Source organism: Falco peregrinus, chromosome 3, assembly GCF_023634155.1.
Source record: "Falco peregrinus isolate bFalPer1 chromosome 3, bFalPer1.pri, whole genome shotgun sequence".
NCBI lineage: Eukaryota > Metazoa > Chordata > Aves > Falconiformes > Falconidae > Falco > Falco peregrinus.
The window spans coordinates 111,076,135-111,137,082 of NC_073723.1; the positions used below are offsets into that span (position 1 = coordinate 111,076,135).

The following is a 60,948-nucleotide window of genomic DNA, read 5'->3' on the forward strand; positions in this document are numbered from 1 at the left end:
GTTAGCACAGAGGATGACTTGGAGCAGAGGTGCGTAGGGATTGCAGTGAATTTATTGGAAGAAATGCAATTTTCCTCTTGACAAAGGTCAGGCTGAGTGACCTGGGCAATCCCTTCAGGTTACGGCTGCTGGGAGGAATGCTGCAGAGGGAAGCAAACCTCGTCGTATGGGATGCAAAGAGAATTTAGGAGGCACAGATGAGATGTGAAACAAGATGACAGCTGAGAGAGGCTTGGGTGATATTGCTTTTGCAGGAGTGTAAACAGCCAGGCGATGCACCCGACGGCATCTCTGTTTAAACAGGCGTCGGCCGCTGTTTGCTCCTGCGGAGCTGGGCGGTGAGAAGTGTCGGAAAGCTGCTCGCCCCGGTGCCAGCCAGGATTGTCTCCAGACGAGCCCCTCCGCTGTGGAAATCCCTCTGCAAATGGATCGGGGATGTATTTGCCTTGCTACAGGGAGGGGGGAGGTAGGAGGCAGCCAGCCCCCTGCTCCTGCTGTGCCAGGGAGACGGGAGAGGGCTGGAGGGGACCTGTCTGATCGCGTTTGGCTGGGTCCCGGTGAGCCCTGCCTTCCCAGCCATGGCTTTTCCCAAGGTTTAGGGCATCCGCGGAGGAGTTGAGGTCACACGGGGATGCAGGCAGAGCTGGAAAGGCTCCTGCTGCCATCAGCATCCCTCCTCGGTCCCCATCTGGGAGGGAAACACCACTCAGGGTATGAACCCACCCTATTCCCCAAGACACAGCCCTTTTATTAAGTGATTTTTCCATTTTTTTACATATATATATATTGTCCTATTAACCTGTAAAACCCCAGCCTGTGCTGAAGAAGCCCTGGACCAGCCCCCTGAAATTCAGTAAGCTCAAGCATGGCAGAGCAAGACCAGACACAAAAAAGACCTGACAGCCTTTTGCAAGCAAGCGATAATGATGGTTAATAAATCAGCAATCTCTGTGCCTAGGATGGCAGTGGGGCTGGGTTCTGCTGACCCTGGCATCGTTGCTACCTGAAGGGAAAAAGGCTCTGGAAAAATACTGGAAAAAAGAAGGAATAGGAAGGTGGGCAACATGACGGGAGGGAGACCTGCACGCTCCCTGGGTCACCGTTCGCTCCGTTGGCAAAGCCTGCAGCCATGTGCGCAAAGCTGCAATGTGGCGGATGCTCCCAAAATGTATTTTAGCAAAATATATTAAAATCCCTGTGGCTTATGGCCACGTGCAGCAGCCCTGAGCCAGTGGGGAGGTGCCCTCTGCTTTTAAAAGGCGTTTGTCCTGTCTGTCTGTCTGTTGCTGTTGCTTGAGGTTGGAAACACAGTGCATGGGTTGGATTTCGGGCTGGCAAGATGCTTGGAAGGGTTTTCCATATTGTGTGGAACAGCAGCTGTGTTTGTCCAGCTTTGCACTGAAAATTTCCCCTCTGAGAGTGGCCCTGACCATCAAGACGTGGAGATTTATAGTTTTTTTTAACAACTGCCAAGGGGCCAGCTCTGCAGAACCAGGCTGGGGCTTTGCAAACACTTGGGACCCATTGTCCCTCCTCCCTGTGATGCCTCCATCCCAAAGGATGCTGCATCCATGCGCTGGTCCCATTTTAGCCCCAACATCCCCATGTCAGCGCTTCAAGCCCTGCTCCCAAGCAGAAGTCAGTCCCCTGATGCCCATCCGAGGGCGGACTGCTCTCCTGGAGCCCTTGATATATATTGAAGATAAATTAGCAGTTATTCCTCAGCCCACAGATTCTAGATATCTATGTTTAAATCCCAAATTGACCTTCCTCATCAGTGCAGGAGCTTTGAGGCTGGGCTGTTTGGCTCTTCTTCCTCGCTAATCGTTTGCCATGCCTTGTTGCAACAAGGAATTATTATTTACCCCCTTTTCCTGCTCTTTTCTGGGCTCCTCCATGCCTGGCCAAAGCCACCATCCGACTAGAACAGGAGCAGACCCCAGGGGCTCGTAGCTCAGCCAAAAAACCCATGGGAGCCCATAGGTAGCTCCGACCCAGCGCCGGCTCCATCCTTTACCCTCTCAATTACATGGTAATGCATGTTAAAATTACAAATTTATTTATAGCCTCTATTTTTTCCTCCTCCCCCCCCCCAACTCCACAATTTTTTACAGCTCATCCGCCGTAACAAATTTGACTTCATAAAGCAAAGGCGCGGGTTATTATTGCCTTATGGAAATAAACGGGAGCAGCCGATCTTTATTCTCGGGCCTGGCATTTGTCTCCCTGAATGCTTAACACGGTCTCGGTCGACACTTTGGATTTGTTCCAGTCACTAAAGACGGTGACAAGCTCAGCTCAGGGGTGGGTGGTGGGTTATTCCCTCCCTCTTCTCACTCCGTGCATAGGGTATTGCTAGTGAACACCCCATTATTTGTTCACCAGGGGGATGCTCTGCTGCGAACCCTCTGTTATTTGTTTGATGGGAGGATGCTCCATCGCAGACTCCCCATTATTTGTTTGTTAGGGGGATGCCGTGTTGCACCCACCCCCCCCCATTACTTGTTCACCAAGGTGATGCTCCTTTGCAGACTCCCCATTGTTTGTTCAACAGGGGGATACTCTGTTGCAAACCCCTCGTTATTTGTTTGCTGGGGGGATGCTTCATTGCAAACCCTCCGTTTTATGTGCAGGGAGGGATGCCTCATTGCAAACCCCCCATTATTTGTTTGCTGGGGGGATCCTCTGTTGCAACCCCCCCATTATTTTTGCAGGGAGGGATACTTCGTTGCAAATCCCCCGTTATTTATGCAGGGAGGGACGCTCAGAAAGAAGGCAGTGGGGATGCAGACCAGCTGTTTTTGCAAAACTCTGAGCTTTTGAGGGTGGTTTTCTTGCAACCTGCTGGTGGAGCAGAGGGTGCTGCTCTGGGTTTGGTCACTGCCAACACAGCTCGTGCTGAAAGAGGGCTTGCTCTGGGTTTGCAAGGGCTTGAAAGAGGGATGGAGCCGAAAGGACGGGCACAGTGACACCCGTGCAGTGCCCCATCCATTGGTCACCGTGGGGGTGAGATGCTCAGAAGGCAGCCAGGATTTGAGCATCACCCCACACCGTGGCCCCCTGTCCAGGGATGACGTGGGAGGTGGGCGATGGCCACGCTCTGCTCTTATTTCTCTGCTTGCTCATTTTTATAGTAGTTTTCTTTTTTTCTACCCATCCTATGGGGGGGGAAAGTTCAAGTGAGCGCTCAACATGGCTGCCAGCATCAGAAAAAGATCCTGCAATTGTTGCTTAATGCTTTTTTTTAACACATTTCCGAGGCTGAGGGGCCCCAATTGGCCATTAGTGGGGATATTTGGAACAGGGAATATTGGTGAAAAGGGGGGAAAAGGAGTATTTTTGTCTGTATCTAGCATTGTTCAACTGCAATTAGTTTGGTGAAGATGAGGATGGATGTAACTCCCACCAGCCTAGGTAAAAAAAAGAAAAAAACCACAAGGCTGGTCCTGATTTAACCCACCTATTTGCAAACAATGTTGTTTTGATGCAAAAATGGCGTTTGGAGGAGGCTGGAGAAGGTATTTTCCATCCCCTCCGCAAGATGTGTGGGGATGGAAGGGGGGAAAAATGTCAGGGAAAGGGTGCCTACAACTTTTAATCTTATTTATATCCACCCCGTGGCTGTCATCAGCCTATTTATACAGCTGCGAAGACGTCCGCTCAAACGTCTTATATGTATATATATCTGTGCATGTGCGCTTTTATATTTATATATCTCCTAGGAGGATTCATTTCGTGATGGGAGATGCTTCCTGGAGGTGTTTGGAGGGAATTTAGGGTTGTGAGCTGATCGAGGTGTTTTTTGCGAGGGACATCCTATGGAAAAAGCAAATGATTTCCAATGGTGGTTGGTGTTCAAAAAAAATATATTTTTTTTTTCCCCTTACAACTTGGAGATGCTGTAGGAGTGTTGGGTATGCCGGGCAATGCACAGCCCCCAAATGCAGCAAATAATTGTGGGGACAAAGGTTATTCTAGGAAGAAAATATTCAGGTTTCTGGCAAATCATGGGTTTGGGGGGGGAAATGTGAGCTGCTGAGATGCTTGGTCTCAAAGGCAGCTGAATTGTATCAGTTTTGGGGGGGTTTAAGGCAGAAGCGAAGGGATTTCTGTAATGAAATGTTTTTTTCTAGCTGAAAAAACTAAAACCTTCCATTTACGCAGAGAGAAAGACCACATTAATCCTTTGAAAATACTCCCCATTTTTCGAAAAACACAACATTCAAGCCCCAAACCTCTCCCTGAGTGACTGACAAGCAGGAAATACTGCAATGTTTTTTAAAAATGAGGGGGGGTTTAATTCCCCCAGAACTTCATTTTGGTGGAAAACAGTAAATCCAGCCTTAACATTGCCTCCCAGGCTCGGGGGCAGGGCAGGGCTGAACGTATGGGGACTTACATTCTGAATTTTGCCCATATAGAAGGGACGTTTCTCCCTCTCATGTGGCCATCTATTTAGTTAGAGGATCCCATTTTAGTGTGGAGATGAATGAAATAAGGACTTTTAAAATGTATTAGCCACCGGCATAGATTTATAACTATTATTAGAAATAATAATGGAATAATGATGGCCCCAAAGAGCAGCCCTGGGGGTTAGTCAATGCATGGTGGAGCTGAAGCAAAAGGCGGGGTGGAATAATAATAATAATAATACCTTGATTTTGAGAGATTTGGGGCTAAAAGCACATTTATGCACATTTAGGCTGTGGGTTCGGGGGCTCTGGGGTTTGCTCCTGCCCTTCTGCATTGATGTTGTCAGTGTATCGATTATAGTTTATTAATTACGGCGCGTGTGCTCTGAAAAGCCCCTTGCTAACGTGATGATGCTCCTTTGCTCCTTGTGGTTTTCTACCACTCGGCTTGTCAAAGGAGGAGAAAAGTATTGAGAAAATCACTTCAGTTCCCTCCTGCATCACAGGGCTTGGATGCTTCATGTTACCTGGCCAGAGCAGGCTCAGTTGAGGGCGTTTGGCACTCAATGGTAGGCTAAAAATAAATGCAAGGAGATTTTTTTAACCAGGGAAACAGCGCTTTGGCTCCAGCTGCTTTGCTAAGAAAAACCTGTGGCAGGAATTCCAGAAGAGCTGCGTTTTGGAAACACGGTTGTTTCATTTTTCAGTGGGGTTTTATTGTTGAAAAATAGATGTTGTGGGTGGGAAAAGGCAGAGCTTGGGCTACTGCGGTGTAGGAAAATGTTTTGGGTTAAAGGCAGCGTGTTGGGTCATCCCATGATGATGGCTTTTTGCTTTTTGACTGCTGGTGTTTCTATTTTTGATGGAAAACTGCTTGTGAGGAGAAAAATGGATTATTTGAAGCCAGGCACCTGTGACTCGATTCAGTTTTGCCCCAGGTTTTAAGCCATTGAGGCTTAAAACTGGGATGGATGGGAGGGCCACGGCAGGGCACGTTTTCAAACAGGGGTAATTAGCCAAGGGTAATGCTAATGGGAATGATCTGAGGCCAATTACCCCTTCGCACCATGGCTTTGGTAATGGGGAAGCAGATGGGAGAAGAGGAGGCTTAGCTTTCCAGGCGGGAAATAGCTCCGCTCCCTCCTGGTGGCTCTGCAGTAGGGACCGTGGGATGCGGGCACTGGGATGCTGAGGGATGTGATGTTCATTGATGTTGCTTTAGCTCATTAAGCAACGGGGTTTTGCAGATGGAGGACCAGAGATGAGCACCCTCTGCATCATCCTTCACCGCACAAGTTAACTTCTTATTTTAACTATAAGCAAGTATTTTCCAGCACCAGGGATTGTGCAGGATCCAGGCATCAGGGACCAGGTGAGGTCCTGACTGCGTTACGGAGAGTTTTCCCACCTACAGGGAAAATTTAGGTTACCCCAGGGATAATGGAGACTTTCTCCATCAACTCGCTTTGCTGAGGAGCATTCCCCCAGTTTGGGATTCACCCCATTTTGGGAGGTGCTCAGCTCCCCGTGAAGGGCAGGGGGGAGCCGCATGTTGCTCTTTGCCTGTTTCCTCATTAATCTTGATTAGGGAGCCCTCGCGCCCGACTTAATTTTCTTGTAGATGCATATCAGTCATGTAGCTGGGAATCTCTCAAAAGCTAATGAGGAATCGCATCCTCGCCACATTATTACTTGGCTAATTAGTACACAGGCTTCTTCTGGAAAGGTCAGGAGAGAGGAGCTGAGAAATTTTGCCTTTTGGATCTTTTTTTTTTGTGCCAAATCGGGGCCACCGAGGACAGATGGAGGAGACTCGCCCACAATACGCTGCCCTGGATTTAAGCTGCTCCCAAAGGATGTCAGGGATGAGGCTTTGGAACTAGTTTTCCAGGCTGGGTCCATCCCTTGTGAGGATGGGAAGGACAGGAGGATGACAGCTCCATGCCAAAAATAGCGTTTTGGGTTGGTTTTTTTTTTTAGGGTGGGATGCTTGGAGGAAGGATCCGGCCTTTGGCAATGAGATGGGGCTGTGGGAGAATGCTTAATGATTAAAAAAAAAATGGAATAACCACCCTCGTGGTCTGGATGGCCGTGTTTGGCCAGGAAAGGAGCATCGCTCCGCACTGGCCTGGCTCATTTTGTGCCTTTCCAGGGGACCGAAGCCCTCGGGGCTGTCGATCGAGTTGCTTTTACCAGCCGCTGCATTCACATGCAATTAAAACCCAGGCAAAACCCAAGTGAGCCAGACACCCCATCCAAACGGCAATATTTTTTTATCCAACAATTTCCATCACTTACTGTCTCCTTCAATGTCCCAAGAGCCGGCTGACGGCCCACGTGCTTCTCTCTGGGTTCCCCAGCACTCGAATGCTAAAGCTGGAGGCTGCCAAGGAGGCTTCATCGCAGGGAGACGGGTCCTGCTCAAAATGTTCCAGGATATTTAGTTTCTGCTTCTCCCACCAGGTCATCGCTTTCGCATGAGGGGAAGGTTGCGCAGCCAAAAGGCAGAGCTGCAAGAGGCTAAAATTCAGGTTGAAAAGGCATGGGGAATTTTTTTTTTAGTAGTATTTATTTTACAAGGGAATGCTTGCAATTTAATAGCAAATGCAAATTTTTTATTTATAAATAAAATATTTATTTATTAAAAAAAAAAATGCAAAGAGGGCAGCTATTAAACCTCTTCCTTCCCTGGGTTTCTCCACTTCCCAGCCTAAAATCTTCACCTCTTTACACCCCTCACCTATGGGTTACCGAATCAGAGGGTGGAAAAAAACTGCTCTGTGCACATCCAAAGAAAACCAGTCGTGTTGCTGGGGATGGGAGCGAAAAAGGGGATGGGGAGTGATGGAGCCGGCGGTGTGTGGCTCGGGAAAGGAAGAGGAGGATAAAAAAAACCCCCGTCTCAGCAGAGGCATCGGGGAGCAGCGGCTCTTACAGGAGCTGACGGCACCGTTTGGGTCGAGCATGGGCTGTTAACCTGGCTAAAACGCCAGCAGCACGCTGGGCTGGGCTGAACAGGGCTTCACTCGGGGCCGCCCAGTTAGGCTGGAGCTTCGTTGGGATTTGCTGGGCTATGGCACCGCCAGCTCCGGTTCTTCCCATCCCTATCCATTATATTCCCAGGAGAGTAAAGAAAAGGCGATGTCTTATGGGGGCGAGGGTCGATCAAATCCACGATCAAATAAAGCGAGATCCAATTTCCAGACATCTCCTTGCGAGGACAAACCCTGGCTCTTCCCAGCGGACACGAGGCAGGGGGAGAAGGGAGAGAAAATCCAGCTTGCTCAAAGGAATTTCAGCAATTGATTTTATTTAATTTTTATAAATTTTTTTTGCACTGATCTAAGCAGAGCCTGATTGCTTTCTGGGTGGTTATTTAAGAAACAAGTTGTTATCAGCCTGGTGTCGCTGGCTGTGCTGAAATCTCGGCACAGGGGCTGTTCCCTATCCCCATCCCAGGAAAACCTTTCGTCCTGATGGTTGTTGTTTTTTTTTTCTTTTTTTGCAAATACAAGCCCCAAGAGAGGATGCTGAGCTGTTTTGGGGTGCGTTTTTTTCATATGGATCCGACGGTGTGTGGACATGAGGCATGTTTGTGTGGTTTCGGGAAGTGGCAGGGTTAAGCTGGGCTTTGAGGGTTCTGAGAAAAAGCATCGGGGAGACAGGGCGACCACGCTAGACTGGGGAAAAAATGAAAAGCAATTGCAAAAAAGGTGATTTTGCATAGGAGGGAGGCGTGGGTTTGGGAAGCGCTGCTTCTAAGGTGGAATAGTGACAGAAAGAAGCCTCCAACCTGGAGGAAAAGCTTCCTCCAGCCTCCTGATCCCTTCTGCCGTGGGGCTGCTGCCGGCTCCCTGCCTGGGTTCTCCCTGAGGAATTCTGGCGTCTTCTCCGGGGCCCAGGCACTCCTGAAATCTGAGGGCCTGGAGGGAAACAAGGGCGGGTGTGAAGCAGCGAAGCTGGGCCATGGAGGGATGCGCATCCCCAGCCGGCCGGACCTTCTGGGGCTGGATCCTGCTGCCGGGGGGCTGCAGGGAGTGGGAATTGCTGAAGGAAGGGGCGTCAGGTGGAAACGGCTGCCCTGGGGCTCCCTCTGCCTACCTGCGCCTGCACCCCACATCCCTGACTGCATCCTGCCGGCTCCTGGACCCCACATCCCTGCCTGCATCCCACATCCCTGACTGCATCCCAGCCCCCTGCTGGCTCCCGGACCCCACATCCCTGCCTGCATCCCGTCCTCCTGCCTACGTCCTGCCAGCTCCTGGACCCCACATTCCTGCCTGTATCCTGGCCCACTGCCTGCATCCTGCCGGCTCCTGGACCCCACATCCCTGACTGTATCCCAGCCTCCTGCCTGCATCCCACCCACTCCTGCACCCCACATCCCTGCCTGCATGCAGCATCCTTCCTGTGCCCCCCTGCCTGGGTCGCACATCCCCTCCTGCACCCCCTTCCTAAGCCACCCTTCCCCTCCCGCCCCCTTCCCTGCGCCCCCCAGGCAATGTCCCCCTCCTCCCCGCCACCCCCCCAATACACCGTGCACCCCCTCCATATACCGTGTTAACCCCCCAACACCATCCTGCACACCCTATACCGTGTTAAACCCCCCAAAACTGTCCTGCACCCCCTCCATATACTGCGCATCCCTTATTCCTTCCTGCCTCCCCCCGTATACCGCACACTCCCTCCTGCATCCCCCTTCGTATCCCCCCCCATATATCGCGCACCCATCCTGTCCCCCCTGTATATCGCACGCTCCTTCCTGCATCCCGCTCTGTATCCCCCCGATACACCGCGCACCCCATCCCGCGCCCCTCCCCGGTACAGCGCTCCCCCCCGGTACAGCGCTCCCGCCTCCGCTCCCCGCCCTCCCCCCGATACAGCGCTCCCGCCCGCACTGCCCCGTGCCGCGCTCCCCACCCGGTACATTGGTTCCCCCCCCACCCCGGTACAGCGCTCCCCCCCGGTACTGCTCTCCCCGCTGCTCCCCGCGCCCGTATAGAGCTCACACACACACCCCCCTCCGGTGCCGCGCTCCCCCTTGCTCTCCCCCCCCCCCCGGTACAGCGCTCCCCTCCGGTGCCGCGCTCCCCCTTGCTCCGCCCCCCCCTGCTCCGCCCCCCCCTCCCCGGTACAGCGCTGCCCCCCTGCCCGCCACCCCCCGGTACAGCGCTCCCCCCTCCCCGGTACAGAGCTCCACTCCGGTGCCGCGCTCCCCCCTGCTTCCCCTCCCCTCCCCGGTACAGCGCTCTCCGCTGCTCCCCCCCTCCCCGGTACAGCGCTCCCTCCCCCCCGGTACAGCGCTCCCCCCCGCTCCCCCCGGTGCCGCGCTCCCGCCCTCCAGCGCCTGCCGGGGGCCGGGCCGGGGCGGGCTCAGCGGCGGGGGCCGGCGGGGGCCGGGGGCGGGCAGCCGCCAGCTCGCTCCGCTCTCGCTGCAATAAATCGGCTTAGGGCGGCAGCGCGGCGGGTGCGGGCCGAGAGCTGGGGGGTGGGGGGGGCACGGAGCCCCCCGCCGCGATGGCCGCCTGCCCCCCGGGCAGGGGGCTGGGGCGCCGGTGAGCCCCATGGGGCTGCCCCCCCCGCGGGCATCATGCGGACGATGAGCCCCCTGCCCCTCTGCCTGCTGCTCTGGGACCTCCTCGACCTGGCCCTGGGTGAGTGTCATCCCCCCCCACGCCCGGGGACGGGACCCCCCCCCCCCAAATGAAATAACGGGGTGCCCAGCTGCACCCCAGCGTGCGTGCGGAGGCTCTGGGCTGCACACACCCCCCCACCTCGGGGATGGGGGGCGATGGGGGGGTCTGGAAGATGCAGGGTGGCGGGCACTTAGGAATAAGAGACTGGATTTGGAGCTGGTACTGGGGTGCTTGCTAATGGAGCCCCTAGTCTGGACCCGTTACCGGGGCACCCCTACAAGGGTACTGGTTGTCAACCATTAATAGGGTACTGGTGTTGGACCCGTTACTGGGGCAGCCATTAGTAGGGGAGCCAGTACTGGGGCAGCCATCATGGGGCACTGGCTTTGGAGCCAGTAACTGGGGCTGGGAGACGGGGTGAGAAGATGGGGGGCTGCTCATCCCTGCCCCCCTGAGCCAGCATCAACGGGGGGGCTCCCGTATCCCTTCCCCGCTGCTCCGTACCAGGGCTCCATCTGCGAGTCCCAGCCCCGCTCGCTCTGTACGGGGGGGGGGGGGGGGGGTGTGTCTGTGCTAAGCTACGGCTTTGATTTGGGGGTGTCACAGCAACCTGGGGTACCCCAGCCCACCCTGCCCCTTGGGCGTGCAAGGGGGTGCCCCAAAACCCATCGGTGGGAGGGAGGGGTACCCAACGGGGAGAAGCAGCCCCCCAATCTGCGCTGTCCGGGGGGGGGGGGGGGGTTGCAGGGGGCTGAGCTCCAAAATGAACATCCTGACTCCCCAGTTTGCTCTGCAGAGGTTTTAATAAAAGCACACACACACACACACCCAACCCGACAGGGGGGTCCCAGGAGGTAAAAATTAACGGGGCAAGAAACTTTCCCCTCCTGGCATGCCGGCAGTGGAGGGGGAGCCGAGCGATTTAATTCTGTGTGCATTTGCAAGCGTTCTCCCTCCTCTCTCCCCCTAATTCCCCGCACGCCCTGCTCCCCATGCCCCCCCAAATGACCTGCTGTGGGGTCTCCTGCTCTTCCCTCAGCACAGCAAGCCCCAGCTGCTCCCCGCAGGGACAGCGGGGGGGGGTGAGCAGAGCTCGCTCCATATCTCCTTTTTCTTGAATTTTGTGAATATTTTTACTTTTTTTTAATTTTATTTTATTTATAATGTACTTTTTCCTCTCCGGAAAGCCGGCGTCAGCTGCTGCAGGGCGCGGGGAGGGGGAGCGGCGGCTGTTCTGCGGGGTTGAGCGGGGAGAGGTTGACACAAAGGAGTCAATTCTTCCCCGGCATCGTTGAGCAGCTCCCAAAATGTTCCCTCGGGGATCACGGACCACTGAGGTTAGCCAGAGCCCGGCTTGGATTTGGCCAAACCAGGCTTGGGCAGGCAACGTGCATCTCCTGCATCCCTCCTCGCCATCCCCCTGATGGGTTTTATGAGCTGCCAGGCTGCGGCTGCTGCTCTTTTCCCCCTCCCAGCTTTGCTGCCTGCATCCCGAGCATCCCACCGGCATCGTGCAGCCGAACACGTGGTCGAGAATAAAACCTGCACGGCTCAGGGTTTGGGGGGGTGGGGGTGGAAACTTGTGCCAAATCCAGTCCTGCCTCCATCCTGGATCTCCTCTCCACCTCCACCACGTTTTAAGGTCAGGAGGAGATAATTTTCAAGGAACAACGCATCCCCCCAGCTTTTCCCCAGCGGCAAGCTGTCCTTCACTGGCCCATGGATCATTTTTCCTCCCTTTCTCCCGTTTTTTTGTTGCTGCAAATTGGGTGATTGCTCTGCTGCTGCTGCTTTGTGAGAGCAGGTGAGCGCCTGTGGGTAAATCTGTTAGTGATGTGTATTTTTCTTTTGGGGGTGGGGGAAGGGGGAAGACCTAAAAGTTGGTTTATGGTGGATCTAGAGGAAGCCGGTGGCGCCGGGGGGGGGGGTTGTGGGTTACAAAGTGATGCGGGAGGAGGATCCCGGTGTCTGACAAGGTCTGGGGGGCAGGTTGGATGGGCAGCGCTTGGCTTTGGGCACCCACGCGCTGCTTTTAGCACTTAAAACCACGCTGGAACTTTGCTGCTTTCCCATATCCTGAAGGATCAGCTGCATGAAGTACCTTCTAGCCCTCGGCAGAGAAACGCTTGTCCCAAAAAAAGCTGGTTTGCGCTCTGCTTTCTCAGCGAAGTGCTGAAAATCGTTGCGACAAGCCTGGTTTTGGGGGGGAGGGGGGGGGGGTGCACCCCGCCTGATGCCCCTCTTTGCTCTGGGCGGCAGGAGGCTGCGGAGGCCGAGCGCTGCTCCTGGAATTTGGTGGGCAGATGGCTTTTCTGTGGCTGACGGCTTCCTTGGCTGGAGCTGCCGGCGTCGTGGCGGCGAGGGAGGACGTGCCCGCGGCGATCCGTCCCCTCGCCATCCCGGTGCTGTGCTTGTAACGGGTCAGGCAGGATCCGGCTGTGTCGCCGGGGGTGATGCAGGGGGACACATCGCGCCAACCCCCACTGCTCTTCCCTACAAGTGCATTTGCCCTCGGTGTCTGCCATATGTCCCCGAAGCCATTTTGGGGGGGAATGTCGCCTATTTTTATTATCCCCTTATATATTGCCCGGTGCTGGTGTGGCGGACAGCTGCCCCCAGCGCTGCCGCATACAGGAGGAGCAAAAGTCCCGCTGCCAGCATGGAGGGAGCTCCGAGGATCCATCAGAAACGCTTCCCGTTCTGCAAAGCATCTGCACTTTCGCAGAAGCCTTTTGGGGGGTTTCCATCCATCGCCTCGTAATGAAAAGCCTTTTTGTTCACCTGCCCGAAGCCGCTCGCTTCCGTGCTGCGCAGTAGGTCAGCTGGAGCCTTCCCAACGTGTTATACATCCCTTCGGGGAGCATCGCCCCTTGTAATCCAGTTGGTTTTTTTTCTCCTTTATAACAAGCTCAATCTCTCCTCTTGGCCAGAAAAAGCTGCCTAGGGCAGGGCTAAGTGGGTTAAGGAGCCGTCAAGATGAAAAAACGAGGGCATGCAGAGGCAGTGGGCGGCTGGACCATGGATAACGATGGAGCCGTAGCCTGAGGGTCCCCCTTTCCCAGGTTTTGGAAGCTGGGAAGCCCCATCTGCAAGCACGGGCGATGGCTTCTTGGCATCGCCAGAGTCAGGGCTGGCTGATTAGCTGGCGCTCAGCTTGTCGCCTGAAATATGTTGCCATAAAATGTTCATCGGGGTTTGTTTTACAGCTGTGTAAAATCAGAGCTGTGCTTTGCAAACATGAAAGGGAGGGCTAAATATGTCGAGTTTTGATCTTGACGAGATATTTCTATAGTCCTTATCTGAGCAGTTGGTTTAGCTTCTATATTCCCCCACCCTGTGGCACCTCCTGCAATGAGAAAAAGGGGGAAAATTCAAGCGCAGCATCTTGTTTGAAGCTGCTTGTGGGTTTTCTGGGCTTTGCCCCCAAAGGGCAGGTTTGCTGGGGCTCAGCTTTGCAGGGAATTGCCCTTAGGGATATCCCCGTGCCAAAACACTGCTTGGAAAAATCCCTTTCCAGTTATCATTTTTATCAGCAAACTGAATTTCTGTCACCTCTCCATTCCCAGGGACCCCTCCCAAGGCTTTTCCTCGCAGGGATTTTCCCAGCTTGCGTGCAACCCCCGCGGTGGCTCCTCCTTGTAAGCCTGGAAAAGCTCCTTTTTTTCCTTTCCGTGGGAAAATAATGGCGTGTGGCTTTTACCAGGGTGATGGGAGCCACCTGCTCGTGTCTCTGCTGAGCTCATTTAAAGAAAAGAGGAGTTTGGTGGGAGTTTGTGTGCTGGGGGGGTGAGGGGAAAGGAGGAGCATCCTCTGTGCCACGTGGGAGCAAAAACCTGCTTTAACTCACCTGCAAATGCATGGCAGTGGCCTGAAAAGCCAGCCCATGCTCCCTCCGTCCTTTTCTACTCATGCATTTCCCTGGCAAATCTCGCATTTCCATGTATTCTGCATTTCCGTGAATTCTGCGTTTCCATGAAGCCTGTGCTTTGCTCTCCGGGTAAATCCAGGCCACGCAGGCGGCTGAAGCCCCTGCTGGAAATCCTCCTGACCATGCTAATTGCCCTTCCCCAATTAGCCCAATTTTTCTCTTCCCACCAGCTGCATCTTGTAGCAGTTTAGAGCTGCCAGTTTGAATCCAGAGTTCTTAAAAAAAGGCTTTAACACGGGCAAGACTCTTCCCCTCGCCTTGTACCTTTCCAAGCTAATAAGCATCTCTGTGGTGCAGAGATACTCCGGGCTTCATTCCTCTGTGGAAACCCTCATCTGTTAAATTGTGGCTGAGCCCTGGCTGTCACTGAGCGTTTCTGAAGCTCTGGGGCGTGTGTTGGAGCACAGTTTTGGGGTATTTACCTCCCAAAATTCCCTTGCTGCAATGAGTATCCCTTGGTATTGCCCTCTCCCCGCCCAAAAAAACCCCAAAAAACAGCTTAGGGATGCTGTAGGGTTTGGGTTGAGGATGTTGGTCCTGAAATAAGGAATTGTGTTGCAGGTCCTGGGTTTGGTGCTAAGCAGCCCCTGCTAAGTGCTTTATGTGATGTGCTATATGCTAAATGTGATGTGCAGCATGCTACATGCTAAATGCAAGGTGCTACGGTCTATAAGCTAGGTGCTAGATGCAAGGTGCTACGTGCAGCGTGCTAAATGCAATGCACTATATGCAACACGTTAAATACGTCACAGCCCTTATATATGCCCTGTGGCTTCTCTGGTGGCTCCAAGCCCTTCCAGGCGAGGTCTGTCCTGGCGTTGCATCCAGGCTGGAGCAACGTGGAAGGGCAGCTGGGCTCCTGCATGGATGGTTTTTTTGTGGAGCATCCGGACATGGTGTTAACCATGTTCTCCCCTTCCCGTGGAGATGTTTCAGGTCTTCACGTGCCCCACCTGCCCTTTTTTTCCTGGTGGTTGTTACACAAACGGTCTTTTTCTGTCAGAAAATCCTTCACTGGGAATGCTGGACCGGCTCTCGCCTTGCTCCTTTCACCAAGTGCTTTAAGATTTGCTGATGAAAAGCTCTCTGCGATGTCGGGATAAGAGCAGGTTTTATTTAATCCAGATGTGCTAATGGCTTGGGAATTAAGCTGAGACGGGGCAAGGATCATGCTAAGGCTCCTGCAGCACTTGCCGAGGGAAAAGCCTTCCAGGGAGGTGGGGATGGAGCTGAAACCTCACCCTGACAAGGATGGAGATGGCCGGGACCTGCCTGGGACCCTGTGCAGGGAGGATGAGGGTGATGGGATTTCCTCGCTACCGTGGGGTTTTTTTCCCTGCCTTCTAAGAGAAAACCTTGATTTCAGTGACGCCAAGTCAGTCTCTTTGCTCAGACGTTGGCAAAGAAGAAAAGCAAGGGAAGGAGCCCCCAAATCCCTATTTTTCGGAGGCAGGAGGTGCAGCTCTTGCCTTGTAAACTTCCCGGCTGATAAATCCCTCTGGGAAGAGCCGAGCGGGGAGGATGCAGCTGATGTGGCTGGTTTTGTTCCCTTGCCAAGCTGCTCTCTTTGCCCTTTTGTTTGCTTTCTACCAAGGCACTTGGAGTACTGATGGGCTTGTTTTTAACTAATGACTGGCGCTCACATTATCTCTCCCTGGCATTATCTCCTTCCCACTTTTCCCCTCTCCTTCCTAAAATAAACTGTCAATCACGGGCTTGTTTTCAACGCTTTTGGGACTGGATTCACCATGAGTGCCAAGGGCAGGCGGGCTCATAGCAAAGTGCAGGCACAATAACCCACTGCTGTGGTTCCCTCTGTGGATTTGTTATATGAAATTAGGGTTTTAGGGTGTGCAAAGCCATTTGGACTGGGGAAGGCGTGTGCCCTGCTAGTTTCTCCTCTCGGCTGGCTGAGAAACGGGGTTCATCCTCCCCTAAACACTGGTCAGAGCCCTCCCAATGTGCTGGTCTGGTGGGGTGACCTTGAGCCCTTTTGGGGTGACCTGCCTTACTGCATCCCTGTGGTCTTGCAGGGTTATCACCTGGGGTATGCGGGCGTTTGTGGCAGAAGCCAGTGCTGGAGCCGGTCCTTTGAAATGCAATTAGTGCTCATTATTAGCTAGAAGCAAAACTTTATTAACAGGGTCCTACCAGCCCTGGTGAGGGAGGTTTGAAGCAGGGAAGGAGTTTTTTTTCCAGCACTGGGCTGAGTCCAAAGCAATCCTGCCTGCCAGGGACCTCCAACGAGGTTTGGGGAGCATCAGGAAAATCCCCGTTTCCCAGCGGAGGAGTGTTACAGCCCAGTGGAAGGGGGCTGCGGGAGGTGGAAACGTGGCATCGCCGAGCCCTTCCCAGCCTCCAGACCACACATTTAGTCTCTTCTGGTGCCAGGAGCGCATCTCCACCTGCAAAATCCTTCTTGGCTGAAAGACTGGGTGTCTTGGGGACATTGCAAAACAGAGCAGGGGTGGCAGGGATTTAGTTCGTCTCCTGCCCAAACCTCTGTATAATTTCCCATTTATATAATGCCTTCAACAATATACTTCAGAGGGGAGGGCGAAGGGGATTAGCAGGCGGTTATTCCAGCCCCGCTCCGCCTCCCCGTGCTTGTAGAGAAATCCTGATGCTGCATCCTATCTGGCCAGGGCACGGAAAACAGGAGCTGGAGAAGCCTCCGTTGGGATGCGCCCGCTTTGCACGTGTATTTATACTTATTTGTTGAACCTTTCTTGTTCTGCAAAGGGATCTGCAGCAACGGGGATGGGCTGGAACGATGCAGAGATGCTCCGCGATGGAGGTCTGGTTCTCTCCAAAGGGAGCAACATGATGGGTGGGATGCAGGGGGATGTGGTGGGTGGCGCTTGGGATCGCTTCTAGGTGGACTGCCATCCATGGAAATGCTTTTTGGGGGGATCGGTTTCGCGGATAACCCTGGATTTGCTGGTAGGAATGTTGCTTTTGATGGTGCTCATGCTGGGGAGGACACCAGCTGGTCCCCAAGGTGTGTTTTGCTCTTGGTGCTGATAATACTTGAAAAGAGGAAGGTGATGAAAGGGATAATTTTGGCTGGTGGTTGTCATCATCATGGGTGCCAAGCAATGGCTTTGGGAGCCGCTGGCTCCTTGCGGGGGTCTGAGATGGACCATTACAGCAGGAGAGGGTGAAAAAGGCTCAAGCCCAGAAGGTACCACCAAAAGCATCACAATCACCCCAATTTTGAGGTGGGGGGGATGTGGGCAAGCTGAGCTCCTTGTACCCCGGTGAGCCCTCTTGCAGAGATGAGCACCTTCTTCATCACAAGTCGGCTGTTGGCTGCATCTGTCCTGCAAAAAAAAAAAAGACCCTGTTTGGTCAGAAATGGTCTGGGAGGGGATTTTGATGGCAAAGTGATTTAGATTTCCATCTCAGCTTTGCACCTCTGGAGAGTGGGTTTCAAAGCTTGGCTCTAGGTTGTGCTTAGGAGGATTTCCAGCCTGAATTTGGGCAGTCCTTTGACATACTGCCATCTGAGATACTTTTTCTGCTCCATCAAGCATCTTTCTCATGTTTCTAAGCCCAGAAAAGCCCTGTTCCCTGCAGATTTAGCTTTTGCACGAGCTGTCAGCAGAGGGAAATCACATGCACAGGCTTTGCCATCCCACCCCCGTGCCCCCTTTGCAGCACTGAGAACATCCTAGGAGGCGGTGGCTGAATTTGGCTGGGTTTCTTGTTGGGTTTTTTTTTTCCTAAAGATATACCTCCCAATTTGTATTGCAGAAGGACGTGGTGATTCAGAGCAGGGTGGGAGGATCTGGGCAACTTCGCCTTGCCCAGCACCCCAAAATATATACAGCAGGCTGCTGGGGAGGGGCGTTTTTTCCATGTGGGTTCACTAACTTTAGGTGCTGCTGGAGAAGCACCATATAACGAGTAGATATTGCTCCAGAAAGGAGGCAAAAGATGTATCAGCACCAGGAGCAAGGCTGGGTAGGAGTGCTGCTGGTTCAGCCTCCAGACAGACCATCATTCATGGAGACAAACCTCCAGCGTTTGGTCTCCATTTGCGCCATCCTCCCTTTGCAACTTGCTGATGAGATATTTTCCATTAGTGCTGGCTGAGGTGGCTCTTTTTAAGCTATATTTGTGTCTCGTTGTGTTATTATGGCTTTTTTCTTTCTTTTTTTTTTTTTTCCTTCTCTAAGGAAGTTCTTTGCAAGCAGTTGATGTATGCAAACTGGCTGGAGATAGTTGGGTTTCCTCCTGACAGAGAGTGAATTTACACCACTGTAATTATAGCAGCGGCGTGGGAGCGGAGTGATGCTCGAGGAAACGCAGGCAAGCCCAGTTTCCAAATTAAACCCTTCTGCTCCTAGAAATGTGTCTTTAATTTTTTCTTTTTTTTTTTTTTTTTTTTTTTTGAGCAGGAAAATATATCCCGGTGATTTCATGGTGGGAAATGATTTGGAGGGGGCAAGATTTGGGACTTGGATGTTAGGGATGCTTGTGCCTCTGTGGTTGTTTGCATGGACCACCCTCCTCTGTCTCCTAATCTGCTAAAAGCTCCCCGCCACAGGAAAACAACACGCTTTTTAAAATGGAAAGGGCTTATTTAAACAATGTTATCTCTCTGGTGAAGGGAGAGAGCATATTGAATGGTTATATTTAGTGCCGGGTGTAGGACAAAGCAGATGCAGAGAGATTTTTAGCACAGGAATGTTAATCACTTACGCCACGCTGCCTCAGAGATGTATATATATAAGTTTTTATATATGCAACACGCACGGGCTCAGAAGCCCGTGGACTCCCTGAGGATGAGTTGAACATCCTTCCCTGATTTGCTTTTTGACCTTTTTCCACCCCGGAGAGCCCATCCTGGCAGGACAAAATGATGCGGCTCCGGGAGCGAGGGACCCCCCAACACACGCAGCGGGAGGGATGTGCTTTGGCTCTATGGGGGAGTGCACAGCCCCCCGTCTCTCTACCCCCCCAAAATGGGATGGGAATGGGAAGGAGAGCACTTACAGGCTTGCAAATGGGCTGTTTAACAACCCCAGAGTGCTCTCCCCCTCAGCGAGCCGCGAGGAAAGCCTACCGCATTACCCAGCCTCTATTACCCACCCTCACGGGAGCACTGAATTAAAGGAAATATTTTATGATCCTATGCTTCGTTATGTTTTATTAAAAGCAGAGCATCAGCCTCCCCTGCCACATTCATCAGATCAGAGGCTGTGCCGGGCTTTTTTTTCCCTCCCTCCCAAGCTCTTGCTGCCGTCGCTGTTGTTCCCAAAGCATCTGACTGCTTGGGTTGGCTGTAGGGCTGGTCCAGGGTCTCCCAGCAGAGGAGGAAAATATGCAACAGGGTGAAAAATGTGGCTGTTTGGTTTATCTAAGGATGCTCGGTATCCAAACGGGCTTGGGGGGGGGTGAAGTCATACTGCAGAAATAGCCGGTGGATGCGAAGTCATGAGGAGATGTCACCCCATGGAGGTGTTTGAGTCATGGATGGAGCTGAGCACATCCCAAGAAGAAGATGCTCAGAAAAGCCTCCCTCTGTTTTTTGGCTTTGCTGCATCACAGGGCGAGCAAACCTGGGGAGGGGAGGACCTCTGAGATATCACCGTCTGGGGGGGAAACACCCCAAAAATGCCAGCATTCCCTCTGTACAGGTGAAGTAGCAAGCAGGGCTGCAAGTTTGCCCTATCAGCCTTTGAGATCAGTGGGAAAAAGCCAGACAAATATTGATAGCTGAGCATATCTGGAAGTGGTGAGGAGACAGAAAGGTATTAATTAGCAGTTATTTCTCAACGGTGCAGAGATGGATAGGGATTAAGGTAACAGCCATGTGCATCCTCTCCGTGAGAGCGAAGAAGTAACGGTAAATCAGTGTTATGAATCGGTGCTGTAAGAGGAAGATATTTTTTAATCTTATTAGCAGCGTGGCATTACTGGGAGAGCAAAGGGATTATTAATCACAGAGCGTAAATCGGGGAGAAGAGGGTAGCTTCAAATTAGCAATCCTGCTCTGTACAGGGGGGGCGGGGGGGTGGGGTTGGAGGGGAAAAGGCAGTGGAGGGGGGACTGAAACAAGGGAGAGGTACCGAGGGAAAGGGCAAAAAGTCTGTGCCAGCGAATGAGGATGGGGTTGGGATGCAGCTGCCCTTTGCCTTGGCCAAATCGGTGCCTGGGAGAAGCTTCTCCAGGCCAGTGCCACAGCCCAGAGCTGGAAATCCCAGTAGGTTGTGTCTGGTGTAACGCAGGGTGTGCAGGTGTCTGTCCTGTCAGCCCAGCTGCCTGCCTGTCCCTCCATCCCTCCATCCTTCCCTCCATCCTTCCCTCTATTCCTCCTTCCCTTCATCCCTCCATCTCTCCCTCCATCCTTCCCTCTATTCCTCCTTCCCTTCATCCCTCCATCCTTCCCTCCCTCCCTCTCCCTCCCTCCCTCCCATACCCCACCAGTAGAAGACACCAGCTGCCTGGGGTGTCACACCAGTGGTGGGTGAAGGAGCAGCGTGGCTTTAACTGCCCTTTAGCACCCAACCCAGCTACCGGTGGTGCCGATCTGGCTGCCCCAGGCTCTCCAGAGGTTGTTTTTGGGGTAAAAAGCTGCACATCGTGCTCTAAATTGAAAAGAAAAAAAAAAAAAAGAAAAAAAGAGTGGATTTTGTAGCACTTGGGACTTCTGCCCAACACGGGGCTTTATTTTCCCCCTTTCTCTGCCTGAGGCCGTGCCTTTGGAGAAGTTGTTCAGAAGGAAAATGGAAAAAAAATTAAAATATTAATAATAATAATAATCCCTTTCCAGTTACACAGCACAGGAATCAATGGTGCGGGCACAGATTGCTCACGGCAGACACCCAGGGAGGGAGGGGGAGAATCGATGGCTGCCTCATTTGTCACCAATCCAAAATATGGGATAATTGGATTTCCTGCAAATAGAGAAATAAATAAGCAAATTCATCATCTGGGTCACGGTCACCTACTTCTCCTGGGCCACCTTGGCATGGCAAAACCCCGCTGGTGCCTCTCTGGGACTCTTGATGGGAAACCCAGCGGCGGCACCTAAACCTAAATCCTTGTATTTGCTCTTCAGTGAAATTAATGATTTTTCCCCTTTTTGCCCACCCCCAGCCTGCATATGTCGCGCTAAGCGGGGAGAAGAGAAGGTTTGGGGTAGATTGTGGGCTTTCAGAGGGGGACATTTAAAACTGCGCTGATTTTCTGGAGGAGCAGCATCTCTAATAACCCCTTGCTGGGACTCTGGGGTGGGATTTTTGCTACATCTCAGATGGGTTTGTAAAGGGTTTTGCTTTCCCCCTTCCGAGTGGGGAAACTGAGGCAGGGAGTGGGACTCGCTCCAAAAGGCATCCTTCAGGCAGCTCCCTGCTACTTTCAGCTCCACTAATTAGCCCTGGCTGGGATTATGCTCCATCCTAGATTAACGCCACAAACCGTGGTTTCAAATAATTAGCCGCCAGTGCTGTAATCCTCACCCCGACGGAGGGCGAAGCAGCGGCAAAACCATCGGCTGGTGCCAGCAGGTCCCTCCCCAGCTGGCCCAAGAAGCAGATCGGGCTCTGCCGGCAGCTCAGCATCTTTTTTTCTTAGGTTTCACATCTGTATCCAACCCATCAGCTTCACTTTGGGGCTCTAACAAACCAGGCTGGGTACCAGTAATTCGCTTTTTTACTCCTGAGTTGCATCTCTGGGATGGTTTTTGCTCAGCAGTGCTTTCAGCGCTGGCTGGAGACAGGACCCTTGATCCCAGGTGAGGTTTTCCATATTCCCCAGTGCTCGGGGGCAGCATCCAGATGTTGCATCTCCCTGCAGCCAGTATGGGGAGGGATGCCAGAAGGGATCCGGCTGATGGGGAATGTCAGGATGGAAAGCTGAGCCTGTTGCTGGAAAAAGGGGGTCTGGGCGTTTGCTGGTGTGGAGAAAAAACCTGTTTCCAATCCTTTGCAGCGCGGGATTATGATACGGTATCTCCTTCTCCTGCCGCACTTAATTCCGGATTAAACCCTGCGTCTGGGTGGGGAGGGTTCTGCTGTGCAGCCAGTGGAGATTAGCAGATCCCACCACACTCGCCATGATGCTGCTTGATTAAAACTGCTGGAAAAGCAGAGGAGGATGTGAATTTTTAGCACGCACAAGGCGTGGGGCAGCTGCTGAGGTCGCAGGGCACCTGGGCATCCAGGCCCTAAGCATTAACCCAGGTCGTGCCCAGGCAGCGGGAAGGCGTCATGCTCTGTTGCAAGGGTTGTGGGGAGATACTGCACCATTCCGGAGGCATTGCATTGAATTTGGTGATCGGCAATTGCTCCTGCTCTGCAAAAGTGGGGTTGTAGGAAAATTCCTTGTCCCGTGAGCTCAGGATTTGCTGGGGAAAGACCAGACCCCACTGCAAGTCTCCACGGAATTAGATGCAATTACTGCTCTTGGAGGAGCCGTCCGCAGTGCAGCATGGTGGAGAGCTGGTAAAGTGGTAACGGGGTAAAATGTAAAAGAATTGGGGTTTTTTAGCAGGTCTTGAGGTTAATTGGGAACTGCAAGGAGGCACTACTAGGAAAAGGAGAAAGCAAATCTCTCCTGGGAGTTAGTAGCAGAAGTGGCACGCAGAAGGGAGTTATTGCTCAGTAGTTGGGGGGGTGGCAGCAGTTTTGGGTGGAAAGCTTGAAGGAAAATCCGGCTGCCATGGGGGAAATCTGCAGGAGAGCAAGAAATCCTTCAGGAACTGTGTTTGCTTAATTGGGGAAGGGGAAATTTGGGGCACGAGGGGAGGGTTGCATACATGGAGCTGGTGCAATGCAGCGTGCACGGGGCTGGGTAGCTTCTCCCACCTGTTGTGCCTCGTTTCACCAAAATCTGCTGGTTTCAGCTCATGGCATGGGAATACAATTGGGGTGCAATTGCTTTAGAGGACTCTGCCTTAAATAGCTGGTGCAGGGCTTTTCAAACAGCATAAAAGATAGGCTGTGCTGCAGGCAGTGAGCCCCTATTTACATATATATGCATACATGCAAATGAAGAGCATGATCTCCATTGAAGAAATGGGACATCTGAGGCCCAGGTTGACCCAGGCGCATTTTGGGCTTCATTTTGGCCCTGGCAGCTGCTTGCGCAGCTGGGGAGAGGCCAAGAGGTGCTAGCAAAGCCATTGCTCTGAATCAGTGGTGCCACTGGGGTTTTGAGGGAATTTGGCTCCGCCGGACTCTGTTTCCCTCCTCTCCTGTGATGAGACATCATTTAACACTCTGAAAACCCAGAAAAGCACCCGGCATGGCCAAATCCTTAAATAACCTGGAAATGGGGATAAGGGAACGAGATCAATGAGCAATGTAATGATGACAAACATCCTCCCCTTCCAAAAAAACCAAACCCAACGACCCATCGCAGGTCATGGCCGCCAATTTTAGCAGCTATAAACCAGAGCCGGACGCTTCAGCGCTGTGCTAAAGCATTATATTTTAATGGCAATATCAGTAGGGTGAAGATGTGGTAGTAAAATATACTCCTTCCCCCCCAGCATCGTTAGGAGACGGAGGTGCGCGTTGTAAGCTGTTGGCTTTACGGTGATGCGCTGAGCACGCTGGCAGCAGAGGAGGGGGGAGAAATTATAAATAAAACTTTACTGCACTAGAGTAAATGCTGCTAAACATACTTCACGTCTGCGCAGCGGCGGGAGATAAATATTCAATCTATAATTTATGTACACGGCTTCTCAGCCTGTGCAGGGTGGGTCTGGTAGCAGCTAATAAAATACAATATATCACAAAGAGTTATCAATGCAGCAAGCGCAGCCCTGCTGATAATCTGCGTGGGGTGGTGGGACCCCTCTTCTTCATGTTGACTGCTCTTTTGGGGGGTTGATTTAGGGAGGGGTGGGGTTGGGTGTGGGGGGGTTCCCAAGTGGTGGTTGGTTTTGGTTGGGTCTCTGGTCTTTCTTCGTGTGTGTGTGTGTGTCGAGAGATGCTCACCCAGGGGTCACCTCGGTCTTCAGCCTTGTGGGTGTTGAAATATTATCCAAATGGAAGATACTTCCCATTCTTCCCAGTAAGGTACCCCCAAAATCCTACTGGTCCCAGTTTTCCAGTGCCTGTTGCTTCCCTTCTCTTCTCTGCATTCACCCCCAAATCAGTGCTTCTCCCCCATCTCCCGCTCTGTAGCGGGTGGGTTTGGCTTGGCTTTGTCTCTGGGGGTGGGGACCTTGGCTTCATGACTTCAGGATCTCCCTGAAGGTTTATGCTGCCAGCATTGCATCCCTGAGGTTTGCTCTGGGAAATTGCCTGATTTTTAGGTTGAGGGATCCATTGAGCATCCCAATGATGCATCCAAGGTCATCCAGCACGTTTGTAGCAGAGCACGGGCTTGCTCCAGCCGAACGCTCTGGCCATTTTGCCTCAAAACTTCCATCTTTTTACTGGAACGACTGATTTCCCAAGGATTTCAGGCAGACGCCTTGACGGAGATGTAGTACAAGCACTAACTTGGTGTGGCGAGTCAAAGAAGCCAGGCTAGAAATGGCCTTTCTCATCTTGTGCTCCGGTGAGCTGGAACAGCCTCGCCGATGAGCCTTTGCTTAGGAAAGGCACAATGAAGAAGTTAAAGCGGGTTTTGTTTCGGTCCCTGCCCCAGCTGCGTCACTGATATGGATGGCTCTATCTGCCACGGATTTGTTTGTCGGGAGACACGCACCAAAGGTGGCAATGAGTTTGTAAAAAACCGGTGTTTACAGCTATTTTATTAGCCGGCGGTTGGCGACAGATAGAGCTGGCGCTGGAGTAGCGGGTAGAAGGGAAACAGGAGTCAAGAAAAGTGGAAATGTGGGAAGGAGGAGATGGAGAAGAAGCAGGAGATGGGCATTGGGGAGGGAGAAGGAGGCACTGCAGCATCCCAAGGCTCCCACAGCCCCAACCACCCATTGCATTTGCATGCATGAAGTGTCCCAAACTCTCCCTTTCTGTGTCCGAGGTCGTTTACCGTACCGAGGTTTTTCCATGCTGATGCACCTGAAAACCCCACTGGGTCGAAGTATTTGGAACATGTTTTTAGCCCAGCATGATCCATTTTGAGCCTCGCTCTTCATTTCTCTGCAGCCTACGGTGTTACTGCACCATACCAGGGCTTAGCTATAGGTGTTGGTAGATAAGAGCCACTGTCTGCCCTTAAGAATGTAAAAATGACTGCAGTGTTCATAATGAGGACAAAACTGGTCTAACAATTGATTTTTCTTAAGGTATATTGACATCACTTTTTGGGAAGCCCTTCCGTGATTGCTCAGAGCCGAAGATGCTCTGGGTGATGCTGACGGCTGCACACAAGTGGTGTTGGGTACGTTGGCAGGACACAAAATCAAAAATTTCTTTTTGACTAGGATATTTTTTTTCTAGGAGAAAGCTAGGATTTAAGAAAAAAAAGGAAAGCTGTGGGCAGTGCTCAAAAGTCCCGTCTCAACTGGATTTTGGCACCAGCATTGAAATCGTTGGGGTCTGGGTTTTGCGTTATACATTTGCATTATAGAAAAGCTTTGGATTGGGGCACGGTGATAAAATTTGACCAGTAAAGCTTCATCGTTTTGTAGCTCTGACACATTTTGATCGTGAAATCCTAACTGAAGCAGTCCCCTCAGGGGCTGCCTGTCCCCAGCAGCCCCAGTGAAGTGCTTTTCTCAGTTAATCTTGATTTAAAAGGGGTCAAAAGGCCAAACCGGCCACCCTCAGTCGATGTATTGATTAAAATTATTGATTTACATTACAAAGAGCTAACAAGACACAAGATACATCCATGGGATCTGTCAGGTGCGGTGTGCCTATTGCATCCTGTTCAGTTAGAGAAAAATGGACCCAAGAATATTCTATATATAGTCCCTGTATATTCTGTGCATCTCCCTGGTGCTGCAGTACGTATAGATTTAGGGACTGGTTTGGTCCAGCAACCCCCATAAAGAGTAATTACAGGTACAGCTGCAAAGTGTTTCCTCCCACTTATGCAAATGGATGAGGTAAGAGGCATCTAATTAAATGTTTGTACTTTAATACACCGTGGTGTGAAGGAAGATGAATTTTAATTACCGGCTCTTAATTGTTTGGTCGGCCTGTTAATATCCTATTTACACAGTATTAATACAATTTGCTCTCCGCCAGCAGGGCTCTTCCTCGCGATGGGTGATGCCGGGTTTTGTGGTTTTATTTCATGGAACAACCCTGTTTTGCAAAAGCCAGCGCAGTTTGGGGGGGACAGTGGTGGGTTTGGGGATGCTCAACCCTGCTGCTGTTCGGCTTTTGGTTTTCTTGAAGGAAAAGCTGAAAATGCAAGGAAAACTCAAGCAGTTCATGCTTTTAAAAATACAAATGGGCTCCCCCAGCCCATTTTTTTTCCTTCACGACATGACTGTCTCTTTTGGAAGCGCGATGCTGAGTCCATCTGTCACATCCCATTCCACTTGCTGTGGTTGAACCTGTATTAAAACACTTATTCCTGCATTTGGAAAAAAAAGCTAATAATCCATGCAGCAGCTCTCTAGGAGGAAAAGCTCAAGATTCAGCAAAATTTGGCCATGCCAGGTTGGGACAGATGTGAATCCTTCACCGGTTCTTGCCCCTTGCAGCCCTCTTGGGTTAGCGAGGAGAGGTAGCACCACATTATAATTGTAAATCGTCCTGGAATATCATAAATAAGGCATTGCCGGAGCCGGAGAGGGAGGGAGAAGGTATTTGCTGTGCTCACAGGAACAGGAGCAACTGCTGGCGTTTAATCTTTAATGAACAAGATGTTGCAAAGTGCTGCAAGTCAAAGCGCGTTTGTTTAATGGTCCTCAGCCCTGGCGTGCGGCGGGTGACATCCCTGTCCCTGGGGCTTCCTGCATGGCTGCGAACCTTTGCGTGCTGGGGATCTTCCCTCGAGCTGGCCAGCATCTTCCTCGGGTGGCTAATGGGGAGCAGGATCGCTCCCTGCTTTTTCGGGGGGTGTTTTGCAATGCTGTAGCATCCCAGCTGGCTCTTTTGCAAGGGGCAAAATGCCTCTTGGAGCAGCAAATGCCTTAAATCCTGGAAAAGGATGAAAATCAGCCCTGCGCCGATTAGGGGGGTCCTGGTCCCTTTTCCCCCACCCCCCTCCTTGTGTTTGCACCCTGAATTACCGTCCTGGCCCTGGCTCGGAAAAGTGAGTGCTGGAAAGTGGTGGAGAAATTGACGTGAATTATGTATGAGCCCCACTAATCACAGGCTGATTAAAATGATGATGTGTTAATATTATCTCTCCCTGTCGCCTCCACTGAAGGGGACGTGTCAGCACCTGAAGGGTGGGGGGGGCACAGCGGGGGCAGATGGGGCAGCTGCATCCCCACGTGTCCTGTCCCCGGCTCCATCCCGAGGCATCGCTCCTCTCTGGTCCCTGGGAATGCCGTTGCTGCTCCAAATGATCATCCCCAAGCGCAAGGATGGGGACAGGTTGAACCTCGAGGACACGTCCCGAAGGGGTAAAGCCCATTGTTGGTTTGAGTTGGCAATTTGGGAGGTGAGAAATCAGGAAAAGGAGCTCTGGTTGGTTATTAATAAATGAATACTTATTTAGATGGAGGTTAGAAAGTATCAGGCACATGGGGAAGATGCGGAAGGGTCGCTTTGCAGTGCTGGGACATGCTAAAAAGCTCCATCTCTCCAAAGTTTTCAAAGACACCCAGGGGTGCTGTGGTGGGTTGCCCTTGGGTGACTGCCAGCCACCCACCCAGCCACTCTCTCGCTCCTGCTCAACAGGACACGGGGAACCTCAGCCTGTTTGGGGGGTTCAGCCGCGTGTGCTGCATCCCAAGAGAGCTTTCTGTGGGGTGCTGAGCTGCTCTCACCTGCACAAATCCCCGGCAGGATGCTCCCGTGGGGCAGGGACGGGGCTTTCTGCCAGCACCTTGGTGGAAGCCCCTGGCTGTGCCCTCTGCTTCCACGGCCGGGGCGAAACCTGCCTCCTCCCTCGCAGCTATTTTGTAATTGAAAGCAGTGAGCATGTTACAATGTGCTCCTTTTATTAATGTGTCACTCCTGATTTAAAAGGACATTTCATTTATCTCTCCCTTCCCCCCTCCCCTCCCCCCCCCTTCTTTTTTTTTTTTTTTTTTCTCTTTTTCTCTTAAACTGGATGTCGCAAGAGTTCCCACTGCTCACTAGCAAAAATACTCTTTTCTCCCCAGGGATGCGATCTAATCAGAGGGCTGAATTTCCATAGGTCAGAATCTAATCAGAGGGTGGCCCGGCACAGCTTTTTCTATGAAATATGTCTTATTTAAAAAGAGCAAAGGGGAAGGAGAGGAGCCTCGGGTTTCGGAGCTGCCTTTGGGATGCTGATAATGCAGAGGATGATGGAGATGTTGGATTGGGCTCCTCCTTTGGAGGTGCAAATCTGATGCTCAGCCCCATTTAAATAGCCTTTAAAATTCAGCAGTACCTGTAACCGCTGGTTTCTTCTACCCATAAAAATCCAGAAAAAGGACCAAACTGGGGATTTTGAGGAGTGGTGACACTTTGCAATCCTCCACTGTCGGAAAGCAAAAGGCAGGGGGGGGATGGGGGATGAGATTCACACAACCACAGCAAAACAGCAGGTTTTGGACAGCTCCATCTGGATTCCTGCTTTATTTTTTGGCACCTGGCTTTATTTTCCCTGCTTTTCCCCCGCCCCTACGCACATCCTTAGCATTTGGGGGGCTGGCTCTTCTGGGGACTGCGCATCTGTTTCTCTCTGCTCTCCTGATCATGCTCTTTCCTTCCTTCTTTTCCCATCTTCTGGGATGGTTTTGCTCAGCATTTGGGCAGCTGTTGCTCTTCAGCTGGGTGAATTTCCACCTTCCATCCATTTCCAGGCATTGCTGGGGCTCCATCATCAACCCCCTGTCCCATCCCTGTCCCCCACGGCACTGGTGCAATAAATCCTGGAGCTCCAGAGCATCGGCTTTGCCGTGCAGGATCTGCTCAGGAGAAGCTCAGGAGCATCCTGTGGTTACACTCTGGTATTGGTAAGGACCAGTGTCCTCCCAGCACAGCCGAGCCTGCATTACTTGGTGGAGCGGTGGGAGCTGGTGGGCTGCAGCCCCATTGCCATCTCAAAATGGATTTGCAGCATGCGGAGGGAGCAGAGCAAAAATAAAAAAGCCCTTTTTGATGTTTTTTTGGGCCATCTAGAAGGTGCAGGTTGGGGATGTGTGTGGGGAATTTGCTTGGATAAACGCTTGGGCCAATGCAGCTGCTGCACGTGAGTGGAGGTTGGTGGCTGGGACCACCCCAAGCTTGGCAATTTTTTACTTTAAAAAGCCACCAACCATCAGAAGATGGTCTAAACACTACCAAATCCTGGCTGTACGGGGGTGGGGATGCTCCTGGCTCCCCACTGCTGTGCACAGGGTCTGAAGGACAAAGCCACAGGAAGAGGGATGGGGAACCATCTGGAGATGCTGCAGTTAAGAGCCGGGTACTCCTGTATCTCGGTAAATTGCAGGCACGAGGGAAAATGCAATCTTAACTCTGTCTTTGTCACCCATCGCTTCTGCCGCCAGCTTTATTTAATCGCCCCGCTGATCTGCGCTGGGGGCAGGAGGGAGATGTAATCTCGCCCAGAGGCTCCCAGCGCTGGTTGATGAAGAGGCAGAGCTTCTCTGCACACATGGGAGCTTCATCCCCGGCATGAATCCATCCTGGATTTCCTTTGGGCAGATGCCATTGTGCTGCAAACTGTTTGCTCGTCCCCCTCCCTTTGCTTTCATGCCTGTTGCTCATCTCGCTTTTGGAAATGTCAAAAGCAAAGCGGGGGAATTGGGGCACCCGCTGCGAGACCTCACCTGACCTTCCCCGCATCCCTCCCGCTCCTCCTCTCACTCCGCTCGCCCACCGCAGCCTCTCCATATCTGCAAAGCCCCCCGTTTGAGGGGCCCGCGTGCTGCGTCGGCAGCCACCAGGAATTAATCCCCACTTTAGCCTGCTAAAATAAACCCTGTCCAGCCAAGGAGAGAGGCTGGAAAGAAGCTGGTCCCGAATGAGGGTGGTAGCTGCTGTCGAGGATTTGGATTGCTGTGAGCAAGGAGGAAGGTGTCAGGCTGGGGTTGCAGAGGTGCAATATTAAAATCCATCTTGCTGTGCACTTTTTCAGGGCTGAAAACAGCCTTTAATTTACTCCCCATCCCTGCTTGGTGCTGCTGTTCCCCGTGTGCATGCTGTGTAGTGATGCAAAGCACTCTCCAGTACTCCCCACCACCCCAAAAAAATCCCCTTTTTCCAAATTTCCTTGAATCCAGCCGGTTGCAGCAGCAAACCTGCTGTTGCAGCCCCCCCAAAAAGCAGCACAAAGAGGGCTTCTTCACTTTTAGAGCCCCGTGTTCAATATGCTGGGCCACGCTGCCTTGCTGTTGCAGTAGGCACGTGGGCGTGCAGCGTGCTCTCCCACAGGTCGTGGCTGAGATTTATTGCCAAAACACCAGCAACTTGTTTTACAAGTGATGCAAGCCTCGTATTGCTGGCAGTGGGTTGTATAAAGTCACCTTCCCCTCTTTTGGGGCGTCTTCTGCAAAGGAGCCTCGGTTCCTGCAGCCCCATTTCCAAACCTGCTGCCGTTTTCCAGGTGCTCTGAGCTTTTCCTATGTTGCTGTTCCACCTGATGCAAGCAGTAATTAAAAAAAATAATAATAATATGGATTTCTGCAGTGGGTTAAGGGCTGTTTTGGGGTTCCTTGGTTGCAGATGGTGTGGAATGGGTGCGGTCTGGGCGATGGTGCTAAAGAAAGGCTGGGATCTGGCAGGCTGTCAATCTGGCATCTTCGAGCAGCAGAGGAAATAGAGGAAAATAAAATAGAAATGCAATTGCCTGCCCTCCCGACCCCGGCTGCTCTGTGCTCCTGCAATAGCTTTGCAGCAAATTGAGGGGAAACAGGGAGAAAACGGCCAGACGGAACCACCCGGGCTCTGATTTTCCCTCTGCTGCAAGGACAGATCCTGCATCCAGCGCTGGGGGAGATGGGGAGGGGGCAGGCTGTCGGCCAGAGCTGGGCTGTAAAACCACAGGTTGGGCTTTGCACATCCTCTGATGAATCTGTTGGACCCGTTCCCGTAAGGAATAAGTCATTTAAGAGGGTTTTAAAGCAAGCGCGGGGTGGAGGACCTTGGTCTGCGATGGGGAGGGAACCGGTGTGGAGCGATGATGGTGGAGGGGAAGTGGAAGCCAATATTTTCATAGGAAGGATGGGCTTGAGCTTGCAGGCAGGAGAGGGGGGCTGGGGGGCTCAGAGCTTTGTGCATGGACCAAGACGAGCCTCAAAATCCGGCCGCCCAGGGTGTATTTGGGGCCAACATGGGCAGTTTTTGCAAAGCTGGGGGGAGAGAAGCAGCGAAACCGTCAGTCCTTGCAGTTTGGTGCCATAAGCTGGTAAATTAGGTCAGGAAGGATTTTCTCCAGTTCGTACCTTGCTGGTGCGTTGGGAGCAGGCAAAATCCATCGCTGCAAGGGGGCAAGATGCCACAGTGATGGGCTTGCCCATGTGTTACCTCTACGTGGATTGCAGCCAGCGTTTGCTCCCCATGGCAGAGTATTATTAATCCTGTAAAACTATAGGAGAACAGTGTTTTCACCCCCTGCACCATTCTTACCCAGCAGCTCACATCTCTTTTTTTTCTCCTTTTTATTTAACTTTTCCAGCCTACCTGACGGTCAGCATCGAGCCGCTGCCACCCGTGGTGGTGGGAGATGCCGTCACTCTGAAATGCAACTTCAAGACAGATGGGAAGATGCGGGAGATCGTCTGGTACCGGGTAAGCGGTGCCGGTGCCTCTTCCCTGCCCTTGGGGACAGGGACACGAAGCCACCCGCCTGCTTTGCTCCTGTACAACAGAAGGTCAAGGCTGGATGGTGGAGAGAAAGGCAGACGGTGCTCTCGCTGACGGGAATATCGATGCGGTGGAGCAGGCTGGCAGGCTGGCCTTTGAAAAACCTGGGTGGGGAAAGATGTAAAATGGTTTTGCAGTCAGCTGGAGGGCTCCAGGAGGCTTTTTCCAGGTGTTCTGTTACCTTTTCTGGGTGGATTTGGGGTTGGCAGGCTCAGTTTGGTGCTGGGGGCTTTGCACCCAGGGTTGGTGCTAGTTGGGTTTGGGGAGCCAGGGGCTGGGGTCAGCACCGCTGTGCAAAGAGAATTTGCATGTTGAGTGTGAAACAATGTAAAAAAGAGGGTGGTTTTCGTGCAACATGGGAAATGATGTGAAATTGAGGGTGTTTGGGGCTTGGGAGCAGTGCTGGGCTCTTCAAGCCTCCCCAAAAAAACTTGCCCCTTCCCATCCCTGTCCCCAAAACACTCACAGATGTAGGATGCTGATCTGGACTTGGAGCATCTGGTTTTATCTGGGGAGGGGGGCGTTGGAGGCTGTAGCTTTTCCCCCCTACCAGTATCGCTCCCATCTGCACCAAGCCTGGATCCAGCCTCAGCTATAATGGTCCAGAGCAGTGGGTTTGGTTTTTTCTGGGGAATTTCAGGATAAGCTGCCAAACAAAAATAAAACCCCCATGGTGGTCTGATCGGAGACAGCTTGAACTTTTCCAGGATGAGAAAAACTCGGCTCTTTGCTTGCACGTTTGCTTACGGAGGAGGCGAAGAGCAAGCTAGCTGGGCTGGTGGCGTGGGATGAAACGGCTGCCCTTCACCAGAGGGTATTTTTTCATGGTTTTACTGTCATCTCTCTGCTCCCTAAACAAGGAGCATCTCTGCCTTAAAGCTCTTCCTTGCATCCAGGCAGGTGTATAAATAGGAAAAGGTGCTCTCCGGACTGATGTATATTCCGTTGCCGGAGCGTGGTGCGTGCACAGGAGTATTTCCATCGAGTCCTGGCCATTGTTTGCTATAAATACCTGTGTTTGCGTGTGTAAGTGATACAAGCAGGGAAATATGAAAATATAAACCAAACACTGTCCTGAACCCTGAATTACAGCTTGCAATTGTCTTTGTCTCCCCCTTATTTTGGCGAGGAGTTTTTTTGCCTGGTGCTCCTTCTGCTGGTGCTGCCGTCTCCACCAGGTTTTTCCTTCCCTTTTCCACTCGGTAATATTGGATTAACCCACTTTCTTGCAAGCTGGGGCTGGATTTGCATAATCCCCCCTGCGCAGAGGGATGCTGGAGCCCTCGGCGAGAGGATGACGCGCCGGGGCGGCCGAGCAAATTACGCTCTGAGAAAGCACAGAGAGAGCAGGAGGGGAAAAAATAACCCAGCTTTTCTTTTTCTCACCGCAAATCCCCCTTTCTTCCAGGTTTTTTACTCCCTCTCCTCTTTCTCCTTTCCCAGGGAGCTTTCCGCATTCAGAAAGTTGGTGTTTTCATAGAGCATCTCAGGATTTCCCAAATTCCCTCCTGATTTTAGGGGGTTTTTGCCTTTTTCCCCCCCTTTCTTGTCTCACACAGGGAGTTTTGCAGCTGCCCAAAGTGCCAGTCACAGCTTCCCCATGCAGGAGGTGATGGATGGTCTCGGCCAAGCCAGGGTGGAGATGCTGGGGCTGCAGAGTTATATTTATACCATTTGTAAATCATCCTAACGGCGTCTTTGTGCGTGGTGCTGGAGCAGCGGAGCGGGGTGGTGTGGGGACCCGCTGGGGCGCCAGTTTCCCTTGGTTTATTTTACGGGGAGCAGAGTCAGCTCATTGAGTTTGAAGGTGCAGAGCTGCTCCAGGGGTGCACATCAGGTTGCATGGAGGGGAGGAAGGCAAAAGAGAGGGAGTGCAGCAGCAAACTTGACGGCAGCAGTTTGGTGTAGGGCATGGGATGCATCCATAGCCCTTGGGGTGCAGCCATAACCCATCAGGGTGCAGAGTGGGCGCATAACCTGTGGGGTGCTTGTGTTAACTCAACAGGAGCATGCATAATTCATCAAAGTGTGGGCACAACCCGTCAGGAGCGTGCATAACCCATGGGGTGGATGCATAACTCATCAGGGTGCGTGTATAACCTATCAAAGTGCATGCATAACCTGTTGGGAGCGTGCCTAACCCGCGGGGGTGCACGCATTAACCCCCAGGATGAGTGCATAACTCCTCAGGAGTATGTATAACCCATCAGGATGCATGCGTAGCACATCGGGGTGTGTGCATAACCCATCAGGGTGTATGCGTAACCCGTTGGGATGCGTGTGTAACTCATCTGGGGCGTGCAGAACCCATCAGGATGCGTGCACAAACAGTTGGGGGGTGTGCATAACCCATCAGGAGCACGCATAAGCCCTGGGGTGCATGCCCAGCACATCGGGGTGCATGCATTAACCGATGGGGAGGGCGCACAGGCAGCGCAGCTGAAGGCTGTGAGGCACGGAGGGGCTCCTTACCACGGGTAAGGTGGGTAAAACCCTGCCGAGCAGCACCGTGCTGCAAACCAGCACCCCCAGAACCCCTCTCCAGCAATTCCCCTGGAGCCCCTGGGCCAGCGAGCGGGGGTGACAGCAAGGGACAACCTTTTTCTCAGGCCAGAAAACCCCCTGGGCATGAGCCGCCACTCCAGGTCACTTGAAATGCAGAAGACTCAAGGAGACCCGGGATGAGCAAAGGGGCTTTTTCACGGTGTAAACAGCAACACCTACCATCTGCAGAGGTGTTAATTAATATTCATCCACCCCCCTCCACGCTAAATTCATCTCCAGAAGGTGTGATTTGCCTGAGAACATGTGCAGACATGGGTCTGAACCTCTTGTGCCTTAGTCAAGGGCCCGAAAACCCTTGCAGGAGACAAGGGTGGTGGCATCCTTGCAAACGAGCTTGTAATGAGTCCGGGAAGCCTCGGAGCTGTCAGGCTGTTAGCTGCCTCCCATCGCAGGCGTCTTGGGGGTCGTGCTCGAGACCTGATTAGTATGGTCACTGCCACGCCGCGGCAAAGGATGGGGAGGGAGAAAATTACTTTTTGCAGCAGTGCAGAGCTCTAAAAAAAAAAGAAATCATAATACAGGAGCGGGAGAGGGAGGGTAAATCCTCTGAGTGTCTGTTCTGGCTCTGTACAGACATCTGGCAGTGCCAGGGAAGCAGGCAGCCGGCAGCAGCCAGCCTGTACACGCAGCCGGGGGCTCGGGCGAGGTGGTGGTAATTGCAAAAAAGTGTTTTGCAGATTTTTGGTGGCAGGCAAGGGTCGAGCCTGGTTCCCTGGTGGAGAGCCGTGCTCCCACGCTTGCCGTCCCGCTGCCGGGTGGGGGCTGGGGGCTTGGCGTGGGGATGTATGGCAGTGAGAGCCGGGGGTGGAGGGGAGCCCTCGGGTCTGGGGGCAGTCACTCTGCCTCAATTAATTAGAGTTTGGTGCTCAGTCTAATTAGGAAGAAGGAAAATAACCGCAGAACTGCGGCTGGTGTTGCTGTCGGCAGTGCCCTTGCTTGGGCATTGCTGTCTGTAGCAGCTATGGTGCGTTGGCATTGCTGTCTGTAGCAGCCATGGTGCGTTGGCATTGCTCTCCATAGCACCCATGATGCGTGGGCATGGCTCTCTGAGCACCCATGGTGCATGGGCATTACTCTCCGTAGCACCCATGATACACAGACATTGCTCTCCGTAGTACCCATGGTGTACAGACATTGCTCTCCATAGCACCCGTGGTGCATGGGCATTGCTCTCCGTAGCACCCGTGGTACACAGGCATTGCTCTCCGTAGCACCCATGGTGTGTTGGCATTGCTCTCCGTAGCACCCATGGTGTGTGGGCATGGCTCTCTTGAGCACCCATGGTGCATGGACATTGCTCTCTGTAGCACCCATCATACACAGGTGTTTCTCTCCATAGTCCCCATGGTGCACATTGCTCATTGTAGCACCCACAGTGCACAAGCATCACTTTCCGTAGCACCCATGCATGAGCACTTAGCTCCATAGCACGCATTAACGTGGCCTTTGCAGGTGAGGGGATGCACCCCAGGACCCTGCAGGTCCCCCGATCCCCCCTGCAAGCCGTTCTCCCCATCCTTCATGCAACAGCTCCTGGTTTTTAAGCTCCCCGGCTCGGTGCATGGGGATTGCAAAGCGTTTTGCTCCACGGAGGAGCTCATCAGGCTGGTCCCCTCCTGGCGAAGGCCAGGGGGCCTCCAAAACCCGCGGCAACAGCAAGTGGGGGCTGATGCTTTACAGATGTCGGCAGTGCCACTTGGAGCCGCCTGATCGATGGTGACAAAGTGCAGTCCCCGCAGGGGCTTCCTCTGCCACTGCCCATTAGGGGAAATGAGACGTTACAGCTCCGGCCGGCGTCTCCCACGGTGGCTCCGAGTGGGAAATGTTGCTGGTGACAGTGATAAAGTCACTGCTCAGAGCAGCATTGGCTCCAGAGGGGGGGGAAGACGGGGTGGAGGAGCCAAGCGAAGGGCACCCGGCACACTGAGGCTGTTGCCAGCCCTTCCTGCACTGTCCGGTGCTGCTAGAAGAGCCCGGAGCCTTGGCAGGTTTGGGGGTGCTGGGTCGGGGATGCTCGGGAGCAGCCAGGCTGCAGGCACCGGGATGCTGCTTATCACCTCTCGCTCCTGCACAACATCTCCCAGAAATTTGCATCCCCCCTCCAAATTTTCAAACCAAGCCAATTTACAGGGGATTGTGCCTCCAATTTATAAACCTGTTTCCCTTTAGGGAAAAAACTGAAGTTTTACAGCTGGGGAGAAATTCTCTAAAATCTGAGCAAAGCTGCTGATGGAGAGATCTCGGGCCGGTGGCTGCGCGAGGTCTGACTTGTGCCATTCATCTACACGCCGGCTGGGTCGTCTCTGCGCCTCGGAGATGATAATTTAAATGTCAGTATGGGGAACTCTCTTAATTCCTCATGCTCAGGCAGGGAGAGAAGGTCACAAGCATCAGCAGAGTTTATTGAGCTTTCTATTACCGCTGGGAGAGGGCATCGCTCCGGCGCGGCAGTGGGGAGCTCGGGCTGCGCCTCCCAAAATTGCACAACCCTCGTGCAATATTGATTTGCTCGTGCACGTGGTTTAGCGATGCTGGAGAGGGGGGTGTCGGCGTGGGTGCTGCCCTTTGGGGGATGGAGTCAGGTTGTGATCCTCATTCTGGGATCCAAAGCATCTGGGTTTGGGCAGATATATGAACTGCTTTGTATTTTTTGGAAAGCAGATTTGCCAGTGGCAGCGTTTGGGGTGGCTCTGAGCAAGGTGGGACTGAGTGTTCCAGCCAGGGCAGGGCAGGAGGAGGGATTTCAACTAGCCAAGCTAAATGCAGGTGCTCAAGCGGGTTGGGGGGGAATCAGAAAAAAATCTAAAAAAGGGGTTTTCTAACATGATGCGTTTCTCTCCATGGCTGTGGCATGGGCTTGGGTGCAGCCAGGGGATGCTGCACACGCTGGTGCTGCCCACTGAAGCACACTGAGCGTTGCAGCCACCCCTTGCAGCGTTGCAGTCGCCCCTTGCAGCACACTAAGTGTTGCAGTCGCCCAGTCGCCCTTACAGCGCACTAAGCGTTGCAGTTGCCTGTTGCAGTCACCCCTTGCAGTGTTGCAGTCGCCCCTTACAGCACGCTAAGCATTGCAGTCACCCTTGCAGCATTGCAGTTGCCCCTTGCAGCGTTGCAGTCACCCCTTACAGCACGCTAAGCGTTGCGGTCACCCCTTGCAGTGCTGCAGTCGCCCCTTGCAGCCCCTTCAGGGTATTTTCCCTCTTGCCATAGCAAGTGCTCGTTGCATTTGCTCGGCAAAGGGGCTGCATTCAGTCCCAGGGCAGGAGTGGGTGCAGGTGGCTGGAGCAGAGCCCAGCCCTGCTCCCCAGGGTGCTGTGGAGTCCTCCTCCTCACCCTCCAGAGCCCCTCCCCGCCACCCCCTCGCCCTCCTGTGCATCGCTCCCCAGTGCTTATGCAGCCCACCGAGCATCCCGGCGAGAGGCTGCGGCGACACGAATGGTGCCAGCGTTATCTGGGGGCAGCAGGTCGCCGGCCAGCTGAAGTGCATCGGGGGGAGAGGCAGGAGGGGGCTGCCCCTGTGGGGGTGGGAAGGAGCCGGGGGTTAAAGTATCCCTGCGCTGTGGCAATCGCCGGGTTTGTGTCAGAAATAAGATTTTTACTGGGGTTTATAAATAATGCAGCAGGCAGCCTCGCGCTGCTTAAACGTGCCTTTTCTGCTCCCTGTGCCCCTTCTCCTCCCACTCCTCAGGGTGGGCACAATCTGGGGCAGTCACCGTCAGCTGCTGCTGAATTCTCGTCCTTTTTTTTTTTTTCCCCAGCAAGAAGCGTTGGGCTTGGCTGCTCCCCCACACCCCCCCCCCCCGTGGGTTCACCTGCAATTTTATATGTAGCTCCTCTCCAAAAAAATCGACCCCAGGGCACAGATAAAAGGCTAAAAGTAGGTCTAATCCCTGGGAAGAGACTATTTTTTATGTGCCTTTTCATAGGAGCCTATTAACTGCCTGTAATCCCCTGAGGATGCAACAGGGCTGGGGCATCTTCCCTTGCTGTGCATCCCTGGGGGGATGCAGGGGGTCCTGGGGGGTGAGCAGTGGCAGGAGTGATGCTTGGAGCTGCATTTTTGCACTCCCATCCTTGGATCTGGCTCAATGTTTCCTGGCGTTGCCCACAGCTGTCCAGACGTGCCAGGGAACCGTGGCTTGGTCCATGGGGCATCACCTCCACCGCTCCCCTTCCCCAGAGCATCCCTCTGTGCAGCAGCTGGCTCTGTTGCATCCCCAAAATAATCCCTGGAAAACTCTTTGAGATGATCCACAAATTGCTTCTCGATCTGGGAGCAGCTTGGAGGCTTCTCCCCAAACCCACCCCAGCGTGTAAATAAAAGTCGGGAAAAGTCAGGCGCGTCCTTGAAAACTTCCCATCGTTCCCAAGGCCAGAGATTTACAACTACGATAATTCGTCTTGCAATTCTTTATCCCGCATCCGTGCCAGTGTGTATTTTCTTTGCAATAAAAGCCTCAGCCTCGGCAAATAAATCTGAAGAGGTGGTTTTAGTGTCAGCTTTTTTCCTGCCCCCCGCCCCTGGCCTTTTTGCCATAAAAAAAAGGGGGAGAAAGAGAAAATCTGGAATCAAAGTTGGATTTTGCCCAAGTGGAGTGAGAAGCGCTGGGTGGGGAGAGGGGGGCTTCTCCCTGGGAGATGCTGGGTTTGGGGGAGTTAATCCCCCAAATCCCTTTTTTCGTGCACCTGGTTTGTTTTTTTAAAAAAATGACTATTCTAACCCACTAATGGATCAATCTGAGGTGGTTTAGCCCCAAAATGCGCCTCTCTCCTCTGCGTCGCTGCCCTCTGCCTTTGCCTCCTTGGTTTTGTATTAAACTTTGCACCTCACAAGAGGGGGAGATAAATCTGAAGGCGCTGAGGGACACAGGGAAGAAACGAGCCTTCCCTGCTCCTAAAAAGAACATTTTTCCACTTAAAAATTACAACCCTGGTGAGTGGCTGGAGAGAGGGGTTGGTGATGCGATAACCACGCAGGTTTTAGTCTCAGCAGGGTCATAATAATGAAATAATATTTGTTGGCTCTTAATGAAACTATTAAAACTATTTTTAAAGTTACAATCTATTAATATTTTAAAATACATTTAAAAAAAATGTGTAAAAATAAAGATAGTAAAATTTAAAATAATTGAGAACTTTAAAAAGTGGGTGCAGAGCTGCTCCCGTGTTTGCAAGGGTGACCGTGAGCATCTCATAGACGAGTTGGGGTTGGGTTTTTTGGTTTTTTGGCAGGTCACCGATGGTGGGACCATCAAGCAGAAGATCTTCACCTTCGATGCCATGTTCTCCACCAATTTCTCACACATGGAAAATTATCGGAAGCGGGAGGATCTGGTCTACCAGTCCACCGTGCGGTAAGTCACCCTATGTCGCCTCCTTTGGATGCCGGCTGCTTTTTAATGCCAATTTTTAGGAATTTCTGATTTTTAGGAATTTTTTCCCCATGTTGGGGTAGTTGAGGGTGTTAGGGCAGTACTCAACGTCTCGCCTTTGGCAGTCGGCGGGGATTCATCGCATTGCAAAGAAATTATCATCACCAAATAGCCCAGGTCTGTCCCCAGAGTCCTGCTTGTCCCAGGGGAAAAGGTGACATTGGTGGAGATTTCCAGTGGTGAAAACGGGCAGAGAAACACCAGACTTGGGAAAACAAACCAAAAGAAAAAAAAAAATTTATATATATATAAAAGAGGCAGCATGGAAGCTTGTCTTTGCTTTTCTTCCAAGTGCGAAATCACTTGCAGGAGTGTCAGCTTTATTACTAATTACACACTTGCTTTATTGCCAGTGTTATAAAAACAAAACTGGAGCCTGGAAAAAAAAAAAGTCACGGGGAGACTTAATTCAAAGCAAAAAAAGCTGAGGTGAAGTATTTATTTTTGCAATTTTTTTTTTATTTGTTCCCTTTTTAAATTAGAATTTGCTAATTGGATTTCAAAGCTCGTTTTTCCCAGCATGGGATAATAAAAATTCTGTGTACGGTGGGGGAAATGCAGTTGTTTCCTCGAGGTGATGTGATGCTTTGCACCTGCAAGTGTCCGTGGATGGATTGGAAAGGGCTTGTCCCATTGCATGAGCATGTGTGCGAGTGCTAAATTCTTTCTAATTCTTGGAAATTTGAATTTCTGGAGGTTTTTTTGTTGTTTTTTTCTGCTACACTCAGAGCTATTGTTTTATTATAAGAAAGAGCAAGGGTGTTAGGTGGGCTGCATGGGAATAAACGTGAATATAGAGTGGAGAAAAGCAGGAAAGCGGGGCTGGAGAGGAGATGCTCAGGGGAGGCTCAGAAGATGCTCAGAGGATGCCCAGGAGTTGTTTGGGATGTTCAGGAGGATGCTCTGAAGGGTCAGGAGATGCTCAGAGGTTGCGCAGGAGGTGCTCGGGATGATCAGGAAGATGATCAGGAAATGCTCAGGGATTTAAGGCGTGCTCAGAGGTTGCTCAGAGAGGTCTCAGGGGTTGCTCGGGCCAGAATTAGAGGCTGCTCAGGGGGATGCTCAGAGAATGCCCAGGCAATGCTCAGAGGTTGCTCAGGGCAATGTTCAGGCGATGCTCAGAGGTTACTCAGGGCAATGTTCAGGCGATGCTCAGGGACTGCTCCGCTCCTTGAGTTTTGTTTCCCCGTGTAGCACAGGATCCACTCAGCTGCTCGCTCGGATGATGTACAAATTTCTGACACAACTAATTATTGTTCAAAGAACATTTTGGCGGCTTCATGAAGGGATTACACATCCCCTAACCCAACAGCCTCGCTTGCCTGCCATAAACCCGGTGGTTTCGCTCGGCGCTGGGTTTGGCCATTGCTCCTCTCTAGCAGGGAGCACTAGGAAAGCTGGGAATTAAACCGGAATAAAACATCCCCTGTGCACGGAGCGGGAGACCACGAGCATCCCTTGGGCATGGGACGAGGACGTGCCACGTTCATGTTGCACCGTCCTGGCAAGGCAAAGCAGCTGCTTTATTTTTTGGGGCACAAAACCCTCTGGTTTTCTCCCTTTCACCACGTATTGTAGAACTAATAGAATTTGTGAGCAGAAAATTTCACTGCCCTAGGACCAGGCACTTAAAAGCCTCGGTAATCGTCGGCACGGTGCCGACAAATCGTCCGTGGAGCCGGGGATGTTCGCGGTAAAAAGTCTTTTCACGCAGTAGCCTTTTTTCAGAGGAAAACAGCAACTTGCCTGCGGAGAAAGGAGATATTTCTCAGAGGGTATGAAAAAGAGCTTCTTTTCTGAATCATTGGCTTGTTGCTTGCCGGGGGTGGGGGGGGTCCTGCCTTATCTCGGCTCTGGTGAAGAAGAGGAGCAATATCAGGAAGGGTTTGGTGATAGGTCAGTCACTTCCCAGCCGTTTGCACTCAGCTTTTCTCTCCCCTTTCATTTTACCCTTCTGTATTTTCCTTTTTTTTTTTAATCTTTGTAATGGCACGGTCACGTCAGTGCCGTCCCACGGAGCGTTATCCCGGGCGGCGCAGCCCTTATCTGCGCGGCGCAGAGGGCTGCCGGCGCTGCCGCTTTTCATACCGGCTTTGAACGCCGCCTGCTCAGATGTGAAGAGCAAAGCCGGGAGATATCCAAGCCTGGATTTTTTTTTTTTTTTAATTTTTTTTTCCTCCTCCTCTGATTAAAAACGCACCCTCGTCGAGTAAGGCATTGCTTTATGCATATCTATATAATTTTCTTTCCTTATTTCCAGCGTGTTTAGAGGACACAAAAGGACACGACAGGCGGCGGTTTGCCTTTGCGGGGCTGAGGGTCCCCTCTCCCTGGTCCTCACTGATGGTAGAAATGTCAAACCAACCCCATTAGGACCATTTTACACCCAAATCTGCACACAGACCCAAAGGGCTGGTCCTTTGTGGCAAGGGGCAGCTGCCGGGATGGAGACGGTCCCCAGCTTGGCAGGGACCGAACGCTCCTGCGCCCCACTAACGAAGGGTGTGGATGATTTCCCGCTCCGTGCGTGGGTAATTAGAGGCTGGAACAGATGGCGGAGGCTGAGTTGAAAGCGTTGTGGCCATTCAGAGGAGCTGCCAAGCGACTGTTCACTTCAACAGGGGCTTGTTTGTGCTGGCGGGGGGCTCGCACGATGAGGAGACAGCGTGGGAAGGTGGCCAGGGGCTTTCAGGAAGGATCCGGCAAACCAGTACTGGATTTCCCCCCGGCTGGGGAAGCCCCGCAAGTCACATCTGGGGTTGCCTGGAAAAGCAGGGGTGTAAGCTGGGAGTGGCTTGCCCGGTGCTCCGTGCAGGAATTGCTCCCATCCTTATTGCTGTGGTGGGATGCTTCTGGCTGGCAAGGCAGGATGGTGCTGCTGGCCGGTGAGGCGGGATGCTGCTGGTCAGCAAAGTGGGATGCTGCCGGCCGGTGAGGTGGGATGCTGCTGGCCAGCAAAGTGGGATGCTGCCATCCGGTGAGGTGGGATGCTGCTGACTGGCAAGGCAGGATGCTGCCAGCTGGCAGGGTGGGATGTTGTCGACCGGTGAGGTGGGATGATGCTGGCCAGCAAGGTGGGATGCTGCTGGCTGGTGAGGTGGGATGCTGCTGACGGCAAGGTGGGACACTGCTGGCCAGCAAGGCAGGATGCTGCCCACTGGTGAGGTGGGATGATGCTGGTCAGCAAGGCATGCTGACTGGCAAGGTGGAATGCTGCCAGCTGGTGAGGCAGGATGGTGCTTACCGGCAAGGTGAGATGCTGCTGGCCAGCAAGGTGGGATGCTGCTGGCAGTGAGGCAGGATGCTGCCGGCTGGTGAGGTGGGATGTTGTTGACCGGTGAGGTGGGATGATGCTGGTCAGCAAGGCAGGATGCTGTTGACTGGCGAGGTGGGATGATGCTGGCTGGCAAGGTGGGTTGCTGGTGAGGTGGGATGCTGCCAGCTGGCAGGACGGGATGCTGCTGCTCAGCAGAGTGGCTCCTTTGCAGCCAAAGTGAGCATTTCCACCTCCAGCAGCACTGATCCTTTTGCATGTCTCTTCCTCTCCTCTGGTTTGTTTTTTTTTATAGCTATATAAAGAATGTAGATAATATATTGATCGAAACATGCTCTGGAGTTTGGGCTTTTGATGCTTTTCATCCACCACGCTTTGCTACAGCCATTGCATCACCCAAGCGGTCTGTAATGTTTGGTGCTGAGCCTTTAACATCGGCGTTTCGCAGGCATTTACTGTCCATGCTTCGTGGGTTTTTGCTCTCGGCGGTGCCTTTACCTCCTGCACACTTCTCCTTTCAATAATGCAATTACTTACCCTCCCGAGGAGCTGTCAGTGCCGGTAAACTCCAGCTGCTAAACCGCATTACACAGCTCTCTCCTGCAGCCTTTGCAGTTATTAATAGTTTATTGATCCCCATCGCTGGCAAAAAGCAACCCCATCCGATGCCTTGATATCCGGATGCAGACCGCTGCATCCCCCGGGAAGACAGGGTTGGGATGGAGCGAGTGGTGAGCCCTGTCTCTCCTCCCCAGGCTCCCCGAGGTTCGCATTTCAGACAACGGTCCCTACGAGTGTCACGTGGGGATTTACGACCGAGCCACACGGGAGAAAGTGGTCCTGGCCTCCGGGAACATATTCCTCAATGTGATGGGTGAATGCAACCCCCGGCTGGGTGGGGCGGGAGGGGAAACAACGGCGGGGGCGCAGGGTGGGGGGAAAGCAGGGATTTGGCTCATTTTCCTCTCCCTGGGGATGGAGATGGGGACAGGGATGGGGACAGAGGTGAGAATGGGGATGGAGATTAGGATGGGGACGAGGACAAGGATGAGGATGGAGATGGGCGTGGGGATGAGTACGGGGATAAGGATGGAGACGGGCACGGGGATGAGGATGGAGATGGGCACAAGGATGAGGACGGGGATGAGCACGGAGATGGGCACAGGGATGAGGACGGGGATGAGCATGGAAATGGGTGGCTGTCAAGGATTCTATGCTAATGCCCCGGCTCTGTTCCTGGCAGCTCCTCCGACCTCCATCTCAGTGCTCGCCGCTGACACACCGGCACCCTTCAGCCGCTACCAGGCGCAGAACTTCACCCTGGTGTGTGTGGTCTCTGGTGGGAAGCCTGCCCCACTGGTGAGCCCCTGGGGAGGTTATCTTCCATATGTATATATGAAGCAAACATAAATATAAAAATATACAAAATATGTGCTGCTTTTGGAGGCAAAATAAGGTAAATAGCTGCCTGCTGCTGAAATCTTGCCCTGCAGCATCTTTCCACGGGGACTTTGGGAAGGGGCTCCATCCAAAGCTACCCAAGGGGATGGGATGCTGAAGATGTATGGGGTAGTGGCTGTCCCCACCGGGCTCACCTCCCCTTTTGTCCCCATGCAGGTCTACTTCAAACGGGATGGGGAGCCCATCGAGGCCACCCCACTGCCGGAGCCGCCGGCCGGCGCCGGGAGCTGGGCACCCCGTAACCTCCTTCACCGCGACCTGGATGACACCAAGGTGCCGAAATCACTGGCAGCCGAAGGAGAGGTGGGAGGCGGGCGACCCCCAGCCACGGTGGATCCCCCCCGGGGCCTGGCAGCCGAGCGGGGTTCCGTCACCGAAACCATCCCCGAAACGGTGGTAAGCCGGGAATTCCCGCGGTGGGTGCACGTGGCGGAGCCCATTTACTATTTCCGCCACACGCACGCGCCCGTCAGCGATGGGACGGTGGAGGCGCGGGCCACCCTCACCTGGACCCTGAACCCCCAAATTGACAACGAGGCGCTCTTCAGCTGTGAGGTGAAGCACCCGGCGCTCTCCATGCCCATGCAGTCCGAGGTGACACTTGGTAAGCGCAGCCACCGCGAATAAATTTGGGGGATTTCTTGACTTTTTTTTTAAATTATTTTATTTTTTGCAGATTTTTTTTAGCAATGGGTTGCAACGGTTTTTGCAACATTTTTTTTCCCCTCTTTTATTTTTGCTTTTTGCACTTTTGCTTTTCTCTTCGGGGGGGTTTCAGGCACCTTGCCAGCCAAAGCAGGGTGCCATGTTGGACTGCACGATGAGAGGAGGCAGCGCTGCCAGGGCTCCCCAAATGTAGGGTGGAGGGCAGGGACTTTTGGGGGGGGTCCATCAGGCAAGAGAAGGGTTTTGCTGTGTGGTGTAGGTGAGCCAGAGCATGGTGGAGCTGTGCGGGGCAGAAGGGGGTGCTGGAAGGCGAGGGCAGTTTTGGGAGGTGAGCCAGAGGTGGGTGCTAGCTGTAGGGGTGCTGGGGGGGGGGGGGTCCTGGGGTCTATGGGGTGCAGAGCCCTTGTGCATGGGGGAAGGTAAGTAAAGAGGCTGTGGGGGCTGCTGCCACCCAAGTCCTTATAGCCTCAGGGTGCCCTGTAAAGGGCAGCAAGCCCCCTCCCTGCAGAAGGGGGTGCTGAGGGCCCCCCAGCCATGGGGGATGCTATAGGGTGGGGGTTGTGGGTTGACGTAGGGCTGGGGTTGGGAGGGAGGGGGCTGTAGGCACAGGCAGTGGGGGTCCTGGGGTGGTGTGTGGCGCTGGGAGGGGGGAACTGAGGGTCCTGGGGTATCGGAGCAAGGCAGCAATGTTAGTGGCAGGGGTTGATGTGGACACAGCCCTAGCTTTTGGAGGGTCTATGCTGGGAGAAGCCCCCTTGGTGAGAAGGGGATGAGTGTTTGGATACAGGGGGATGGTGCAGGACCAGGGCAGGGGAGCTGGTTTTAGGGGGAGCCAGGGCTGGATGTAGGGATGAGCGAGGAGCTGGGGGGGCTGTGTTGGGGGACCTGGTGTTGGTGGTGCCTGCAGGGCAGGTGGGGAGGTGGTAGCTCCTCAGTGTTACCTCCTGTGGGGTGTAACCCTGGGAGGGGATGGGATGGAGGAGCAATTCTGGACCGGGATCCTGTTGTGGGGAGGGGGGAGCCACCTTCACCCCATAGTAATGTCACCTCCATTTATCTATACCTGGTCCCGGAAGACCTAAGGACATGCCATAACCCTTGCTGGCCATCACCACCCAGCTCATCCCCGTGGGGAGGGGCTAGGTTAGCCCTGCAGAGGGGCAGCTTGTGGGGCTGGTGGGGCCCTGTGACAGGGTGGTGGGATTGAAGCCAGGGTCTCCCCGTTGGCTCCCAGCGTGCCCATGATGCTGGAGGAGCAGAAGCTACTCAAGAGGCCACGGGAGCCAGTGAGCAGGTTAGTGGGGACCTCTCATTTTGCCCCACACAATCTCCTACCCTGGCTGGGGCTCCTCTACCTTCTGCGGGTTCCCCGCCCGAAGAGGCTGAGCTGTCCGCAGGGATTGCCTCAGCTTCAGGGCATCCTCCTGGGCAGGCTGCTCCAGCCTTCCTGCCCTCGAGCCGGGTGGAGAAGACTGGGCTCTGCTCCTGGCCAAGTAGGACACTCAGCTGGCTGGCTCAGTGGTGACGCACCAGCTCCCGGTGGCCTTTGCCCCGCTGGCTTTCCACCTGTCTTTGGCACGGACTTAAGTGCGCACAAGCCTCTCGGTGCTGGTGCTCCTTCTCTTCAGCTCATCAACCACCTCAATCAGTGGGAGGCTGGCAGCGATGAGAAGGTCAACGGGAGGTTGGCAGTCAACAAGGAGAGCAGCAGCTCTCTTGCTAATAGAGGGCCCTCCATTATCTGTTCCTCCCCTACGAGCATTAAAGCTCTCTCCCAGAATACAACCAGCCAAAAAATTACTGAAGTCCTGCATTTTCACACCTTCTGCAGCTCGTCGGGCTTCGGTGTCCACCTCTGGGTCTCCCCATGAGGCCAAGACCTTGATGGCTTGCTAATTCTTCCCCAGTGGCTCCAATAGCTGTAGCGGCAAAGCTTTCTCCACACCACCCCTTCCAAATCCACAGCCCCCCTCATCCCCTAAGATGCCTCCAGCCTGTGCCCCTCACCACCATCCACACCCAGAGTTTTGGCAGCAGATCCTCCATTAGCCCCCTCCCTATCTATAAGTATATATACACTATATATATAATACACTCTCAAAAAAAACTGCGTTGAAACTAAGACAAGCCACTTGCTTCGGTCCAAAACGCTAACCTTCGGTACAACCCCTAGCACAGTGTAATCCTCTGCAGTCCATCCACCCTGCTCCAACACCGGAGGGCCGCATCCTGCATGGATGTTGCAGTCCAGGTGCACAGCCACGGCCTCTGGCGCATGTCCCTGCAGAACATCCAGGGGCATGGATGCTCTTTCCAGAGGCCAGTGTCCACCACCACAGACTGATGTGCTTTCTGGTGGCTATTTTTCCCTTTGTGTCATGCCAGGGTGACATCCAGGCTCAGCCTGTCCCCTCCATGGCGGTGCTTAGCTAGGCAAAGGGTGACACAGCCAGTTTTGGTGATGCACAGCCTCCCTTCTGCCCGTTTTCCCCTTCAAGCATGCAAAAAGCTCCTTCCACGCAAAGACCGGGCAGCTCCTGGGGCTGTCCCATCCCACCCGTGGCCAGGAGGGACATCCACACAACCCCCACCCAGCTGGGAGCAAGGAGCAGACCTGGCATGGTGTCACCACCTCCCCACGGCTGGCTGCATCACTGCTTGTCCCCTCACTGCACCAGCCAAGGGCACCCCAAGTCTAGCATGGGAAGAGGGGTCCCCTCCTTTTTGCAGGGCTGTGTCCTTGGCATTTGGTGCCAGCAAGGCACTGGGGCTGTCTCCCATGCTAGTAGCACTTGGGCACGATTCACCAAGGCCACCTTGTCCTGGGGATGCTTTCCTGAGGAGCCCATCTCTGTGGCTTCAAACCAGCCTGACCCCTCTTGACCCCTGTTTGTGAGCAGAGGAGGGCTTGACGAGTCAGTATGTCCTTCACCATCAACGCATCCCGTTACAGTCATCCATCAATCTCGCAGTCTTCCCGTTCATCTGCCTGTAGGGTCCTTTCGTACCTGTCTATCAGTCATGTGGACATCCCTCAGCCTGTCCATCAATCACCGAGTCCTCAGCTCCCCCTGGGCCGGCACACGCTGTGCTGCCCCCCCAACCCCCAACCGTTCATCAAACCACCATTAATCCCAGCCAAGGGCGCCCACCGGCAACAGGATACTGGGCTCTGCTGACATCCCTTCTTGTCACCTTCCTTGCAGTTGCTCCCAAGGGCCCGAAGATCACAATGACCCCGACGAGAGCCCGCGTCGGTGACACCGTGCGGATCTTGGTGCAGGGCTTCCAGGTCAGCTCCCCCATCCATCCCCAGTGCCGGGGGTGGGGCAATGCTGTGCCGACGGACAGCATCGCATCCCGCCAGCACTTGATGGGGTTGGCTTGGTGGCCTTGGGTTGCATCCTGGCCCCTACATCGGTGCACCCCTGGGCATTTTGGCTGTGCCCAGCCCTTGCTCCAGGCGCGGGACAGGGTTTGCTCACTCCCTACGCCCGTCTCCCTGCAGAATGAAGTCTTCCCTGAGCCCCTCTTCACCTGGACGCGGGTGGGGAGCCGGCTTCTCGATGGCAGCGCCGAGCATGATGGCAAGGAGCTGGTGCTGGAGCGGGTGCCGGCCGAGCTCAACGGCTCCATGTACCGCTGCACTGCCCAGAACCCCCTGGGCTCCACCGACACCCACACCCGGCTCATCGTTTTCGGTATGGTGGCACCACGGGGGGCACCCCTCCCTCCATAAATCCTCACTCATTTCCCCTCCACCCCCAACAAAACTGTCTCTGCTGTTTCTTTCCCATTAGAAAACCCAAATATTCCCAGAGGAACAGAGGACTCCAATGGTGAGTGGCGATGGCACTGGTATTTCAACCCAAAATCCCCCAGGGAGGGAAGGACCATGCAGAGAGCATCTCTCCTTGCATCGCCCCAAGCCCTTGGCCATCTCTTCTTGCCTTGGCCATCTCTCCTTGCATCGCCTCAAGCCCTTGGCCATCTCTCCTTGCCTTGGCCATCTCTCCTTGCATCACCCCAAGCCCTTGGCCATCTCTCCTTGCACCGCCCTAAGCCCTCGCCCTTAGCAGCAGGGATGTCCTTGCACCAAAAGGGGCCCTGTGGACGCTCTCCACACCATCCCTGACCTGCCGCCTGCCCCACGCAAGCTCCATAGCAAGTTTAGGAGGGGATGCCCCCCCACAAAAAGGTGATGACTCCATCCTGCTTTGAACCCAAACACCAAGACACAGCCCCCTAAACTCCCCGTCCCTTTTCTCCTCCTGCCTAGGTTCACTTACCGGCCACTGCGGCTTCAGACTAGTTTTGGCACTCACCCTAACAGTGATCCTGGAGCTAACGTGAAGCTTTGCCTGCCTCTTCCTCCTCCTCCTCTTCCTCCGTACGGCTCCACCCAGCATTTACACCTCCGTCAATCGGTTTCTCTTGCTCTCTTTTTTTTTTTTTTTTTTTTTTTCTATACTATTTACAGTCTCAGTCTCTTTCTGTCTGTGTCTTGGCTTCCTCAGACAATTTAATTAAAAGGAAAAAGAAAAATCTCCCCCAGTAGAAGGCTGTGCTTAATGTTTTGCCTTGTGCTGGGGTAACCCAGCACCATCTTGGGGTACCCAGCGGTTTTGCAAGGTCTTTGAGGGGGCGGGGGACTGTCTATGATGCAAAGACCAGATTTCCCCTGGAAAATTCTGTTTACACCATTCCCACTGCACCGAGCTGCTCAGGGTCTCAGCTCCCCGGGGTAAGTAAGACACATGTCCCCAGCATGAGGGATGCTGGGGACAAGCCCTGCTCAGCTCGCACGCACGCGGACAGCGGTGCTGGGAGCCCGAAAGCCACGGATCACCGGCCTTATCCGGACCTCGGTTGGGGCAAATCGGCTCTGATGGAAGACAGGCACTGTGCACACCACTTGTCCCGGGCTGGACAGTCAATCTCTAGTGACAGGCAGCTCCCAACCCAAAATGTCAGCGCTCACGCATGAGCAGGCAGCACGTGTCCCACCAGGCAGCACCGGAATGGAGGCATCAGCCAAGTTTAAAGCACCGCACCCGTGTCTGGTCTGTGCCACCCTCTCCATCCCTCTTGGCTAATTGTCACCATGGAAACAGATAACGGTCCAGCACAGCCAGATCCTGGCCATTCCTACGGTACCCGTGCGCCGGTGTGGCATTAATCCTGCTGCAAGACAACTCTTTGCAAAAACCACATGGGTTTGCCCCAATCCTGCCCAGAGCTGGGAGATGCTGGTGGTGTGCCCAGCTGCTTTCCCTGCCCCTGGTGCCCAGAAAGCATTCCAGCCCCAGGCCAGGATCCCTGGGGAGTGGGTTGGGGGGGAGAGAGGAGCCCAAGGACAGGGCACTCCCCCGCCTTTCCCTCCAGGAAACTCTTAATCCTAAAGGATTAGCCAGCAGCCGTGTGGTGCTTCGTCTTTCCAAAGCCCTGTATGAGTGCTAAACGTTATTATTACTATTATGATTAATTATTATTAAGCAGATTCAGTCCCTACCACGCTCCGTTACCAACCTCGCTGTGAGCGATTTCCCAGCCTCAAAGGAGCCGAACAAACGCATGATGGGATGGCTCGGGAGTTTCTTCCCATAAGCAAAAGCACATGGGTTTATAATTTGGGCTGGAAGCAATGCAGGGACAGCTTGGGGCTGGCTGGGGTGTAGGAGGATCAGTGGCTCCACTTTCATCCTGAAGCAACAGCATCCAAGCATCCGGATCCCTTGGAACCCCTGCTCCCTTCCTGACCGCTTTCACTGCTCCAGCCCATTGCACCTCCCTGGGCAAGAAGAGAACCTTCGTTTTTTAGAGAAATCTTCATTTTTTTAGGGAAATCTGCATGACTGTTTACCCCCATGCTACGGAGCAGGCAGGAGAGCCCCTCACCACAGCAAAGATGCTTCTCACCCTCCTCACTGGATTGAAGATGCTCCGAGGGCCTCATCCCAACGTGATTAAACAACCATTAGGCATTCTCGCTTGGAAAAATGAGGATTTACAGATGCCCAAACCTCCATTTAAATGCAAATGTGGCAGTTTTAGCCCGGAACCATGGAAATGAGGAGGATTACAGCAGCAGTGCCACCATCCTCCAGCTCTGCCTGGAGCATCCTGACCTCCACGTCCAGCGGCTGGGAGAGGACCGGTGGGTTCAGTGGTCCTGCATCCCAAACCGACCCCTTCACGTGCATTCGGGATACTTAGCTCTTTCCCTGGGGATACTGGCATGGTGATGGATCAGGCTATAGGCTGGGACCTTCTCAGCATCGGCACAGCCAAAGCGATGAGTGAGGGGACACAGGAGCCTCTCCCCATCCGGGCAGGGATGCTGCCTGCTTCCTCAAGCTGCCAAGGCAAGGGACACAAAGTGATGCCATGCCACCAAGCAGTGATCCAAAGAAAACCATCCATGCCGTGCTGGACCCTGCCTTCACCTCCTGTCCACCTCATCCTTCACCCACCACCGCCTCCCCATCCCCATCCCCCCTCCTACAGGTAATTACAGAGGACATCAATTAAATCCCTGGCTCCCCCCTACCACACCCCCCCATTGTTTGAGGACCTGGCAGTGAATAATGCAGGAGGCTGGAGGGGGAAAGAGCTGCTCAGGTTGTTTCATTATTGATGAGAGATGACAGATCCACTGCTGACAACCTGCCTAAGAGATATGATTAGCTTGTAAAAAATTAATCACGCTTCTTAGGGATGACGCGAGCTGAAAACCCCAAGGAGCGGCGTTATCGATGTTCCCTAATTTCAGGGGACTTTGAAAAGGTTTTAGCAAAATTTGGAAAAGGCAATTACATTCAATTAGAGTCACAAGCGCCGAGACGTCACTGCTGCTTGGAGATACCACGGCCGCATCCTTGCTCCCGTACGCTGCCGCTCACCCTCCTCACCGCAAGACATAGATAAATATACACTTATACATTGGACCTGCATTTTTACTACAAAGATCCTCCTTCCTGACATCATCCCCTGCGGCTCAAGCTCAGCAGTTGGGCTCTGGTTCCCCCATCCTGCTATTTGTGAAGGCAACAGCCACCAGAGCACGCTGCCTGCTGAAAACTCCCTCGCCTCCCCCTGCACTCCATGTTTTGCCTTCCCAAAGTCCATAAAAACACCCCGATGATGAGGATAACCATGCCTTTCCCGGCACCCAGCCCTGCATCTCTCAAGGATGCGGCGCATCCAAGCAACCCAGCCCTTTGGGATATTGGGGGGGGGGGGAGGCAGAAAACCAGGGATACTATGGCTCAACAGGGTTGGGAATGCTGGCCAGAGCAAGAGTGGGCTTTGCTTGGTGCTTTCTCTGCCTCCCCCGCCTCATTACTGGGTAGTTACTGCCAGGGCCAGGTTCACAGGGCGGCCAAGTGCATGCATAATTCATCCTTCCCAGCTTGTGAACACAAGGATCTTTGCAGATCTACTTGCAGATTAAAAACCGGAGCAGTGAGAGATGGAGGAGCCCAGGGGTCACAGCCGCGTATGGGTGGCCAAGCCCTCTGCCAAGTACCCGAGCCCCGAAACACATGCCCAGCCTTGATGAATGTGCCTGTTACGCCACCTCTGGCCTCAGCCTCAGGACCCTCTGGTCCTGGCAGATGGGATACCCCTTTCCCTGAGGTTTTGGCCAGACCAAGCCTCCAGTGATAGATTTTGGGGGCCCCATCCAAACAGGGTGGAGGGGAACGGCGGGTGGGTCTTGTCTGGGGCTGCTTTGGCCCCTGGCGCAAGCTCAAGATACATCCGAGGGATGCATCGTGCCAGCACTTACCCTGTTCCAAAGTCCAGCTCCTGATCTGAATATCTTCCCTTCTCCTAACCTCTGCTGCACCCGTACGAGGCAACAGCTTCCCAAACATCCCCCTAAAAGCCGCTGGTGGGCTCTCCCCATTCACAGCAGGGATGTGCACAGGGGTCCCTGACTGCCAAGCTAGCCTGAGTTCACCCCTCTGCTTCCTTCCCATCCTCTTTATATATATAGATATATAAATATTACACTATTTAGCATGTGGTCCTCCACCTAAGGAGCATCCCTGGCAAGTCTAGTGGCAGATACACAACCACCCCCATTGTTCTGGCACCACCACAGTCCCCGTCTGAAGCCATTCAGGTGAAATTCAGCATCTCAGCAGCAGCAGGGGGACATCTCAGTCCTTGCAGATGCTGGTGATGGTGGGGAACGTGCCCCAAGGAGGTTTAGATGCTCCTCCCCATCACAAAAGACCATGCAATGGCTGATCAAGGTCAGCTGCTCCATGGGAGGTGGTTTGGGAGGCTGTGGACACTGGGTATGACCTCACGAGCACCCACCACCCATTAAAGACCCATGGCAAGACCTCCTCCTACCACAGGTACCCATCACCTGTGCAACTGGGACCCATCACACCCACACCTCGTACAAGGAGCTGTTTTAGCATCACCTGGGTTCATTTCTCTAGCAAATCCCACCGGATCGGGACCAAGCCAGCATGGAGCAAACTCGTGCATACAAACAGGAGCAACCACCCACCCCCACCCACATTTTGGCTGTTCCTTTGCTGCCTCGTAGGGCCTCATTTCTTTATGCATCTCTCAGCATGAGAGATGTTCCCCTCGGGGAAAAGGAAATTAATTTTATCCCTTTGAATTCAGCTCGCTTAGTGCTTGTTTCAGGGGGATGTCATTCCCCAGGGCCTCTCCTCTCCATCTCCCCCCCCACCGCGGTCCAGGCGTTGGGACCTGGCTACCTCCAGGGAGACAATTCCCCTAAATCTTTGAAATTCAGATCAGGACCAGACACATCGCCAACATCTTTCCAGAGGGAGAAAAGCAAGCATGACACCGTCTGACATCCTCCGTGACTCAGTTTCCCCCAGTGACTCCAGTCCCTGCAGACATCCCACACACAGCAGCGCATCACTTTGAAATGACGACCACACCTCTCCCACCGCTTCCCATCCCAAATTTCTTCCTGGTCCCAATGCTTTTGTTTACTTCTCTTACTTCATCCCTCTCCCCATGCACGGGGATGCAGGTCTCTGAACCGGCTGCACTTTAACTCCTGGTTTTATTTGCTCTTTGGTGTGGGATTTTCCCCCATCGCTCCTTTTCCACTGGCTCTTAATTCCCCTGCCACTTCCCAGCTGGCCTCAAAAAAGATCCCAGAAGCTTTCGGGCTATTTTCCGTCACCCTTTGTTAGCTAGCGTGCCACCAACGAAGGCTACCGAATTAGTCGCCTGCTTCTGCCGCCGAGCAGCCGCTTGGTGTCAGACCAAAGGTCTGCCGGGCACCGGGCTGCTTCCCCTCCTTCCCTGCACCCGCACCGAGGGCTGGGGGACCTTCCCAAGCCAGAACAGCTTATTTCTCCCTGCCATTGCACGATCCCTTTGAAACAGCAAAAGAAACGAGGAGGCGGCATGGTGGGGCTGCTGGGATGAGATACTTTTCCTCCCTTTGTGTTTCCTTTGGCTTTTCCGGGGAGCCTCTCTGTTTACACGGCTGATAAAGCCGGCTCCGTGCTGCCAGCTCCGGGCTGCACCTTTCCCCGCTGCCCAGCCCAGCCCCAACATGCAAAACTTGTCCGGAAACCTCCCGCCAGCTTCGCCCGCTCAAAGTCACCTTGCCCCAAACCTTCAGCTCCACGCTCCCTGCTCGCTCGGCAATCATTAATCGGCTTCTCCGCATTCCCGGCATGGAAAAATGCCCCAGCGGGTAACCCTGCCCTGGCAGTCCGACATGCAGCTGGCCGGCAAGCTGGTCCTCTCCGCCGCCGCGCTGCTCCTCCTGACCTTGGCGTACAGGTTCTATAAGTCCCGCTCGCTCGCTGGGGGCACAACCCCGCTGGCCGACGCGGGGGGAGAGCAGAGGGAAAACGCTGCCCAGGATGGGGGTGAGGCGGCGGGTCTGCGACGGAGGAGGGTGGTTGGGGAGGGGGCGAGGAGGGGCGGTGGGGATGCACAAGGCAGCGGTCGAGGAAGTGCCACCGGGACACGGCACACGGCTCGCCGGGGAGACCAGGGTCTGCCAAGGGGGGAAGAGGAGGAAGAGGAAGAAGAGGGGATGGATGCAGCGCTGGGGCTGACTTGTGGAAGAGCAGGGATGGGTAGCAGGGGAAGCGAGCTGGGAAAGAGGTCAGGAAGTGAACTGGGAAGTAAGTCGGGAAGCGAGCCAGGAAACGGGCCAGGAAGCAAGTTGGGGAGCAAGCCAGAAAACAAGCTGGGCAGTGAGCTGGGAAGCAAGCCGGGAAGCGAGCCGGGAAGCAAGCCGAGCTCTTATCAACCTGGGGATGTGACCAAAACACCAAGCAGCCTCGGGGAGGAGGGCACGCGTGCCCCAAGCACCGGGATTTCCCCCGGGATTGCCAGTACCCAGACAGCAGGTGACGAATGCGCCCAGAGCACCGAGCAGGATTTGGCCGGTAGAACCATGAGCCGGGTGGCCGAGGGGATGGTCCAGACCCTCAGTGTCACCTCAGACCTGGGGCTAACGATGACGGCGAGCAACGCAGGGTCGGACTCCTCCTATTCTTTCTCCTCTGTTGCGAAGATCCAGGTGGAGGAGAACTACATTGCCAAGCAACGGGCGAAGGACGGGGCCGGGCAGCCGGTCCCCGGGCTCAAAGGCAAAGTCTACCACTACTACGTCCAGTCCGTTTCCCACTCGGTGTCAAAGAAGAGGTCTCTTCCCTACATCCCTCTGGGAACATCCCAGCACTGCAGCTCAGAGCAGGTCAACAAAGAGCTGCAGAGCTTTGCAACCCAGGAACCGGACCCGACTTTGACAACGCAGGAGCCCACCACCCCCTCCATAGTTCCGCCACCTACAGGGAGCTTGGACATCTCTCCTGAGCCACTGTCTCCTGGCCGCAAGGGCAGCATCCTCCAGATTGCTGACAGCCCTCACCTCCAGCTGCCCATGGAGGGTTTTGGGGTCACAGCCCCAGCTGACACACCATCTGCAAGCCCCGGGCCAGGGGTGGTGGCCAGTTCTGATCTCTTCCAAATGACACCACCCACCCACCTGGACCTGGGGAACTGCTACAAGGTCCTCTGCACAGCCAAGGCACAGAAGCTCGGCCACCTCCAGGAGGCTGCCTACAAGGTGATGAGTGACAACTACCTGCAGGTGCTGAAGACACCCTCCATCTATAGCCACCTCAACGCTGGTGAGCGGGAGCTCATCCTGCGGCGGAGGATGAAGGGGAGGATGTACATGGCCGTGGCAGACATCAACGCACAGGATCCTGGCCTCCACACCAGCCGCCTCTGCTACTACGATGACAGAGGGGACTGCTGGCGTCACCTCAGCCACGTGCCACCAGAGGTGGTCTCCCGGGGGTGCGCCATGTGCAGCATGTTCAACTACCTCTTCGTGGTGGCCGGCTGCGAGGGCAGGGGCCAGACGCAGAGACCCTCCAACCGTGTCTTCTGCTACGACCCCCTGACCAACATCTGGAGGGAGATCTGCCCCCTGAACCAAGCACGGCCACACTGCAAGCTCGTGGCTTTGGATGGCCACCTCTACGCCATCGGCGGTGAGTGCCTCTACACAGTGGAATGCTACGACCCCCGGCAGGACCGCTGGACCTTTACCGCACCCCTGCCCCACGACACCTTTGCCGTGGCCCACATGGCCACGGTGTGTGATGGGGAGATCTACGTGACGGGGGGCACCTTGCGCTACATGCTGCTGTGCTACACCGCCCGCTCGGACAGCTGGAGGGTCAGCCTGGCCGGCAGCAGCAAGGACAGGACAGCCGAGATGGTGAGCGCCAACGGCTTCATCTACCGCTTCGACCTCCACCGCAGCACAGGCATCAGCGTCTACCGCTGCAGCGCCAAGGCCAGGCTATGGTACAAGTGTGCCACCTATGCCACGTCCAACCTGTCCGGCTTCCAGTGTGCCGTGGTGGGCAACCTGGTCCACTGCGTTGGCCGGCACTTCCACATACGCTTCTTGGCTGACCACATCTCACCACGCTTCGGGACCAAGGACCTGCAGCCCTTCCCATCACCCCACGGCAGCCTCCTCCCGGCTGTCCTGGTGCTGCCGGAGGGAGGGATGGCACAAACACAAGTTTGAGGAACCTGTGCTGGGGTCTCACACCACAACGGTGATGGCTCAAATGTGACATGATGGCGAAAGCTGGTAGAAGAACCCCACAGCCCGCTTTGGACCACGCAGCATGGGGTCATCACTACCAGGGCAACATTACCCACACCTACCATCAAGCAGCCACCCTCCCAGTCCCTGCAAGTAAGGAAAGAGACAAACTGCCCTCAGATAATGCCAGTACACCCAGCCTTGAGTACACAAGGAAAAGCAAAGCAGGAGCTGGGTGGACTCGTTTGCTTAGAGGTACTTAAACGTAGGCGTGCTTGCTCGGATACAAATAAGCCACGGCTTGCTGCAGGCTCCCAGCTGGGCACCGCTCCACATGTAGCTGCTTTACACACCAGGTGTTTAATATTGACCTGGACACACGGCACACGGGGGATTCTAGGGTGGAGGAACACAGCAGGGAGGGCTGATCCCTGAGGAGGTATCACCCAGAGGTCAGCTCCATCGGCATCAAGCCAACATTGAGCCCTCAGGCTTGACCGCGCACATCACCCCAGAGCTGGAGGCTGGGGGCCAGAGAGCTCCCTGCTCTTCCCAGGACCTTGTTATCTGTTGCCTTCTCCTCAGCACAGAATTAGATATATATATTTATATGCACGTGATATAAATAGGCGCTATAGATTTATAGACAGCTGGTCTTAAATGAAATTAAAGTGAACATTTGGTAAAATTAACCACAGGCTACTGTCGCGCATCATTTCAAGCCGTAACCAAGCCTAATGGGAACAAAGAGGCCAATGCATGTTTTACATGGCTAATTACTGCACAAGCATCATCTCTGAGGAGGCAACCGAAAGTAAACCAGAGCCTTGGATGTGAGCAGCCGGTCTTTCATCCCCTTTTCCCCAGGTTTCACCGACCTCACTCCGCTGTCTCCGTGCCCTGCCAAAAGCCTACTTTGGGTAATTGCATTTTCTTCCCCTCAAACGACTTGTCATCCATCACTTGTCAGCCCCAGACAGACAAAAACAGCTCCCAGACGGACAAAACCCTCCCGTACCTGCCTCCTCGGTGGCAGCAGGTTATGCGCATGAAGTCGTGGGTGTGCTTGAAGGGCTGGGAGGAGGAGGAGGAGATGGAGATGATGCTGGCACAGCCCACGGTATCACCATTTACACCTTGCTGCTCACAGTGGTTTAGGAGAGCTTAGGTTAATGTTCTTTTAAAGCGCTCTCAAAAGTATTTGTTAGTTCTCTCAGTCATTGCCTGGAGGCCTCACATTTCTGCCTTCAAGGGCTTCCTGCGAAGGTCAGTAGCATCCACCCATGTTAGGAAACCTTGGGAGGCCACGTTAATTAACTCTGCCTCTGAGGCTTGCTCGTTAGCTGCAGCACATTGCTTCTACTGACGGAGGGTGGGTGATGTACACGCTCTCTGCGCTAAAAGCTGACAAAGTTCAGCCTGTTTCACCCACCCTGGAGCCACCTATTCCTACCCCCAGAGGACCACCCCACCGACCGTGTGCCAGGGCTGCAGCCTCCTGCCTCCCAGCATCTCCCTATGCCGAGATACTCGGGCTGATAAACCTTATGAGCCAAAAACCCGCCACATTATCATCATTATTATTTAACTCCTCGTTATTTAGCTGTCTCCGTAGCCGGTGCTCAGAGCAGCACACTCAACGAGATGGGCTCACGCACACTGCAACACGTTTCTACTTCTCCCCCAGCAAAACTCGGGTACTGGCTGCTTCACCGCAGCAGCCCAGCTCCTTTGCAACCTGCAAACACTCTTGTCCCCACCAGCATCCCGGCTTCATGCCCTTTGGCATCCCCGCCACGGTGTGCTGGGTGCTGGGGAGCAGAGGACACACTGGCCGGGTGGGAGCTGGGTAGCTGGAGCCCTTCCAGGTAGCAGCTTTGTTTTCATCCCCAGAAAAGCTTTCCTGGGATCCTGCCCTTCTCACGGTGCCTCTTTCCTCCCGCTTAATATTTCACCTCTGCTTTAACTCCTTGCTGCCGGGCTGCAACCTCAAACCCCAGCAGCTTTGCCTCGTCCTCCAGCATGACAGTGAGCAACGAATAACAACGACCAAGGGTGGGCAGCTCTCCCCCCGCTCCTGCACTCTCTAATATTAACACATATTGCCTGGGGAGGCATTTTGGAGATTAAAAGCACTGGGGACATCCCGTGCTGGAGCACTGCTTGTTCTGCAGGGAAGGACAACCCAGTCTGGAGCAAACAGCACACAGCGATCCTGCGGTTGGTGACAAAATGACTTGTGGCTGCGGTTAAGGGAAAGCAAAGGGGAAAGGGCAAATGCAAACTGATACTTGGACCTGGATGATTTTTATTTTTTTTTTGTGCTCCCAAATACTGGTGCAAGGGAGGAGCCTTTAAGGCTGGGAGGTGCAGTGGCAATGGCAGCGTCCCCAGCCAACTCCTGCCATCACCACCAGATGTTGGGCATTGATTTACAGCTGTGACGGACACCCACTTCCATGTTTCTGCTGCTTCAAACCAGGGGCTTGCAGCTCTTGGGATGACCATAAGACCATCAAGCAGTTTTCAGTGCAGCTTGCGACATCAGAATATTATTTATTTTAACTGACTGGGTTGGCAAGGCTGCCATAATTTAGAGGGGAAAAGGTTGGGAGGCATACAGTGCATCCTAATAAAACTCTACAGCGTGTCCCATAGAGCTATAAACCACCCTGAGCAGGTTCAAGTAATGATAAATACTTAGAGGACACAAAAAACCCAGCTGGGCTGGGGGTTTACCCGGGTGCTGCTCTTGGGAGCCTCTTCCCCTGCTGCAAGGCTGGTCGCTGCAAGCCAGGACCCTCCCTGGGGCAGGGACCACCAGGACTGGCTGCTGGAAGAGAAAAGACAACCACTCTCAGGCTGGGAAAACCAACTTCCACCATCCACCAGCAATTTTTCCATCATCCCTATAATTCCTTCAAGGCTGCCTCTCCAGCAGAGAGCTCTTTCATCATCATCACCCTCTGAGCCCCCTCCCCCGCCTGGTTTATCTCCCAAAAGAAGGGTGCAACCGCTAAACCACACTGCTTTGCAACTAAATATAACCTTTGCACTAAAGTCAGTATTTTCTTCTAATCAGGAAGACCCATTATCTACCCCTGCCATGTTTATTTAGGCAATTACATAGTTTAGCGTACTTTGATTCAGATTCTTAATTTTTACATTTTTGATTATGATAAAAAACCAGGGAGTGACGCATTTCTTATTTGCTCTGTGCTCTTTTTTTCCTTTGCAATGTGCCAGACTGCATGCGAATGGAAATTGGAAGTCAATTAAAGAAGTGCAAAACCAGCATTTTAAAATCTTTTTTATTAGTTAAACACGGCTACCTTCAATAAGTTGGCTACAGCAGGGTGGGGAAAAAAAAAAAAAAACACCCAAAAAGCAAAAAAAAAGTGAGCTTATCCAGACATGTTTTGCATTTAAAACCGATGCGATACATGAAAGAAATATTAAGCGTAGCGAACTGACAAATTAAGTATCTTGTTCCTGACAAGCGGAAGCAAACTCGTGTCGATGGTTGAGGAGCCGGGTGGGAATTTAAAGCCAGGGGAAGGGAAAGACCCGTCACAGCATCTCTGGGTGCTGGAAGGGAGGTGGCACCTCTCAGCCCCTGGCCGTGGTTTCTCCCAGACCC

General features: G+C 53.5%; 2 protein-coding genes across 3 annotated transcripts; both read left to right on the top strand.

The window, feature by feature from the left end:
• Window positions 1-9,817: 9,817 nt before the first annotated feature.
• IGSF21 (immunoglobin superfamily member 21) lies at window positions 9,818-51,185 on the top strand. 2 transcript variants are annotated; one of them, XM_055800732.1, is made up of 10 exons: window positions 9,818-10,066; window positions 31,623-31,735; window positions 39,608-39,729; window positions 43,837-43,955; window positions 44,325-44,440; window positions 44,699-45,146; window positions 48,415-48,500; window positions 48,717-48,909; window positions 49,009-49,047; window positions 51,050-51,185. In XM_055800732.1, exons 1-10 carry the CDS (start codon window positions 10,003-10,005, stop codon window positions 51,061-51,063), a joined length of 1,314 nt encoding a protein of 437 aa, XP_055656707.1. In that variant the 5' UTR covers window positions 9,818-10,002; the 3' UTR covers window positions 51,064-51,185. The 2 variants fall into 2 exon arrangements, with proteins under 2 accessions (XP_055656707.1, XP_055656706.1); XM_055800731.1 differs by lacking the exon at window positions 51,050-51,185 and adding an exon at window positions 49,488-49,747 and having other exon boundaries at window positions 9,820-10,066.
• Window positions 51,186-52,461: 1,276 nt separating this feature from the next.
• On the top strand, window positions 52,462-60,615 carry KLHDC7A (kelch domain containing 7A). Its single transcript, XM_005229675.3, has one exon. The coding sequence runs from the start codon at window positions 54,906-54,908 to the stop codon at window positions 57,285-57,287; it is 2,382 nt and encodes a 793-aa protein (XP_005229732.2). The 5' UTR covers window positions 52,462-54,905; the 3' UTR covers window positions 57,288-60,615.
• Window positions 60,616-60,948: the final 333 nt, after the last annotated feature.

What these genes read in the sequence shown, in the direction of transcription:
- IGSF21 (XM_055800731.1), top strand. Translation starts at nt 10,003, where the DNA reads ATGCGGACGATGAGCCCCCTGCCCCTCTGCCTGCTGCTCTGGGACCTC. An exon ending in TCTTGGTGCAGGGCTTCCAG is followed by an intron (nt 48,501 to 48,716) that starts GTCAGCTCCCCC and finishes GTCTCCCTGCAG; the next exon opens with AATGAAGTCTTCCCTGAGCC. An exon ending in CACCCGGCTCATCGTTTTCG is followed by an intron (nt 48,910 to 49,008) that starts GTATGGTGGCAC and finishes CTTTCCCATTAG; the next exon opens with AAAACCCAAATATTCCCAGA.
- KLHDC7A (XM_005229675.3), top strand. Translation starts at nt 54,906, where the DNA reads ATGCCCCAGCGGGTAACCCTGCCCTGGCAGTCCGACATGCAGCTGGCC.